This window comes from Pseudochaenichthys georgianus, chromosome 13 (genome assembly GCF_902827115.2).
Source record: "Pseudochaenichthys georgianus chromosome 13, fPseGeo1.2, whole genome shotgun sequence".
Classification (NCBI taxonomy): Eukaryota; Metazoa; Chordata; class Actinopteri; order Perciformes; family Channichthyidae; genus Pseudochaenichthys; species Pseudochaenichthys georgianus.
The window spans coordinates 19,412,437-19,469,655 of record NC_047515.1 but is presented as its reverse complement, the minus strand read 5'-3'; the positions used below and the strand labels follow the sequence as shown (position 1 = coordinate 19,469,655).

The following is a 57,219-nucleotide window of genomic DNA, read 5'->3' as shown; positions in this document are numbered from 1 at the left end:
ACTCTTGGAAAAATGCTTATGTAATTACAGTGCCTTCCTCTCCGTTATACTCCTCTCAGCCACCCACTCATTATCCAATTAAAACACATCCTCACGCATCATAGCATCCATTATTGGCTATATATATACATGTAAGGCTGCAGTAGGGAAAGTGAACCTGCACGTTGTTCTCTTGGCTGGGGTTTCATGCACAGAACACCTCTGGTAACCCATCCCCTCGAAAAAGCAAAAACACAACAATGTTTTATTAACTTTATAAGGTATGTTTTAACTTTGTTGTGACCTCCTCTACCTTTTGAGAGCACTTTGTGGATGGAAAGGCTTTTGAAGCCCTTCCACCTTTTCTGTATCAGTTACAACACAAGGACAATACGCAGCCTGTTTGATACAATCAATTCTTCCTTGTACTTAAAGTCTTGTGTGTAGGTATGGTTTCAGTTAGCAATGTATCCAATTAAACTGCGGACAAGAGCCAGGCCAAAACAAGAGGACAGAGGGCCTTTCTTTACACTCATCAGGTCGAGGCACATTCATACTGACCACGCTAATAGTGGCCTTTGTCACCATTTAAATCTCATTCAGAGTTTTATTATTTCGGGTTATATTGTGTTTAAACAATGCATAATCCAAAACAATTTATTGTTAGCCAAATACTTTACAACACATTCAACATATCATTTTCCATGACTCTTTTAGCAGGTTAATCCAGGTCAAGCATATCCAAACATTTCTGATTCAGTGAGCAGTCAGGTATCACTGTCATCTAAAGACTGCACCCAATACATTTTCTGTCAGAGTAATTTCATGTTTACTGTTTCTCCATGGTATTCATGCCAGGATATGCACTCATAAAACTTCACCTTATAGAGCATATTCTCCTTTCGGACACTTGTTTTGCATGTTACACACGCTCAAAAACAGGGTGAGGGATGACTCGTCGAGCTGTTTGACCACAGATCATGTGTTCTTCACAACCATTCACTCCCTAAAAAGGACATTTTGATACGTAATAAGAGGCTAAAGAAATGCAACCCTGCTATTGTGTCCCTCTTTGAAGTTGTCAATAGACTGTTTTCATGTAAATGCCTGCTTAATTAAGCCTCAAATTGACTTTAACAGTCAGCTGATTCAAAGATGCTTGCCAGTTTTTCTCTTGTATGTAAAAAAAACACATTTTGGTGACCATAGAGCATGTGACTTTAACCCACAATTCATTTCCTTAAGAACCACAGTAAAGGATCACATGCCTTTGGAATTATTTGATGTAACAAACAGAGCAATTTTCCTCTTAAAGCTTATTGTGAAATATATTTTTAAGATCGTTTTCGTGCTCCTGTAGCCAGAATAAATGACGGTCATGGCTGCATTTGATGTCAGGGTGTATTTTTAACCTTACTCGGTCATCAAGATTGTGTATGAACATACTGATTGTTACAAACTCAGACACTTAGGATGTAGGACCCAATTGCACGACCCGGGAGACAGAGGTAAAGTATTAAGATTTTTCCAAATACAGCATTGAACAACAAAAAAGGTAACTATCAAATCTCTAGCCAAGATGACAAAAACAGAGAACAAAAAATGAAAGCGCTCACGTAGTGAGGAATCAAACTTTTTCATGAGCACAAGGAGCATAGACCTGACCATAGCAAGAGACAATACGAACTGACACTGTACACTGGGAGACAGGGGAATTTAAGCACATGATAATAAGACACAGGTGGGAACAATCTGATGATGCTGAAGACGCTAATGAGCACAGGAGACACACAAGGGGTGGACAATCAGAAGCCTGGAATGAGAGGTAAATGGTGAGTGACAAAACAAACATTAAAAATGAACCTCTCTAGCATTTCTGTCGGTGCACAACACTGACTCGGACACATGTCCTGTTAGGAATAAAATAAAAACACATCATTACTTGTACATTTTCTTTTAAATATTTGAATTAGATAAATTTTTTGTAAGATGCTTACTCTAGTGACATTAATATGCCTTTAATTATCCTTATAATAAACCAAACCGTCCTGGAATTTGATAATTGGGGTTTTAATGGCAAAGAGAATAAAATCCATTGGATACTTTTTGAGGCCAGCCACAACAATAACTTTTGTCAGACCTCTAATATAACAATTTAGGGAGGCACGCACAAACTCAATTAACTAATAACCTGTTATATCTTAATTTAAGGGTATGAGTGTCATGATTTCTGAAAAATGTAGCATCCTTTAATAGAAAAAAAACCATTACAAATATATTTTGTATTTACATTTGTTAATTTTGACTAACTTTCAGGTATTCATTTAGGAGTTATTTAATCAACCTTACTCTAAATGAGTCTAATAAGGCCAGTGACTCATTAGTTGCCCTGTAAATCATTAACAAAAGTCAAGTTATTTGTAACGCCTTATGAAACAAGTCTTCAACAACATGTAGAGCTAAAATTACGTATTAGGGCTAAGTAGTAGATAAAACAACTAATACAAATTCAATAATAATAAATGTGTTGTTAGGAAATGGCTCCATCTGTTGGTACATAACAGCACCAACATCAACGTCTCTGGTTTATTGAATATTTAATGCCGAATAATCAAGTTTCCATCGCTCTGTGGGATAAATTGTCTATCAGAGTTGATATATGCAATTTTATATAGGCTAAGTAGCTCTACTATGGTATCATTTCAAGTTAAAATGTAAAATGTAAAATATAATTTAGGTCTCCTGTTTCGAAAATAATTTAATACAAATAAAATAATATTAGGCCTACTCCTAATTAGTTTTGCGGACACGCTATTTAAATGTAGTGTCATTATATTTGCGTCCAACAAAGTCAAGTCATGCTGCAACCTGCTCAAAATATTTAAACTATAGTAATAACTGAAGCTGAATTTCAGGCTACTGTTTTATTTTGTATTAAAACATAAATAAAGCGATAGCATTTCTAAAGTTTGAGCATGGATGTATTTAGTCAGTAGCTTGATTTCACCGTTCTCTGTTAGATTTACATTTTCCCAGATATAATTTTTACAAACATTTACAGCATTGCCATTATAATCCTCGTGTCTTTTATTTTTGAAAATTATTTCGAATTTTTTTTTTTTATTCCGGTCCACTTATCTGCTTTTCTTCATTCTTCAATACAAAACGGAACATTTAATGAACCGTTTTTTAAAAATGTTATATAATGATAAAGATTCGATTAAATATCGCTTATTTTTCTGGGAAAATGTACCGAAGTCTTGGTGAAACTGAAACCTAATAGATTTGCTGTCATGGGGATATCGGTGAGGCGGCATACCCCATTGAAATGTGACCTTTTCACCGCCAGGAAGTGACTAACTTACTTTCACGTGATTGTTTATTGCAGCGTTCATACCATAGGCTACTGTTATGTCCTGACTAGGGGAAGAGGAACGCAACATACACCAGATTGGAATTGGTAATAATTATAAATGGTTTTATTATAAAGCAAGGTGAAACAAAATGGCATGCAGGCAGCCTGAAACAACAAAAGGGCCAAAAGGGCACCGGTTGACAAATAACCGAACAAAAGGAGGACTCAAAGGGAGTCTAAAGGCATACAGAAGAAATAAATACTAATGTAGAGAACGAAACAAACCTCACTCTAAAAGTGGTACAACTAAATAAAGGAAGCTGTAAGAAAACACAGCTAAATAAGGTAACTGAACACTCTACTCTAAGGCTGCGGCCACACGAGGACGAAAACGGCTAAACGCATAGGATTAACGCAAATGCAATCGCAAACAAGCTTCCGTCCACACGCAATATAGTTATCCGGATAGTGTCTGTCAAACACGAGACCGCTCCGTTTAGCTCCAACCGCTGGAGAAGCTGCAGTACATATGCAGGAGCCTGTACGTGGCGCTCTAACTTCCTCCACAAAAGCAGCGAAGAAGCATGGTTGTCATGGTTGCCCTTCTGTTTATTCTCCGCGGTGGGGGCCCGAGGGAACCGGGCAGAGTTTTTTCGCCAGTCAACGGTATTAAAGTTTAAATCTTCCGGACAAAATTATGAAAGTGCCGGTCAAAGGTCTTCTTTGTTATTTATTGAGCTTTAAAACAAATGAATAACGACTCTATATATTATAATAATAAAATACACGGAGCCTCTCTTTTTCCTCCCTCTCTTCGGACAGCGTCAGTGTCTGTCTCATACAGCAGCTGATCCAGTAATGAGTGACCCGGCCGACAGTAAAAATAAACATATTTCTAACTAGTTTAGGGAGTTTGAGAGGTAATTAAAATAGCTAAGGGTGATGATCTGACTTGAAGTGTGTGTTTTGCTGCAGCAGGAGGAGCTGCAGGTGAGCAGAGCTGCGTGTCTCCGTCCTGTCAGATTAGACTTCACTCGCATTTAGGTCCATATCGAGAGAAAGATAAATAATCTGAATTCAGTGTGCAGTTTACTTTGACGTGGGGGTGAGCAGCAGAGGTGGGGAGAGGCGGGGCTATTGCCTCATCATTATCTGAAAATGATCGTATAGGGCGTACACACGGAGCCGTTGGACCCCCCAGAGCGTTGCGTATGCCGTTCTATCCACCTTGGGACCCGTATCGTTTCGTTTAGTGCCGTATTCGGTCGTCCTCGTGTGGCCGAACGGTCTATATGACACTAAACAGTAACGCAAACGACCGTTTTCGTCCTCGTGTGGCCGCAGCCTAAACACATATATCAACACGACACTAAGCACATACAAGTTAACCCCTGTTAACAGAATTTATCACAATCAATAATCAATCAATCAATCAATCAATCAATCAATCAATCAATCAATCAATCAATGTTTATTTATATAGCCCAATATCACAAATGTTACATTTGTCTCAGTGGTCTTCACAGTTTATACAGAATATCAGTATGACAATACGACACCCTCTGTCCTTAGACCCTCACATCGTACAAGGAAAAACTTCCAAAGAAAACCCAGTTTAAAGGGAAAAAATGGGAGAAACCTCAGGGAGAGCAACAGAGGAGGGATCCCTCTCCCAGGACGGACAGACGTGCAATAGATGCCGTGTGTAAATTGAAAAGATAATACATTTGCAACATAGGTAATAAGACCACACAAGTTAAACACAGAACGACGAGAGGCGTTTGTTCCTCAACAGAGCCTCCAGAGTGAAGATAGTCCGCGGCCTTTGTACTCCTCCCCAGCAGGTGTGCGCCGGCTGTGTGCTGCGATTGGATGACGTCAATCCAATCACCATCTTCAGAGGCGGACCAGAGGATGGGCAGCCAATGATGTTGGAGCAACCACACAGCTCATTTACATAATCACACACACAGCTGAAAACACTCACAGGCAGATTAATGAGCAGACAAACATCAACCGTAACAGCTACACACTCTCTTTGACTGAGCCGATGGGCCCTGGCAGCATCACACTGAGTATAGACGGAGCAATACTGAATCATGGAGAGCAACACTCAGAGATCCCCTCTGTCTCCATGGAGGGACTGCTTTGTATTAAAACGGATCCGCATGTTGGCCCCTGTTGGTTTCAAGACAGAAATAAAAGAGATTTGCACGCTGGCCGGACCATTGGTGAGTAGGCCTACCCACAGTCAATCTCCATGATAATCTATTCTAAATAATGTACTAAATAAAACAATCAAAAGTAACATTAGTTGAATTGGACTATTATTAATTACATGTGTGTTGTGTAGACAGGCCATGTTAACATTGAACAAATAGGCTCATATCTTATTATTATACTGTGTGGTCAGGGGCGGACTGGCCAATCGGAATACCGGGAGTTTTCCCGGTGGGCCGGTAGCCGGTAGTACCGAAGTGGGCCGGTCGGACAATTCACTAGCACAGGGGTTCCCAACCCCCGGTCCGCAGAAAAGTGTTTAATGTTCGCACCTATACCAGTCATATTATTTCATCCAGTAGCCTAGTTAATCTTTCACCAGATAACCGTTAAAAATGGCTTTTATGATGTTCCGAGGGATTCTGCGGCTCAGCCTCTTGTGCGTACGAGAAAGTTACCGGTGTGCCAAGTAGGAGTGCACAGGAGACAACCGTTTAATTGCAGACTGTTATATGTTTATGTGGGGAAATGGCAGTGCATACATTATTTGAGATATATTTCAAACTCAGACTTCATTTTAAGGACATGTCGGCAGGGGTGTAGAGCTATATGTTTATTTTATTAGCTTTTCTTTTTAATGACTGATTTTAAATGCAATTTTTTTTAATGTCTTTAATTTTTTTGTAAAGCACTTTGAATTGCGTTGAAAAGTGCTATATAAATAAACTTGCCTTGCCTTTGTTTAAGCACCGGATTGGCAAAAGAGCAGAGTAAACCAGTCTGCCTTGATCTATGAATTCATGTCCGGGACTCTCACGGTATCTGCTGCCCGCAGCTGTTTATAGAAGGAAAACCTCCTTCACTTCATGAAATGGCTGCAGGCAGCATCAGGAGGCAGCGGGACGTATACTCCGCCTCTGAGAAGTGCAGCACCAGCGTGCCGAGAGCTGTGCCTTTTTACGCACCGCCTTCGCTGTGTTTACCTTCATCAGAACAGCGAGTGACTGCAGGCTGTTACGTGTTAACCACACACACCTCTACACACATCTCTACACACATCGAACTGCCCGATTACTCTCCCTTTTATTAGTTTTATGAAGGAGATGTCCGACACCGGCATTTGTTTTCAAATGACCATGAACAGTAATTTACACACATCTGGCGAACTCCATAGGTAGCCTATATGTGGGTGTTCCCAAAATAAATTTGTTTAATCTTAATCTCGATGTAGTGCTAAATGCTGTCGGACATATACCGGAACGAACGTCACTATCATAATATCTTCTGAAAACAAATGCCAGTGTCACGCACACGCGCGCACTCACGCACGCACTTACATTACATTGCATTTATCTGACGCTTTTATCCAAAGCGACTTACAATAAGTACATTCGACCAGGAAGACACAACCTTGAAGAAAACAGAATCATATAAGTACATCAGGTTTCATAGAGCCAAGTATTTCAAGTGCTACTCAACTGGCTATAGATAAGCCAGTCCTTTATTAGTATACAAGTGCTCTGTTAGCAGTTCTTTGTTAGTAATTGTATCGCTCGAAGTGGAGTTGAAAGAGATAAGTTTTCAGTCTGCGCCGGAAGGTGTGTAAGCTTTCTGCTGTCCTGATGTCAATGGGGAGCTCATTCCACCATTTTGGAGCCAGGATAGCAAACCCACGTGTTTTTGCTGATGGGAACTTGGGTCCCCCTCGCAGCGAGGGTGCAGCGAGTCGTTTGGCTGATGCAGAGCGTAGAGCACGCGCTGGGGTGTACGGTTTAACCCAGTGGCGAGCCGTGACTTTTATACCTAGGCCCTTTTACGTCACAGCGAATCAATGACAGCGACCCTCTACCACACAAAACAACACCATTTATATAAACACCTATCATGACAGGGCACCCACAGCAAGTAACAATTACAAATGAATTAAGTCAGCACGGCGGCCCACATTGAAAATGACTTAGGCCTACCTTTGATGATCAAATCACTTAAACACAAAGTCCATCCTCCTGTCCTTTTGGATGAAGCACTTGCGGGTCATTCAGCTGATCCTTTGTCACTCCAGTTTATCATTGTAACTCAATCTTGAAAATGACTCCGGTTAATAATTTCGCAACGATGTCATCACTATCACTGAAGTGAGCCATCATGAACACATTTATGCTAATTATAAATCTATCGATTTATCGATCATAAATCTATCGATTAGATTTATGATTCGAAAATAATAACAGTAGGGTAGACATGTGGATATTATCAGGCTGAACAAAACGTGCATTTATCTAACAGGTTCGTTTCCACAGACCTTATTTCAAGCTATTTTCCAAAATCCTATGGAGAAATCTCATTGCTTTTCTGTCGAGGGAACCCGAGCGCAGCTTACTTCCGGGTTTTAGGACGCGTCACTGCACCACTTGTATAAACCAGAGCCATATAATAGAAGAGTTACGACATCTCCGTTCACTCCAATGGACCACTTTTTTACAGCAATGGCGGATCGTGGAGCCTCTCAATCGTTCCCCGGAAGTTAGCACCAAGGCTGTAGAGTTGCAGCATAATAGACCGTTCGTGACGGACTTTTAAAGGTAAGAAGAAGTTTAAAGATTTATATTGCGGATATTATCAGTACATCTGATTCAAATGAACATGTGTATTAAAGGATGTCAGTGGATTATCCCTAAATTAGTAGATTTAGGGAACGTTTACAGATAACAGATTAAGCTAGCATACCGAAGCAAGTTAGCAACACACGTTAAACAGCCTTTTAATTGTAAATTCCGTTCTCTTAATGTCATTTCGTCCAACGTTGTTGAATTAGAGAAGAGGGGCTTCTAAACGGGATTGTATGCGGGGGTGGAGGGAGTTAAATATTAGATAAATATAACTTTGGTGCGTGTAAGAGTGAGTGTTTTTAGCAGAGCCATATTGTGTCCTTGTGATTCTGTTGATTATTACCTGTCTGTATAATGTTGCAGCTCAGCTGATTTTGGATTGATGGCAAAGGGAGAGGGACTTAAGTGAGAGTGAAAACACAAGGTAAGTTTAATACTACTGTTTTATATAAGTAAACACCTTATCTCCCCAAGGCATTTCCCATCCAATAGGTGTGCTGTGTGTGTATAACCCTTTCTCCTGTCTGTTACTCCCTCTTTCAGCACAAGAACCAGAGGGGGATTCAATGGAGCCTGAATACCTGCACTGAGACCCTCACCCTGCACCCTGAGTCTCAACTCTGTTTTTCAAGCCTTTCCCTGTTTTTTTGTATTAAACAAAACATTACGCTTTCCCAATGGTGTGGTTTTCGTTTTGTGAAAAAGTGCAAATGTAGTGTTTGTATATAATTACATCACATATTTGTTTGCTGTTGGTCGTGAAATTGCTCCTGCTGACTTGAGCCAGCCATTTTTTCCTCCGCTCTGTGTCAGTGGGGAAGCCGTACATTCGTACTCCTTTCTCTGAGCGATTTGAGCATCCCCAGGCAGCACAGCAAACCATGGTGGCGACTAGGAGGCAGCACAGCAAACCAGGACAACACGGAGGAAAAGGCACCGACAAACTGCATGATATGCTATTAAATGTTTATTGAATTCCATGTATTTGCAATGGATGTTCCTAAAGCAACACATTTAACATCATCATATGCTGCTGCTGCTGCTAGTCCTTTGATAGTCACCTGTCGGTCTCCTGTCTTTTCTGAAAGCCATAAAGATGACATTAGTCATTTAGATAACTTGTGTCCTCAATTACCATGGGATTACTGAAACTACCATGAATTTAAGAAAATGGTAGAAATGAATCTAATCTGAATTTTAAAGCATTACTTTAGATCCCCTCCCTCTAAATGTATCAATAAACATTAGAAAGTGATCCTCCTGACTACCATACAAGTTTAAGAAGATAATGTTGGTTTTAAAGAATTCAAAGCTATAAATAAACAGCAACAGGCTCTTTAACCAAGGCACTGTTAGCCTAACATGTAAACTAGTTGTTCACACTAATCCTAATATTATCACTTAATATTAGCAAATTCTATTTTATTTTTTAAAACATATTGATGTAAATACATACACATATCGATTTGTTGTATACATATTGCAAATCAAAACCTTTATTCACTAATAATTACCAAAAATCGTAGTTCTATCTCCTGTTATCAATGCATTCACATTGCCCGCCATGAACTTCCGGGGAACGATCCTCGTCTACAGCTGTAACCCAGCTGTAACCCAGCTGTGTTGGCCAGTAGAGAGGAGGACATTTAAATAAACATACTCTTAACACCTTCAGACTCTGCGTTGTGTTTCGTATGTGTGATGGGGTGTTATGCAGAGGGGAGGAAAACAGGGGCCTATACTACGAACCTGGTTCAACCTAACCTGGATATGTTTGAGTTAGCCGGTTGGCCTAATCCAAAACATACGCGCTGTCGCTAAACGGTACTGCGACGCGGGTTATCAAGTGGATCGCTCAAGCCAGCCGTGTCCTATCTAGTTAGGTGCGCGTTCACATGAAAGGGGTGGTATCTGGAGCATTCGACCAATCACAAACATGGAGAAGCGCACTGACAGCGCAGCGTCATACTTCCTGAATGAAAAGTGAACTCTAATACTAGTCAAAAATGAAGAAGTTAAACTTTAAACATCCATGACTTAAACACTTTATCCAGGATAAAAGCCACATAGCTGCACCTGCAAGGTGAATACAGCTGGCAAAATAAAAAGTGTTTGAATGCGTACATTAACAGGTTTATGATCACTGCCCCGTCTAAAACACGATCTGACTTTAATTACATTTTTCTCGAGTGTTTCGTCAACTTATGTGTTGCTTAAAATAATACTTCTGCATACAGTATGTGACACTGTGAGTGTTGCACGGCCAGATACGGCTCAGCTGACTCAGATCAGGAGATATATGATACATTATGAAGTGATATGCCGCGGACTGTACTTAATGTACTCTGATCCGGTTACTTATGTTGTGGCCGATATGTAAGTAAGCTTTCTTAACGCTAATGTTATACTAGTCAGATTTCTCTGAAGATGGAGGTGATATTCTATTCATGTTCACGTTCACACAGTCGGTGATATTTGCCGGCCGTCTTTCCTGCGACGGCAGTTTTTCTGTATTTCCTTTCTCCTGTAATATGACTTGATCGCTTTAAACTCCGCACACTGAGCTCTGATTGGTCAGGAGGCGGTGCTTTCACTGAGTTGAGCTCTTAGCCTGCAACCTAACCTGGTCCCGACCAGGTTAGCTGCTTAGCATATATTACCATGGAGATCTAGCCTGCTAAAAAGAGAACCAGCTTCGGATGACCGGAAAGCCGGAGTTTGCCCTGAATTTAGCCGGCTAAGCGAAAATCCTGCTTCGCAGTATACCCCCCAGGACACAGCAGATTGGGATTGTGGTGGAGATGCTGAGCAGTTATTTAATTGTAACCCAGCTGTAACACAGCTGTAACCCAGCTGTGTTGGCCAGTAGAGAGGAGGACATTTAAATAAACATACTCTTAACACCTTCAGACTCTGCGTTGTGTTTCGTATGTGTGATGGGGTGTTATGCAGAGGGGAGGAAAACAGGACACAGCAGATTGGGATTGTGGTGGAGATGCTGAGCAGTTATTTAATTGTTGCATGTAATTATTATTATACTGCGTGCTTCTTAGTTATTCCATATTTTGCTGTAACATGGATCTGTATGTAACTCTATATTTACTTGTTATCTACCACACTTCCTTCTACATTATACACCATCATTATACATGATGGTGTATATAGGACAGAGAGGTTCACAAGTCTTTTTTTGCAAGTCCAAGTCAAGTCTCAAGTCTTTGGTCACGAGTCCAAGTCAAGTCTCAAGTCTTTGTGGGGTGAGACTTGATCAAGTCTCAAGTCTTTGGTCACGAGTCCAAGTCAAGTCTCAAGTCTCTAAAAAAATAAAAGTCTCATGTCTCTTCTGGTTGTAATAAGCCTTCTATTGTCTGCTGCTATCCAGTCTGTTAAGAATACTGCACAGCTATATCTAAGAAATTCAAAGCATTTACTGTGTTATTATCACTCCTATATCTATTAGCATACAGTATCAGTACTGATTAGTTGTTTGTTATATGATCACTTTAAACAAGCTATTGCAATGCAATATGATTAACATTACCGATCTTTTTTATGTCATGTCAAGAGTTGGATGTCAACGCCACTCAACTCAAACAAGTGTGACAAGCAATTCACTAATCTTTTCAAATATTCAGTTACAAAGCTAGCAGCAAGCTAAGTTAACATTACATAGCTGATGCTGAGCTAAACATGTTTGCTAACCGTCCATGCGTTAATGTGACTGACGGACCTCTCCGGGTGAGTTTTCAAGTGCCTGATGAAATTCGATCCCGGCTAAAGTAACTGGATGGCCTACCTGCCTGTCAGCCTTCCATCTGGGCACAAATTTATCTCGTGCCCTGATTGGTCATGTGCGCGTTCGTGTGTGTTGGAGGAGGCGGGCTCTATAAGGAAGTAGCAGCCTCTAGCAGATTATCTCCGGTTGTGTATTTTCAAATTCTAGCGATCTCAAGCCGGTTTCTCTCAAATTGACCTACCCCACCTTTAATACGCCAACAATAGAAAACACAATGATTGTTCACGAGTCCCAACACACGAGTCCAAGTCGAGTCTGAAGTCTTTTGGTCACGAGTCCAAGTCAAGTCTGGAGTCTCTGTGTGTGCGACTTAAGTGCGACTCGAGTCTGAGTCACAGACTCGAGTCCCCATCTCTGATATAGGATATATATATATTAGTGCTGTCAAAATTATCGCGTTAACGGCGGTAATTAATTTTTTGAATTAATTGCGTTAAAATATTTAACGCATTTAACGCATGTGCAGAATGGCCTGCCCCATACGTGCCACCAGTGGCAGCGCCAGGGTATGGCTGGGGTAGGCTACACCCATACCAAGAAATGGCTTAGCCCCACCATGAAAAATGATGTTAAAGTAAGCAAAATAAAGTCTGCCAACTCGCGCGGAGTAAATTGCACAGACAGCAGTTAGTAAGATTGATTTCAGTAGCCACGGTTTTGAAAACTTTTGTCACGGAGTGATCGTCTTCTCAATAGAACATATTTGATAACGGCGTGGTGTTGTTGCAGGAAGTCCCGACGGAGAATACTTTTGCTGTAGTACAGGGGTGCACATAACTGGTACGTAGGTTATGTGCGTAATCTGAAATGCATACCGTCACTTGTGTCACAAAGCGCATTTGCGTACCGACGTACTTGTGAAGCTTTTCCAGAAGGCGGTTAGATCACCGGACGACAGAGTCGGTCTCCGTGTGCACAGACAGGGCTGCTGTTAACGTCGGTCTGTACAACGGAACTGTGCCAAAACTACGCCAACCGGCTGCGGAGGAAGACTTCCCCCATCACTGGAGAACTGCGCTAAAACAGCTGATCACAACGTTCACACTCTGTGGTCACGAAGTACTCCACTAGCCGCCGCCGCCCCTCCCCTCTGTCGACTTTCCTGAAGTACTCCCCCGTTGATAGAAATCAACACGTAATGAATTAAGACCCCACGGTTTGATGATTGATAGGTCTGTGGGTTGTCTTTCATTTTGACATGCAGAATTTTTTTATAATAAACATAGATACTGTATGTTAAATTGATATATCCGCCTTCTTTCATTTATCTTTCCATTCCCACAACAATATACATAAATAAATGGCATATTTTGGACATAGTTCGAATGGTGATTAATCATGATTAATTAATTTTTAAGCTGTGATTAATCTGATTAAAAATTGTAATCGTTTGACAGCCCTAATATATATATATATATAATTTTATTTAAACGTCTTTTTGATCTCTCTGTCTATAAACACAAACTGAGTAAGATTGACAATAAAGTTGACTTTGAAAAATATATATATTCTTTATGAAAATAGTTGACTGTTGGAAAAATGAATCCAAATTAAACGTTGGACTGAACTACAACTACGCCTTTAAATCTCTACGGACTGTTTTTCAGTGGGATGGCAAGTTCCTATCTTTAAACATTTATTAGTTTTTTGTCAGAACAGATTTGATTTTCTGAAGTTAATTTAACTTTGCCGACCATGTAAGGTCATTATTAAAAAGGTACCATCAATTTGTTTAGGGTTGAATAAAATAATGATAAACATTTCATTTGGATAATTTACTGACAGAATAAGAAACTCAATGATACTCTACTCACCTGTTCCCTTTTTATAAAGTGAAACAGTTGAAACGATAGATTTTAGTAAACTTAAAAACAACCTTCTCCAAAAGCTATAGATTTAGAGGGAAGATATGATTGGTCAATTGTACTGTCATTTGACATTACTCTCTCGTTGAGTTACTGTAGCTGGCCCTCTGTGAATGTAGAGAGGGACCAAAAAGCTCTCCCGTCTTCACATAACTTGCAGAGACGGCATTTTACCCTTCACATTCCAACAGAAACTGAACAGGCAGATTCGAAGGATATATTTATTTTCGAAATATTATTTTAAATACAATTAAATCAAGTTATTTTGGTAAAACTAATGAAAAATGTAACAACAACAAAATATAACAAATAATATTAAAAAAAAAAATGTTTTTATTTTAATGTTTTCAAATATTATTTTTTAGAATATCTTAGGCCCTCACAGAGGGCTTAGAGGGCCCTGACGGCTCGCCACTGGTTTAACCATGTCCTGGATGTAGGAAGGACCAGATCCATTTGCAGCATGGTACACAAGTACCAGTGTCTTGAAGTGAATTCTAGCAGTTACCGGAAGCCAATGAAGGGAGCGGAGGAGCGGCGTGGTGTGGGAACATTTAGGAAGGTTGCATTCTGGATGAGCTGCAGAGGTCGGATGGCACATGCAGGTAGACCAGCCAGGAGGGAGTTGCAGTAGTCTAGGCGTGAGGTGACGAAAGCCTGGACCAGAAGCTGCGTCGCTTTCTGGGTCAGCTGGGGACGTATCTTCCTGATGTTGTAAAGCGTGTATCTGCAGCAACGGGTTGTAGCAGCGATGTTTGCAGTGAAGGACAGGTTGTTATCTAGGATCACACACCTCCTTCATAATGCACCTTCTCCTCGTTTTCCCATCACTGGATTATCCGTAAATCATACAAACAAAACCAAAACGTTGATTTATCTGTTTTCCCGTTTTGGTTTAAAAACTGAATATTGTCGGTTTTTTGTTTTTCCGAAAAACCGAAAAACGACACCGGTTCTTTTTTTAAACGTTGTTAATATGTTTTGGATTGTTCTAGTATTTGTTCAGGCTGTTACATACAATTAGCCTCTGTTTCTACCTGCTGGTGAGTAAATATTAAAATCAGTTAAAATTGACAACCAGTCCGCGATTTTTTTTTTAATGTATCTGCCGGTCTTTGGCACAATAAAGGTTGGGAACCCCTGCACTAGCAGACTTTGAGCCGGCAGCACTACTGACAGTTAAGAAGTAGACAGAATAACAAATACTTTATTAATGCCACAAAGGGAAATTCAATCTGTCAATGAGCACCTTACCCCACTGTACAGGCGAGTTGGGTACTTTTTTTAATATACCTGGGCAGGCTCTGTTTTGCCGAGGTCCTCTGGCACTTGCGGGCCGCCGAGGGGTGGCAGTGTTTGGGGCAACGAAGTGGGCGAGGCGAGCAAAGCCGGCGAGTCGGGCGGGAGGACGTTAGTGTCCACGACAGTGGCCGCGGGTAACGTAATCTCCCCATGATCTGAACTGTTATTACCTGCAGTAGATGCAGTGTTACTGCTGGCGATAAGGGCTGGTTGTTTTAACCATTTTCTGATATCCATCACTGACTGCTGTGTAAGCACTTTGCAAATGACGAACGCGCAAGGGCACAGGTCACACGCACCTGACATAATAACGTTACTTACCGTTTAAATTGACCAAATAAATGCAGCAGACAATGTTATTTAACCACAATTAAAATTTCTCTTATTACAACTATATTCTTATTATTATTATTACTACTATTGTTATTATTGTTATTATATATGTAATATTTTTCACTTTTAATAAAAAAATAAATAATTCACTTTTAATTTTTTTTTCACTTTTAATTTTTCAAATGAGGGTGCATAACAACTCAACTGAGGGTGCAATGCACCCTTATGCACCCCCGTAGAACCGGGCCTGTACGAAATGGAAATATGATGTCTTCAACAGCAAGTCTGACATCGTTTGAGGATACCAGCAAACACCACATATAACACTGCTCAGACGTACCACAACACAGGGAATACGATTTAAAAAGAGTTAGCTTCTTTTCAGTAGCTAACTCTGAGGATGCCCTATAGTCACAGTCCACCTGTTGAAGACCCATGGACTAAATAATAGGCTCGATGGAAAATGTAATAAAACATTTAAAAAGGCCCAAAATAGTTTGCAGGCAAAAAGGTAATTTAACTTACTCAAAGTTGAACGTAGCTGAAACACTCCCCAACAGTGTAAACTACTACACTGAGTATGTGTTTGTTGTCTTAGTTACTTTTGATTAATTTTTATTTTTCTCAACAGGTCTTGTCCCATCTTATGGTTTATACATTGAGTTTTGTAAGTGCTATTTTCTGTGGCCATCTGGGTACGGTGGAGCTGACAGGGGTGTCTTTGGCTACATCAGTAAGTACAGTACAGTAATGTTCTTCCAGTGAAAGGTGAACCAATAAATAAAACCGAAATCATCCACTAATGTTTTGGTTAAATCCTCAGGTTATTAATGTTATAGGTATATCTGTTGGAAGCGGTTTGGCTTCAGCATGTGATACTTTGATTTCTCAGGTATGAGCTTTAGCCTGACATATAATATCTTTCATCAGGTGTGATAAGTATCGACTGAAAAATTAAAATACTTTCTGTTTTTAGACTTATGGGAGCCAAAACCTTCTGAGGATTGGGGTCATTCTTCAGAGGGCAATCCTCATTTTGTTACTGGCTTGTTTCCCATGTTGGGCAATTCTCATCAACACAGAGGCCCTTCTTTTGGCTTTCAAACAAGAGCCAGAGGTAGCCAGGTAAGCTATTAACTGCTTTAGTTTGTTGTTTTCTTCTTCTTGTTCTTTATTTATTGTAAGAAAAGAGTATACAGTGGAGGAAATTTGTGATGCCCTGCAGATTTTGTTAGTTTGCCCACTTACAAAGACATTAATAGTCTATAATGTTATAGTTTTCTTTTACTAATGAGAGAGAGAATATAAAAAAGAAAATCCAGAAATTGACATTATATAAAAGATACAAATTGATTTGCATTTAACTGTGAGAAATAAGCATTTGATCCCCATGCAAAACATGTCTTAGTACTTGGTGTACAGTAGAAACCCTTGTTGGGCAGAGGTCTTGTAGTTGGTCTCCAGGTTTGTGCACATCTCAGGAAGGATTTTGGTCCACTCCTCTCTGAAGATCCTCTCGAAGCTTCAGCTCCCTCCACAGATTTTCTATGGGATTAAGGTCCGGAGACTGGCTAGGCCCCTCCATCACCTAAATGTGCTTCTTCTTTAGCTACTCCTGTGTTGCCTTGGCCGTATGTTCAGGTTTATTGTCCTGCTGGAAGACCCATCCATGACCCATTTTCAGTGTCCTGGCTGACGGAAGGAGGCTATCAGCCAATATTGTCCTGGTACACGTACATCCTCTCCTCGATGCAGTGAAGTCATCCTGTCCCCTTAGCAGAGAAACCTCCCCAAAGCATAATGTTTCCACCTCCATGCTTGACAGTGGGGGTGGTGTTCTGGAGGTTATAGTCAGCATCTCTCTTCCGCCTTGCAGGCGCTGCATTATGGTGTAGTGTGTTACCAATAGTTTTCTTGGTGACTGTGGTCCCAGCTGCCTTGAGATCATTAACAAGTTCCTCCCGTGTAGTTCTTGGCTGATCCCTCACCTTTCTCATGATCATTGATACCCCATGGGGCGATATATTGTGTCACCCGACTGAGGGCGATTGATGCTCATTTTGTCTTTCTTCGAATAATCGCACCAACAGTTGTCTCCTTCTCACCAAGCTGCTTTCTGAAGGTCTTGTAGCCCATTCCAGCCTTGTGCAGTCATCAGAGGGTGCGGACCTCAGGGTCAATCTTGTCCCTGAGGTCCTTAGACAGCTCTTTAGTCTTGCCCATGGTGGAGAGGTTGGAATCTGATTGATTGATTCTGTGGACAGGTGTCTTTTATACAGGTAACAATTTGATATTAACAGTACATTTTTAAAAGAAACAGGACTTATGTAACCAGTCTGTGGGATTCATAATTCTTGTTTGTTGCAAGGGGATCAAATACTTACTTCCCACAGTTAAATACAAATACATCTTTTATATAATGTCAATTTCTGGATTTTCTTTTTGATATTCTCTCTCTCATTAGTCAAATAAACCTACCATTACAATTATAGACTTTTCATTTATTTGTAAGTGGGTAAACTTACAAAATCAGCAAGCGATGAAATACTTATTTTCTCCACCGTATATTTCAAAGTATATTTAATGTTGATATTGAAGTAAGATTTTTTCTAGGGTGTCCCAGTTGTATGTGAAGATCTTTTTGCCAGCTCTTCCTGTGAGTATTTCGAACCTCTTAGTATAAACCTATCCTGTCTGCATTCAAAAATAACATTTTTCTATATCTATATATATATATACAAAACCCAATATATTAGTGCTGTCAAAATTATCGCGTTAACGGCGGTAATTAATTTTTTGAATTAATTGCGTTAAAATATTTAACGCATTTAACGCATGTGCAGAATGGCTCGCCCCATACGTGCCACCAGTGGCAGCGCCAGGGTATGGCTGGGGTAGGCTACACCCATACCAAGAAATGGCTTAGCCCCACCATGAAAAATGATGTTAAAGTAAGCAAAATAAAGTCTGCCAACTCGCGCGGAGTAAATTGCACAGACAGCAGTTAGTAAGATTGATTTCAGTAGCCACGGTTTTGAAAACTTTTGTCACGGAGTGATCGTCTTCTCAATAGAACATATTTGATAACGGCGTGGTGTTGTTGCAGGAAGTCCCGACGGAGAATACTTTTGCTGTAGTACAGGGGTGCACATAACTGGTACGTAGGTTATGTGCGTAATCTGAAATGCATACCGTCACTTGTGTCACAAAGCGCATTTGCGTACCGACGTACTTGTGAAGCTTTTCCAGAAGGGGGTTAGATCACCGGACGACAGAGTCGGTCTCCGTGTGCACAGACAGGGCTGCTGTTAACGTCGGTCTGTATAACGGACTTGTGCCAAAGCTGCGGAGGGAGACTCCCCCCCCTTCACTGGAGAACTGCGCTAAAACAGCTGATCACAACGTTCACACTCTGTGGTCACGAAGTACTCCACTGGCCGCCGCCGCCCCCCCCCCCCCCCATCAACACGTAATGAATTAAGACCCAATGGTTTGATGATTGATGTGTGGGTTGTCTTTCATTTTGACACGCAGAAAAATGTTATAATAAACATAGATACTGTATGTTAAATGGATATATCCGCCTTCTTTCATTTATCTTTCCATTCCCACAACAATATACATAAATAAATGGCATATTTTGGACATAGTTCGAATGGTGATTAATCATGATTAATTAATTTTTAAGCTGTGATTAATCTGATTAAAAATGTTAATCGTTTGACAGCCCTAATATATATATATATATATTATGGTGGTCCTTAAAATTGAAAGTCGGAAAGTCTAAGTTCCAACCCCCAGAATTCATTCTATTAGTCGAGAAAACTCTCCTGGTGAATTCTTTCCTCAATCTGACAACATTTACCCCTCCCTCATCGACCTTGAAGTTTCACCCAGAGGATCCCAGAGAGACGCTTTTTATCTGGGAATAAATATAGTTAATAAGGATTAAAATGAAAATAAAAAATGAAAATGAATAAAATCAATCCTTGAAAAGTACCATTTATTCCCAAAATGTTAGCTTTTAACACACAACAACATGCAGTGTTTTATTGAGATTCAGATACCGTTGAATGCAATCTTTGCAATGAATACAAATAGGAACTTAGTGTGGCATTAAAAGTGCGACAGTGTACAATTTTTTTTCACAAGTGCAGACAAGACAAAACAGTGAATAATGAATAACAACAACATAAGACAAATCAGTGCAATGAGTGGACAAATCAGTGCAATGGAGTTGTATAAATGGTTACCTCATTACACAATTAAATGTATTAAACTATCAAAAAAATCTGAAGCAAAATGTCTTTCTACCTCAAATACATTGTCCGACTTAGTGCTCCTGCTGGGCTGCCACACAGCTACTAAACTTCAAGGTTGATGAGGGAGGGGTAAATGCTGTTGGAATTTGAATACAATTCACCAGGAGAGTTTTCTTGACTATGATAACAAATTCCGGTGGTTGGAGCTTAAAATAAATGAATTCGAAAATGTACCTCTCACGAAGGACCACCCTAATATATATATACACTGAACAAAAATATAAACGCAACACTTTTGTTTTTGCTCCCATTTTTCATGAGATGAACTCAAAGATCTAAAACATTTTCTGTGAAGTCAACTTGAAAAATCCTCACAGGAGATTAAGGGGTTAAAAAGTCGGGTTGATTGACAGAGTGGCAGCTGTCTGAAATCATTACCTAATTGCTAATCTGCTTCGCTGCACCTTTAAAAGCAATGCACCTGAAAGAAGGGCAGTAATCAAAGCTGGAGAGGGATAAACTAAAAAGCGTGCATCCAGGAGCAGCAACGAACCAGCAGAAGAAACGTCAAAGAAGCAGCACTGGTGCAGCCATAAAAAGCTGGAGAAGCGGCCGGTGAGAGACGAACTGTGTGTTTAGTTAAGAGTCATACAACTTGCTGTTCGTGGCGCACGTTAGAACGTGCGTTCTAGTTCAGTGTCATTTGTTTGTTTGATGTCCTCAAGCTAAAGCAACATGATTGTTGATTTAAAAACGAGTGTGATTTGTTTATTGAGAGATGTAGATTGATAAAAACGGTTTGCATGCTGCTAAAAATTCAGTCTATTATATTTGCATTTTGAGACTGCATAAGTTAAAAACATAATTCATAAAAATACATTAAGAAAGTAAAACAATATTCACAAGTGTTAAAAAGTATATGTAAAGCATGTATTTTTGCATGTATTATTTGATGTGCATTGTATTTACAGTAATTATTTTTTATTTTTCATTTAAGGTTTTTTACCTTCCAACCTTACTACATAAGCTGTACTGCAACAACAAAAACGAAAGTAAAGAAGAACTCAAAAGAAAGTTTCCTGAAATGGTGGCAATGGGACAGCATTGGCGCAGCATGCAAGCCCAGATGTGGAGGCTGCCGGTGCGAAAACTGCCAGCCCGGTGGTAAAGAAATGACCCTTGCCGAGGAAAGGGAGCTTGAGGTGGTAAAGGATGGACTCACCTATGTCATGAGCGATGATCACAGCAGAGAACCACATTGGCATGCAAAGTATCCTCCTGGCTAGAGGATCCGGCCTCACTTCCGAACAACAGAGGTGTAGTTGAAGCAACATTCCTAAGAACAGAGAAGCAGCTAGCCAAGGCACCAGAGTGGAAGTCTGCCTACAAAGCTCAAGTGCATGACATGATCGACAGAGGAGCTGCAATCAAGTTGACTAAAGAGCAGATCATGACCTGGAAAGGACCAGTATGGTTCGTGAGTCACCTTATTGCACCAAACCCACACTCTACAACAACCCCAGTAAGACTCGTCTGGAACAGCAGTCAAAAGTTCAGAGGCACCAGCATGAACGACTTGCTGATGAAAGGGCCAGACATCCTTAACCAGATATGTGCTGTCCTCCTGAGGTTCAGAGGGGGAACCAACGCTGCCTTAGGGGACATCAGGAAAATGTACAATTCTGTATGGTTGGAAGATAGAGAGATGCACCTCCACAGGTTCCTCTGGCGGGATTCTGAGGACAAAGAGTTGGAGGAGTACGCAATCACCAGAGTCAATATTGGTGACAAGTCTGCAGGATGCATCGCACAGCTCGCAATGCGAGAAACAGCCAACCTACCTCCTTTCGCCCACCTTGCAGAGGAGCGAGGGGTACTACAAAATGATAGCTACGTTGACGACATCCTCACGTCTCACAACGACTTCGAGAAGCTGAAAACCATCACAGCAAACGTGGAGCAAATCCTGAAAGCTGGAGGTTTCCTGTTGAAGCCTTGGGTCTTCTCAGGCCAAAGTGGGAGGAAGGGGAACAACAACAAACCAATGAAGACCAAAGTTAATTACATGGCCCTCCCGAATCAAATGAGGGCTGAAGATAACAAAGCGCTTGGTCTAGGCTACCTTGTGGAAGAGACAAGATCCATGTAATGGCATCCATTAACTTCTCAAAGAGAAAGAAGAAGATGCGACTTGGCCAAGACCTTCTACTAGACCAAGTAAGAGCACAAACCCCAAACCCTTTGACAAGAAGGAACCTCCTGAGTCAAGTCTCAGGGTTGTATGATCCAGTTGGTCTGGTAACTCCTGCCAAGCAGAAGGGTGCCATCCTTGTGCGGAGAGCATTTCAGGAGGCAAAGAGCGACAACTGCCCTGTCAAAGACACCTGGGATACAGCATTGTCAGACAGCCTCAGAGAAGATGCAATCCGACTCTTCGAAGAGTATGTGCAACTCGGGCAGGTTACATTCACCAGGGCCATAACGCCTCCAAGCTTCATTGGAAAACCTTGGGCAATAACATTCTCCGATGGAAGCGAGCATGCTTACAGTGCTGTGATGTACCTCCGGTGGAACACCGACCAAGGCCCAGTTGTCACTCTGGTGGAGTCCAAGGCGAAACTAACTCCTTTAGACCACAAAGGTGATGCTGTTAAGGCAGAGAGATGCGGAGCAGTGTTTGCCTCACGTCTCAAAACATACTTCGAGCAGCACAGCAAGATCCAGGTTGGAAAGTGGTTCCATGTGATTGATAGCCAAACAGTCCTCGGTGCAATCCAGAGAGAGAGCTATGGTTATCAGACCTTCTTCGCAAACAGAATCGGAGAGATCCAGAACACAACAGCGATCCAAGATTGGTGGTGGGTTCCTGGTCCTCTTAATATTGCTGACATCATAACCAGAGGGGCCAGTCCTCAAGACCTGGGTGAAAGTTCAGAATGGCAGAACGGACCAACGTTCTTGAAGTTTTCAGTGGATGACTGGCCAATGAAATCTGCAGACTCCTAAGAGGAGTCGCAAGGCCAGGTTAGCAGCACGAGCCCAAAAGGCCATGGTTCCAGAACCAGTTCAGCCCCCAGCAGCCATGGTTACAGCCCCAGTTCTGGCCCCAGCAGCCATGGTTCCAGACTCAGCTCTGGCCCCAGCTGCCATAGTCCCTTCTCTGGTCCCCCCTCTAGCCCTTCTCTAGTCCCTTCCCTAGTCCCTCCTCAGGTCATTTTCCTAGTCCCTTCTCTCGTACACACTCCCTCACTAACATGTTGGTCTTAACTATTTGTTTGTTAAGAAAGGTAGTACATGTTTTTTCTGAGTTGCCTTTATTTCAGTTAAAGTTATAAAAACAGTTTACATAGACAAACTAATAAAATGCGTCTAAATTCGTTTGTCAGTCTGTAAAACACACAAGCACCAAGTAATCACCATTTCCTTTGTTCAGACCTGGAGGCCATCTTGTCCCAGTGCTCAAAGGGGGAGCACGCCTCCAAAGTACTCCTTATATGAGTCTTGGACGCGATTGGTCAGGAAATGTGTGATTTTATGAGTGTCAATTAGGTTAAAAACTATCCGTTTTAAGCAGACCTTGTTGTTCTTGAAGATATAATATTTATGGCGATGCAATAATGAATTTACTTAAGTCTTTAGGGTTTTATTAAAGGTAGACAACAGTGTTTAATTTTGTATTTAAGCCTTCACTCCACTTTTAGAACCATGACCTGATTGGCCAGGTTGGAGTGGGAAGGCGGGCCGTCTCCTATAAATGTGGTTGGGAAGAGAGGGGAAGGGGCATTCGTTTCTGTGTGTGTTCCTTGCTGGTGAATGCAGCACCAGGCATGCAGTTTGTGTTTCTGTGGAATAATGTGGAAGGCTAAGAATAAAACGCCTGTTTATTTTTGCAAGAAAACCCTCTCTCCACGTATCGTTCTTTCACCTGCACCTCACATCGTAACACACCTCTAGTCACTTCTCTTGTCACTTCTCAAGTACCAACTCTTAATATTGCTGACATCATAACCAGAGGGGCCAGTCCTCAAGACCTGGGTGAAAGTTCAGAATGGCAGAACGGACCAACGTTCTTGAAGTTTTCAGTGGATGACTGGCCAATGAAATCTGCCAAAGATTTGGTGACAGCTGCCAGAGACAGTGTCAACAGATTGCAAAAGAAAACGTTTGTTGCAGCGCTAACCAGAGCCAAGGCAAAGGCACAAGTGCCATCAGATCCAAACGATGCCAACACACAACACCCATCAGAGCTAAAGCTAGATCAGCAACAAACCCAAACACACCCAAAAAGGCCACCAGCAGGATCAGCTGTCCTAAACCTTGTGAACGTCGAGCGGTTCAGCAACCTAAGTCGACTCGTCAAGATAGTTGCTTGGATTTGGAGAGCAGCGAAGAAGTTCATTAGAGGTAAACAGCAAACTGCAAACAGTCCAAAGTGGGAGGCAGTGTCGTCTTCGCAAGTCATCTCAGTGAAAGAGAGAGAAGACGCCCTAAGATACATCTTTCTTGCGGCACAGCAAGGTGCATCCTTCCCAAGTACAACCACAGACAGGCTGGTGGTGTACAGAGACCAAGAGACTGGCCTGTTGGTCTGTGGGGGTCGCGTGCAGATCTTCAATGAAGATAAAGTTGATGTCCCCTATCTTGTCGTATGAAGCCTAGGTATCAACGCTGTTAGCACGAGAAGCCCACGAGGAGAACCAAGATGGAGTGGCCGGAACCTTGCTCAAGATGAGGAGGAGAGCATGGGTCTTGAAGGGTCGGAGGATTGCTTAGAAAGTGGTCAAAAACTGAATGCTCTGCAGAAAAACTAAAGCAAAAATATGCCAGCAAATAATGGGTGATCTACCTCCAGAGAGGACAGAACCAGCTGCACCCTTTGAATACACAACAGTAGACCTCTTCGGACCGTACCAAGTCAAGGATGATATCAAGAAAAGAGTGTCACTGAAGGTTTGGGGAGTTGTGTTTTGTTGCATGGCTTCCAGAGCTATTCACACAGAGCTGGTGAACTCTCAATCCACTGAAAGTTTCCTGTTCGCCTACCAGAGGTTCACAGCACTACGAGGTCATCCACATAAGATCTGGTCAGATCCAGGTACTAACTTCGTAGGGGCTAAGCCAGTCCTAGAAGAACAGTACAGATTCCTTGCCAATCTTGACAAAGCTACACTAGAAGAGAGAGCTGCCAAGAATGGCACAGAATGGACATGGACAATTCATCCTGCCGATTCTCCACACCGGAACGGTGCTGCAGAAGCTGCTGTGCGCATCATCAAGAGAGCACTGCAGACTCTGGGAGGAGACTCGGGGCTAAGTTGGAGTGAATTCCAAACAACTCTCTACATGGCAGCCAATCTTACGAATGAAAGACCAATTGACGCCATAACACAGAGCCGAGAAGACAGCGTTCAGTTCATCACTCCTAACTGTCTCCTGCTCGGACGAGCATCGCACAGTGGAGATGTCAGAACATTGGACTTCAGTGACTATCCCTACAAAAGGCTTAAAGAAATGCAAGCGCAAGTGAACAAGTTCTGGAGGCACTGGATTCAACTCGCTGGCCCTAATCTATTCGTAAGGAACAAGTGGCATACAGCCAAGAGAAATGTCGCAGTCGGAGACATCGTCTGGATTACAGACCAAAACGCCCTGAGGGGTCAGTTCAGGATTGCAAGAGTGGTCAGTGTCAACTCGGACAGCAAAGGAATTGTGAGGGATGTCAACGTCACAACATTCCCAAGCTACCCTGTTCCTGTCACAAGGCCTACCACAGCAAAAGCAAATCACCAAAGATCGAAAAAGCTCAGAGGAGATCCCAGCGACAGTTCTTCACAGAGACGTCAGGCGACTGGTCGTCTTGCTTCCCACTGAAGAGCAGAACAAAGCGTCTGACCCAAGTTTACCTTTGTAACATGCGACCTCCCAGGTGTCTCCACTGGAAGGTCGAGTGGGAGGTGTGAAGTCAACTTGAAAAATCCTCACAGGAGATCAAGGGGTTAAAAAGTCGGGCTGATTGACAGAGTGGCAGCTGTCTGAAATCAGTCTCTAATTGCTAATCAGCTTCGCTGCACCTTTAAAAGCACCGCACCTGAAAGAAGGCAGTAATCCAAGCTGGAAAGGGACAAACTAAAGAGCGTGCGTCCAGCAGCAGCAACGAACCAGCAGAATAAACGTTGAAGAAGCACCACTGGTGCAGCCATAAAAAGCTGGAGAAGCGGCCGGTGAGAGACGAACTGTGTGTTTAGTTAAGAATCATACAACTTGCCATTCGTGGCGCACGTTAGAACGTGAGTTCTAGTTCAGTGTCATTTGTTTGTTTGATGTCCTCAAGCTAAAGCAACATGATTGTTGATTGAAAAACGAGTGTGATTTGTTTATTGAGAGATGTAGATTGATAAAAACGGTTTGCATGCTGCTAAAAATTCAGTCTATTATATTTGCATTTTTAATGAGACTGCATAAGTTAAAAACATAATTCATAAAAATACATACAAACAATATTCACAAGTGTTAAAAAGTATATGTAAAGCATGTATTTTTGCATTTATTATTTGATGTGCATTGTATTTACAGTAAAACCATTTTATTTTTCATTTAAGGTTTTTTACCTTACAACGAAAATAAAGAAGAACTCAAAAGAAACAAAGTTGTGGTCATTGTACGAGTGAAACCCAGTTAAAACCTCCCATCCCTTTCAAGCGGGGAAACTGCAAATATACCCAAGGGCTTGACATTTTCTATATACACAAAATAACCATTTCTCTCAAATATTGTTCACAAATCTGAACAAATCTGTGATAGTGAGCACTTCTCCTTTGCCGAGATAATCCATCCCACCTCACAGGTGTGGCATATCAAGATGCTGATTAGACAGCATGATTATTGCACAGGTGTGCCTTAGGCTGGCCACAATAAAAGGCAACTCTGAAACGTGCCGTTTTGCTTTATTGGGGGGGTCTGGGGGGGTCCGAAAACCAGTCAGTATCTGGTGTGACCACCATTTGCCTGACGCAGTGCAACACATCTCCTTCGCATAGAGTTGATCAGGTTGTTGATTGTGGCCTGTGGAATGTTGGTCCACTCCTCTTCAATGGCTGTGCGAAGTTGCTGGATATTGGCAGGAACTGGAACACGCTGTCGTATACGCCGATCCAGAGCATCCCAAACATGCTCAATGGGTGACATGTCCAGTGAGTATGCTGGCCATGCAAGAACTGGGATGTTTTCAGCCTCCAGGAATTGTGTACAGATCCTTGCAACATGGGGCCGTGCATTATCATGCTGCAACATGAGGTGATTTTCGTGGATGAATGGCATAACAATGGGCCTCAGGATCTCGTCACGGTATCTCTGTGCATTCACAATGCCATCAATAAAATGCACCTGTGTTCGTCATGCATAACATACGCCTGCCCATACCATAACCCCACCACCACGGGCCACTCGATTCACAACATTGACATCAGAAAACCACTCACCCACACGACGCCACACACGCTGTCTGCCATTTTGTTTGTAGCCTTTATTTAACCAGGTGAAAGCCCCTTGAGATCAAAAGATCTCTTTTTCAAGGGTGACCTGCAGGACATTAGTTACACATGTAACATAAAAACAACAGAACAACAATAAGGATGACATACAACATAATGTACAGTTTACAAAACTCTATTTACAGTGACAGGTACCATGAGTATCAAACAGCATGTCACCCAGCCGAGTTTTAAAATTATGCAGGGGAACCAAAGTGCTCAGTTTTAAACAGGTGTGCAGACTGTTCCAATTTAGTGGAGCTGCACATCTAAAAGCTTTCTTCCCTAAGACAGTCCTAGCACTTGGCACATTTAATAAAACAACATCATGAGATCTCAGGCAATACGTACTTTCAATTCGTCGAGAGATCAGAGAGCAGATATAAAAAGGTAGTTTACCCAACATGGCTTTATAAATGAACATGTACCAATGACTGAGCCTCCGTACAGTTAGTGAAGGCAGACCTGCCTTGGCATACAGGGTATAGTGATGAGTAAGTGCTTTACAGTTAGTAACAAATCTCAGAGCATTGTGATACGCAGCATCTAACTTTTCCAGGCAATGGGCAGGTGCATTCATATATATCAAATCACCATAGTCCAGCACAGGTAAAAAGGTCACAGTGACTAGCCTTTTCCTGGCTTCAAATGAGAAACAGGACTTGTTCCTGTAGAAGAAACCTAGCCTAAACAGTGAAAACCGGGATTCATCCGTGAAGAGAAGACCTCTCCAACGTGCCAGACGCCATCGAATGTGAGCATTTGCACACTCAAGTCGGTTACGACGACGAACCGGAGTCAGGTCGAGACCCCGATGAGGACGACGAGCATGCAGATGAGCTTCCCTGAGACGGTTTCTGACAGTTTGTGCAGAAATTCTTTGGTTATGCAAACCGATTGTTGCAGCAGCTGTCCGAACGGCTGGTCTCAGACGATCTTGGAGGTGAACATGCTGGATGTGGAGGTCTTGGGCTGGTGTGGTTACACGTGGTCTGCGGTTGTGAGGCCGGTTGGATGTACTGCCAAATTCTCTGAAACGCCTTTGGAGACGGCTTATGGTAGAGAAATGAACATTCAATTCATGGGCAACAGCTCTGGTGGACATTCCTGCTGTCAGCATGCCAATTGCACGCTCCCTCAAAACTTGCAACATCTGTGGCATTGTGCTGTGTGATAAAACTGAACATTTTTAGAGTGGCCTTTTATTGTGGCCAGCCTAAGGCACACCTGTGCAATAATCATGCTTTCTAATCAGCATCTTGATATGCCACACCTGTGAGGTGGGATGGATTATCCCGGCAAAGGAGAAGTGCTCACTATCACAGATTTGTTCAGATTTGTGAACAATATTTGAGAGAAATGGTTATTTTGTGTATATAGAAAATGTTTTAGATCTTTGAGTTCATCTCTTGAAAAATGGGAGCAAAAACAAAAGTGTTGCATTTATATTTGTGTTCAGTGTGTGTGTGTGTGTGTGTGTGTGTGTGTGTGTGTGTGTGTGTGTGTGTGTGTGTCCAAATATATAATTGAGACATTTCCTTCTTTGTTGTAGGCTACATTCATGTATGCATTACAAACAAGTTATCTGCAAAGCCAGGTAAGTTCATTAGATAACTATCTGATGAGATGAATTAAGAACAGGACAGGCTGATTACATGAAAGAGAAGTCATAAAGCCAAAATGTATCCAAAAAGGATATTAGCTGAAATGCTATTCGTCAGACTTCTATTGCAGTAATACAGAGTTGCACCAGGTTGCAAGTTGATGTGATATTAGAGTTCAGCGTCCGAATTATGATGAAAATGAGGTCAGGGCATATGAATGTGTATCAAATCTACATTTGGACCAAGGTTTTGTTTTGCATTTATTGACTTTGGTAAATCAAATTCACATCTTTCCTGTCCAGGTGCTGAGTTCAAAACCTGTAAATTCTGCATCACAAGGACTCAACAATGCTATAAAATGGTCCCTTTACATTTAAAAGTTACAAATGCTCTTTATCAGGTACAAGGTATCATTTGTTAATCATACTTCTGTGATGGGATGATGACTCAGTGTAGGACAACCCTTCTCCTGTAGTAATCTTTGTGTTCTCACTTTGCCAATGTCTAACAAGACTATATGTCATTTATATTATATGTGGCTCTTCTCTCAGAGCATCATATGGCCGCCGGTAATCACAGGTCTTATAGTCAACATTCTCAATGCTGTCATCCAGTATATCTTCATCTTTGTATTACATCAGGGAATAGCGTGAGTATTGCCTATTGACTTGTTTAGTAATGCCAATATTGCTTTTTTTCTTCCACAAAACCAATATTTTGCTATGAAATACTCTTTACAGTGGTTCTGCTGCTGCCAACGCCATATCCCAATACTGCATGGCTACAACTCTGTTTGCTTATATCATTTGGAAAGGTCTTCATAAGCCCACCTGGGGAGGTGAGTAACACATAGACTGACAGGGTTTGGCAAGAGTGCGGACCCAAATGCAGAACAAACAGGGGTGGCAGATATACTGTAAGGACAGGAACAAAAAGCTATGTTTATTAAATGAAAGCTGTACTTACAAAAAAATGGCAGGAGCAGGCGAGGTAGAACAAAAAGAAAAGAAAGAACTAAACGGGAACACTCGGGAGACCATGGAAATCCAGAAAATGACATTAGAACCAAACCACACGAAAAACGACGACGAACTGACAAGGAACACAAGGGAAAGCAAGACTAAATACACAAGACAAGACACAGCTGGAGAGGGCAAGTGAAACTCAGGGGCAACAGATGAACACAATCAGGTGAACACAATCAGACAATCAAACAGGAGGGAAAACACAGAGACAGGAAGCAAATACAGACATGAGAGAGGAGGGGAACACCTTTCAAAGTCAAACAGGAAACTGACAGACTGTGACTACTCAAAAATAAAACAGAAAATAAACCGATCAGGACATATAAGAGGCCCAGCAAATCATTAGCAGATGCTAATGAATCATTCCAGGGTTGAAGACATCTCAGGATTGTAGCTCAGAAGAAACAAAGTGTTGAGATTATACATAGTTTGGAAATAATAATGATTATTGAATTTCTTATTTGACTGTTACAATATATGGAAAGCAAACATCGAATTATGATAGAAGTCCTCCAAGACAACATAACACTTCCTACTATATTAAGAGACAGATTCAAGGCTGTATGTGCAATATGTTGTTTCAGAAGCATCTTGTGACAGTTATTGACATATTGTAAAAATAAAAGAACGTCAATAAAGTGAAGGATAGTGTGGTTACGTTCTTTAATTTATGAAGAAAAGTATCAATTTCCCCATATTCTCTCTGTTTTATTTAATATTTCAGCCTTTCTGCATACTGCAAAGGAACCCTTTACTGTGTCTTGCTGTTTTTTCCTAATTATTTATTTGCTTTTACATTTTTTATCGGAAGTTAAGATAATTTATATCATAGTTGATCAGACCGACTCAAAGATGAAATGATTGAGAGATTGAATTATTTATTGATTTGTTATTCTTCCAAACAGGCTGGACCAAAGAGTGCCTGCAGGACTGGGGCTCATACATGTACTTGGCCATCCCCAGCATGGTCATGACGTGTGTTGAGTGGTGGTCGTATGAGATTGGAAGCTTTTTGGCAGGTAATGCTACAGTCCATTTTGTGGTTTAAAGCATTTGTGTGAACTAAAGTTAGTAAGAAATCTAACGTCTGTTTGTCATTAACAGGTCTAATAAGTGAGGTGGAGCTTGAGGCTCAATCAATTGTGCACCAACTGGCAAATATTGCATATATGGTAATCTGTCTTCTAAAAATGACTGAATCTGCATAAACGGTTATGGTGTCAAATGAATGACCAATTTTTACACGCAGTGTCACAGCATTTTAACGTAGTATTTTTGTTATTAGTTCCCTTTGGGTTTCAGTATAGCTGGCAATGTAAGAGTTGGACAAGCGCTGGGAGGCGGAGACACAGAGCAGGCTAAGCTGTCTGCTAAACTGACATTATTCTGTGCAGGTCAGTATGCTCTTCAAAACTATTAATGTGGTTTATAATATCTTATACAAATGTATTTTAAGTCAAGATAATTGTAGAATAATTTATATTTAGAACTGTTATTTCACTAAAGAAATACTACAAGGTTGCCTTTGACCTGGAATAGCATGCCTTGAGCCAAAACGTTTTCAAATGGCTAGCAGAGCTAATTATTGTCACAAGATTCTCAGTATATTTACAGAAAATAAACTTTCTTTAAAATGATGAAACCTGTGTAAAATAAGGTGTGTTACTCTTTAACACAGGGTCCATGTCTATATGTTGGTCAATTATCCTTGGCATCTTGAAGGGCCAGATGTCATATGTCTTTTCAGATGATGAGTGAGTAAAAAAACAAAAACCTTTGCAACCACAACCATATTCTTTACTTTTGTTTAAAAAATAACTCGGGGTGTTATGTTAACAAACACAGAGTAAACTTTTGTATGAGGGAGATAATCGGTCTCCTAAATGACCTTTCACTATTACAGTATATCATTTATTCTCTACAAAGAAAACAGTGAACTTTGTTTACATATTCCTTTAAATATTAACTTGAAGGAAATGTTTTTGCTCATTATCACTGTGACACCACAACTGAATTGAAAGGTTTAAAATAGTTATTTTTATGTTATTGTACTTTAAATTGTACTTTGCTTGAGTATTTGCATTTAATGCTACTTATGCTTTTACTCTACTACATTTCAGAGGCAAATATTGTACTTTTTACTCTACTAGATGTATTAAACTCTCCTAGCTACTTTGTACAAATGAAAACACATGATACAACACGTGTATTTTTTATTTAACATTTTTTTGTCTAAAATTGGCTCCACTTTGCCAAACTACATTATGAATATGATTTCACATTTATAAGAATCATATTATTCTACAACACTGTAAAAGAGAGCCATTATGTGTACTGAATACTTTTACCTTTAAAACAAAGTACATTTTAATAATAATACTTCCATACTCAATTTCAGGATTTTTACTTGAGTATTTTAAGACGACAGTAAGTAAAGGAACTGAGAACTATTTCCACCACTGCATATTACAGAGAACATGTTTGGATATCTCTTCTTATGAAAGCCAGTTTAAAAAAATCATTATTCACCATCTTTAAGAATAAAATGTTAAATCAGGCTATTCATTATAGAAACCTATGGTAGAAACCCCTCTTTAAAAATCTTCATAATATAAGCTTGTTGTATGTACAGCTACTGAAGAAGAGATTTATGGCTCGGATTCTAGAAAAAAAACATTTTGAGGAAACTGATGTTAAGAAAATGTCATACATTTGGCAACATACTACATTAGAATAAGGGTTCAAATTGTATCTAAAATATATTCAACTCATGATGTCATTTTTACCTCCCACACACTGAACATTTGAGTCTCACTTCTTTCAGACAAATCCGGCAAAGGGTTACTGATGTTTTGTCTATATATGCTCCATTCATGATCATAGATGCACTATCAGTAAGTATTACGGAAATGTCATGCAAACAATATTTTATGATACACCTATAGATTGCCTTTGCAAAATACCAGGTGCTTTCTTTCCTGTCTCACCATCTCTTCATTCTGTGTGCGTGGCTAGGGTTCCTTGGGAGGCATTTTAAGAGGAGCAGGTAAACAGAAGATTGGAGCCATTTGTAACATTTTGGGATTTTATGGTGTCGGTTTTCCCATTGGTGTGCCACTGATGTTTGCAGCCAAATTGGGAATCATTGGTAAGATGTACAGCATGTTTGTGAGCCTTCAGCTTTTTGTTGCCACAATGATGCTAACTGGTTCTTTTAACATTTTTAAACTGGTGTCTTTTTTTAAGTGTGAGAAATGCTTTATTCCCTCAGGACTATGGTTAGGCCTTCTTACCTGTGGCTTTCTGCAGGTCATATTCCTATCTTCTTATTTGTTAAGAATGAACTGGAATAAAATTACAACAGAGGTAAGGAATTAAGAGTCTTCACATTCAGAGTCTAATACATCTTCGCATTGTAAAAGGTCTTTATGAATAAACATTCATACATTGTTTTCTTGCAGGCTAAACTCAGAGCAGGAGTGGTTGGGAGCTCTACAGACACAAGTAAGACTCCACAAAACACTGCTCGAGTCTCCCTGTCTACTGTTCTTGAAATGGCTTGAGAAAAATGTTGAAACATGCTCAAAGTGACAGGTGCAGGGGACATCTTCAACAATATACCTAGTATATATACACAGTATTTATATAGTTTAGGTCATTTAGCAATGCTTCATATATGACTTTAACTATTTAACAATTGTTAAATAGAGTCAGCCCTATATAGATAATTAATCTTCAGCAATTAGCTGTGAAATGACGAATCCCATATATTAAACATGCTGCTGTCATCTCAATAGAAGTTACTGTAACGCAGGGGTGTCCAAACTTTTTTCACCGAGGGCCACATACATGTACAGAAAAATATACGAAGGGCTGGGCCACTTACTAGACTATATTGTCTCATAAGTTCAGTTATAAGTTAGCAAAATCAATCAAATGTAGCTAAATGATGCTTGTGAGTGTTGGCAGCTCATCCCTTACAACAGAAGCCTCAGAGTGATTATAATAAGGATAAATAGGAAGGGTGTATTTCAAGCTTGTTATGTAAATAAGTCACTGGGATTTTTTCTTATCAACTAAGATATGTTAGAAAATGTTTCCAACCTTAATTGACTGAATGTATTTGAAAAGTGGTCTTATTAACACATGAATACTACTGTGTAATATATTTTTACATTTATATTTAAGAAGTACAATATAAGACAAGCACAAGTTTAATTTGTGGGCCATATTTCATTATACTTTTTTTATTTGCTGAGGGCCGATTCAAAATGGTCCGCAGGCCGCATTTGGCCCCCGCTCCGTTTGGACACCCCTGCTGTAACGTATTAAACTAAGTTAGGAATCAATAAAAACTAGAATCTTGCATCAAATGTTAACGCAAAATAGGAAAAGTTGAACGTAAAACACAAAATGTCAGATGAAATATTTTTCTAAGTTAGAAAGTTTATATATGTTTATATGTTGTATGTCCAGGTCCACTACCAGAGGATCCAGGGGACTCACAGGACAGTGCAGGAACAGACACCGTGGAGCTGGTGGACCGCGAGGCGGGGGGCGCCGCAGTGAGTCCGGGGGAGGAGGAGCTGTCTCTCAGAAGTCTGCTTCTGAGAGACGGCTCCTCCGTCTCTCAGAGGCCTGGTTCTGGCTGTCATGCTATTCATCCTGAATGCTGGAATCCTTATTAACCTGCTGATCAATAACTTGGTTACATGATTGTGAGCAAAGTCTTCTATTCTATTCAGCAACTCGAAGTATTCGAGGTAACCCCTAAGGCACTGCTGCACCGTCTGATGCAGATGTTTGTACTGTATCGCACGATGCCAAAGAAGAAACAAACAAACAAACACATTCTGTCAAATAAATTAAGTCAAACTACAGACATTGCCAAAACATTTGTATTTAATAAATAAAGTTTTGTGGTATTCTTGGAATCAACATTTTATTTGGACTTTTGGAGACACAAGTGCAGATGTAACATAAATATGTAATTATCCATTAATAATGTAATTGCGTTAAGGAAAATATTATTTCATCCATTGCCAAGAATTCATAATATTTTATGACATTGAGTGGGAACAATGATTTAGTGATTAATGATCTTATGGTTATCCTTCTATTGGGACCAGTGCAGTGGAGAACATTTCATCAGGGGTATATGTCGTATGGAGAACATGGATGTATAATAAGAACTGGATACAGTGTGGGAGGCGGGGCCTCATTCATTCCTATGAGAGTTGCTCATTAGCGCATGATGATAAAATCAACAAAGGCCCAACTTTTGAGAGAGCGAAACGTCACAGATTACCCAGCATGCCTGAGCAATACCCATATGTGCGCTCATCGCGCATGCGCAACTTTAACCAAAATGCTCGTTCACATGAAGCACGTCCATTTGCGTACACGTAACAGCACCGCACGTTCATGACAGCATGGTAATGATTTGTTATTATGATGGATTTGATATTAACGAGGCGGCAGTTAGCAGCTAGCTAGTCATTATGCTAATGTTCACATCAATCGTTATGTACTTATATTACGTTGTAACGGGATCTAGTGATATCCAAGCAACAGAGCTTCATTTAGCATGAAATAATTATTGCACTGTATATATATATATATATTAGGGCTGTCAAACGATTACAATTTTTAAGCATCAGATTAATCACAGCTTAAAAATTAATTAATCATGATTAATCACCATTCGAACTATGTCCAAAATATGCCATTTATTTATGTATATTGTTGTGGGAATGGAAAGATAAATGAAAGAAGGCGGATATATCAATTTAACATACAGTATCTATGTTTATTATAACATTTTTCTGCATGTCAAAATGAAAGACAACCCACACACCTATCAATCATCAAACCGTGGGGTCTTAATTCATTACGTGTTGATTTCTATCAACGGGGAGTACTTCAGGAAAGTCGACAGGAGGGGGGGGGGCTAGTGGAGTACTTCGTGACCACAGAGTAGGCTTGTTTGAGACAAGCAAGACCTGCGCAGTTGCGATCAACGTCTTGCTAGTGCGTTGCATGATGGTTAGTCATTTTGTCCGACTTGCTCTGGAGGCTCGCCCACATGAGACTTTGAAATCTCGCGGGACAAAGACGCCCGCAGCCTTGAGAGCGAGGCGAGGCGAGTTGGCGCAGTTGCTCTCCACGAGCTGCGGAAGCGAAATGCTTGATGGGAAACGGCTCGCTGGTATCTCGAGCTGAGCGCTCATTTGTGGGTTTTACCACGTTCTGCTGATGAAACTCTCCAATTGGCTGGCAAAAGTTTGTTGTTGTTTTGTGTCAGTTTTACGTCGCCACATCCATTCCCATTTTTCATCATTGTTCCACAATGTTTATCATCATGAAATTAATATCTATATATGTTATACTATACTGCATACCGTTTTCATACTTTATATATCTTAGCATATTAATACACACTGTTCATACTGCTCTCAGGCTGATATCTAGTGTATTCATACACACTGTTCATACTGCTCTCAGGCTGATATCTAGTGTATTCATACACACTGTTCATACTGCTCTCAGGCTGATATCTAGTGTATTAATACACACTGTTCATACTGCTCACAGGCTGATATCTAGTGTATTAATACACACTGTTCATACTGCTCACAGGCTGATATCTAGTGTATTAATACACACTGTTCATACTGCTCTCAGGCTGATATCTAGTGTATTCATACCCCACTGTTTATTCATCATTCAATTCATTCTATATGTTATTCTGTAGATTGTGTACATTACTTTCCACTTCACTGCTTGTTGCACCTGGTTAGAAGCTAAACTGCATTTCGTTGTCTCAGTACCTGTAATATGTGCAATAACAATAAAGTTTCTCTTTAAGTTAAACCAAATCATTCAAATAAAATCTATTGTAATGTAATGATTTGGTTTAACCTTATTTATTGAATACATCATTTAAAATGGCAAGATTAAATCAAATTACATTCATGTTGTACACATGATAAAGCTTAAAGTGGCAGCTAAAGAATTAACACAGCAGCAGGTCTGTTCAATGCATGCTCATTAAGCTTCATGTGTGCGGATCTGAAGGGACTGATCATTTGTAGCCTGTCCACCTATCAGTTTTGCAAACATTAAGAGGGAGGAGCATTTCTATTGCATCCACTTCATCTGCAACGAAAAACGTCAACGCAATTTCCGCCATTGCAAACCCAGCCAGTCAAGCCGACTCCGAGTCCGAGCTGTCCGACTTAAGACGAGCTTTTTGACACCTCCCCCAGCTGCGATCGGCTACTCTCGTCTACTTTCGAGGCGAGCCGCAATGTGTCTCAAACAAGCCTAGTGTGAACGTTGTGATCAGCTGTTTTAGCGCAGTTCTCCAGTGAAGAGGGGAGTCTCCCTCCGCAGCCGGTTGGCGTAGTTTTGGCACAGTTCCGTAGTTCAGACCGACGTTAACAGCAGCCCTGTCTGTGCACACGGAGACCGACTCTGTCGTCCGGTGATCTAACCGCCTTCTGGAAAAGCTTCACAAGTAAGTCGGTACGCAAATGCGCTTTGTGACACAAGTGACATTTCAGATTACGCACATAACCTGCGTACCAGTTATGTGCACCCTTGTACCAGAGCCATATTATTACTATTATATGGCTCTGCCCTGTACTACAGCAAAAGTATTCTGCGTCGGGACTTCCTGCAACAACACCACGCCGTTATCAAAGATGTTCTATTGAGAAGACGATCACTACGTGACAAAAGTTTTCAAAACCGTGGCTACTGAAATCAATCTTACTAACTGCTGTCTGTGCAATTTACTCCGCGCGAGTTGGCAGACTTTATATTGCTTACTTTAACATCATTTTTCATGGTGGGGCTAAGCCATTTCTTGGTATGGGTGTAGCCTACCCCAGCCATACCCTGGCGCTGCCACTGGTGGCACGTATGGGGCGGGCCATTCTGCACATGCGTTAAATGCGTTAAATATTTTAACGCAATTAATTCAAAAATTAATTACCGCCGTTAACGCGATAATTTTGACAGCACTAATATATATATATATATATATATATACTTATAAGTAATATTAACTTTATTTAATACAACATTTACGGTACAAGATTTAATCATACAGCCCATGTAGTATAATAATGAATTATAGCAAACATGTGCAATATATCCATTATTACAGCTCCGTGGGGTGGCAGTAAGACGATATGGGTCCGTTCTTATTGTGCATCCATGGGTAAAGAGAAACGCAACTCACATTGGTTTTTCAAACAACATCTCTGTAAACTACGTGTATTCCTCATTTATATATACAGTCTATGGTATTCACTGAATTTCACTCTCTGCCTTTAACGGCTCGTTGTAGCTCCAATAGCTCCAGCCCCCACCCTTCCTGAACGTGCCGGGCGGCGCGGTCCTGTGGGTTAGATGCGCGTTCATAATGCAGAGGGAAATAACTCTCAGAATAACGTTATTAGCACATTATTACAACTTGAGGAACGAATGTTTTTAATAAGGGCTACAAGTGTTCATACTGGGTAGTTTATTTAGTTTAAAAAAAATTATCCAACGATTTACAGACCACTCTTTCCCCATGTAAGTCAATGGGAAAAAGTGTTTCCGGGCCTGGCAACCAAACGGAAGTGTAGTACCACCGTTTGGCCAGCACGAATATTTTCATCTGAGTCCGGGGGCATTATGCACAAACAATGATTGTATGATCTAGGATCTTAGGGTTAGCCTTCTATTGGGACCAGTGCAGTGGAGAACATTTCATCAGGGGTATATGTCGTATTGGTCCAGTCCAAAGTAAAGTTGGCCTCTGAATGCAGCATATCTGGCAAAGGCACCAGGAAGTGCACGCTTGCTCCCACAGCCAGAAGTGAAACTGCAGCAAACATAACGGGGCCTCGTCTGAGAATCAGCTGTGTAGTGGAGAGACGGCCACCCTTCAGCTGCTGGACCACATGTCCCCTCTCTGTCTCTGTGTTCCCGTCATGGCAACCGGAGCTCACAGACATGTAGCCGTCCACTGACTTTGGAGAAAGACATTGCCCGTTATTTTTTATTTAATTGAGTTGCATAGAGAACAAGCACAGTGAGATTTAAAGAGGGATTATCAGATATTTGGTTTCTTGCATTTCACTGTCCTATAGGAAATAGTTAATAGCAAAACATTTAGGTTGGTAGTTAAAGAATAAAACGTAGGCCTAACTTACGTTTCTATTACTCGTTCCGTTGTCCGATAGATCCGATATTGTAATGTGTGCCTTTTTTTGAGCTCGTTTCACAGCCTGAAGAAAAGATGAAGAACATAACTGCCAATTTGTCTTGGCAGCTGATGCTGTAGAACTAAAACAACTTTTGCATGTCTTGACAGCTAATTATTATTTATCATTGGTCAATTGCATACCTCCTCTGTCATTCGCTTCCAGTTGAACTTAGAGATGACAATAATGTAGAATGTGGATTGTATGAAAACACAAATGAGCAGTCCTAGCCAAAAACCTGGAGAGAAAAATAAGACTTAGTGCACAAAAGGCTTCATTTATAATAACCTGCTATTAATACCCATGTTATTATTTGTCATGGATGATTGTGTTAATAACAAACAACAATAACTTATTATGATTACCTAAAATTCCTAATTTCGCAACAAACATTAGAGTGACGATCAGTGAAAGTCCTATAAGGTAGTATCCAATGAAGTTGGCCACAGCTGGCATCATCTGTCTTCCCGTACCCAAGAAGACGCCTGTGCACACACACACTAGGATGCGGAAAAACAACATTTCATGTTTCACATATATGACTTATTTTGGCATCATACTACTATTGTGCAGGCTTGTAGACTTACCACAAGACCATCAAAGAATTGAAGGAAACAGTAAGCATCCATCAAATGTGAAACAAGACCTATGATCTTCCTGAAACGATAATTGAGATTGTATCTTTCATGCAGCAGATTTACTCTATCAACTATAATGTAGTTATTGAATAGTGAGTGCAGTTCTCACTCATCAGAGGTAAAGATGTAGCCAATCACTGTTTTAGTAGAGCCGAGCACAATACCTTCAACAACTGCGATGCTTGCTGGAAAAGAGGGGCAGTGAAATCTGTCAAACAGTCAAATGTTGAAGAAATGAAAGGCTATTTACCAATATAGGCTTCAACAACAGAACATTTTAATAACTGACCTGAAAGAGCGAAAGAGATCTTGCTGGTGAGGATGGCCCTGGCAGTGTCTCCCGCACCGAGGGCATTTCCCACTCAGGCGCATTCTGCAGCTTGAATACCTAGAGGGAACTATGTATTCATTTAGGAATCAGAAAGTATGAACACAAAACAGTGGGCCATTGAGAGTGCTCAAAAGATTAAAAAAAACGTTAGTTTATGAGTACCTTTACAATAAGAATATAATGCTTTATACATCTTAATGAGTTGTAGTTAGTACCAGGTAGGTGATGAAAGCCACCATATTCACAACATCTTGGGCTGCCAGCTCGTCTTCACCCAGCATTCCTGATCAAAAGAAATATCACTGTTTACTTCTCAAATAATAGGTTCAAAGCAGTTATTAATATATTTGCATTACCTGCAAAAAATCCAACAAACTCATAAACCCACCACTCGAAACATGTCATCATTGTACTGGGAACAGCCAGTTTCATGTAGGAGCCCCACTCGTGCAGCGATTCTACAGACCAGCCTGCAGGGGGAGAGAGAGACTGAGATATCAAGAGGGGAAAAGATAGAGTGTACAGAGTGATGCATGGGGAAATCATGAAAATGAAATCCGCACCTCCCCATGTTTCTACATGGAGCTTCTTCCAGCGAATGTAAGCAAACAGAAATCCACAGATGTAAATCTGAGACAGAGCATTGGCTGCTGCAGATCCGCTGTAAGACATGCACACAGACAAGGTGATATCAGTGTGTTTGATTGTTGAAATTGTTTCAAACTGAAATATATGAGGACACTTACCTTACACCCAGATCCAGCCAGTAAATGAAGATGTAGTTTGTCACCAGGTTTGCTATGTTTGCCAAAGCAGCAGTGTACATTTGTGGCAATATTATACCCTGAGTACACAAACAGCAGATGATGAGGAGCACTTATACCTTTCCCTTCCGTAATTACATTAAATAACAACATGTTTTCATTTTTTTAAATCAAATAACATTGGCGCACCTGGTTCTGCAAATAAGACACCTGAAGCTGATGGAGAAACATTGCCTATAAGAAAACAAAATATATTTGTAAGCTCTTTTGACAGATTTGAAGGATAACAGTATCCCTACATCAGTGATATGTATGTAGTTTGCTCATAAAGGTGAAAATTACAACTCACTGGTACGGCAGGAAGAAAGGCTGTAATATACAGCTGGGCTATTCTGAAATCAAAAAGTGTAGAGACAGTGAAGAGACAAAGACTCTAAATGCTTCAGAAATCACAAAGTGGTGTTAATATGTTGAGATTATCCTGCTTAACATAACGTGTAAGTATCCTAAATGTGTGTTGGCCACGAAGTTTGTTGTTCAATATGCGGAAATCTAATGGCCAATGCTTTTTGTCGAAGAATACCTTGCCATGCTAACTTTCGGGTCTGGCCTTCCAAAATACGTGATCATTGCACCACTCGACAGAAGCACGAGTTACATAGTGATGTCATTATGCTATGGAATAAAACAAAGGAATCCAATGGAGACTAGGAGGCGGGGGATTGCAGAAAACAAACTCCCTCTGGCCTGCACTTTGGGATCTTGGCAGCTTCTGACCATTTACATGCAAGAAGCACATATATAACACACTACAGGAAAGGGTCTTGTGTTGGAAATGAGTTTTCCATGTGTTTTGTGCTGTTAGTTACCTGGTCACTTCAGGGCTCTGGCCCATGCACAATAGGATGGCCTGAGCATTAATGAGCAGACCCCAGCAGGGCAGACAGAACAACAGCAGGATCACTCCCACCCGACGCAGATTCTTACCACCAAATGTCTGCAAACAGAACAGACCATGTTAAACATTTTAGAAAAGGGTGTAATAAACAGTTCACGTCTGGAGGAAAATATTCATTGGGCAAACCTGAGACACCAAAGTGTCACACGCCAGCCCCAGACCAGTTCCTGTTGCTGCAGTGGTGACATTAATGGTCTGAAATTAACATACTGGGTCTTACACTTGAGGATTCTTATGTAACCAATATTATTATTATACAAGTAACTATAAAACATATTGATTAAATCATCAGGTTTGGAGAGGATTGTAAGATCTATATTTTGTTTATAGTTCTAAAATTTCAAATTAGACATTTCATTAAGTCTGTGGAGCATATAATTGACCATTTACAGCACAAGCTAATCCATAGCCAGCCATCACTTCATTTCCCAGACGCCCACAGAACATTGTAACCACAAATGGCAACAGGTAGTTGAGGATTCGAGAGAGCAGCTAGAAAGACAAACATCGACAATGGTTCACTTGTTGCAGTTACGAGCTCACATTGTTTGAAAGCCATGCTTCAGCTTTTTTTTAAACTAAGAAACATTAGCTATTTCCTTACATTTCAAACCAAAACTTAAATGAATCCTTACTGTTAGAGAATATTCTCTTATTGTCTGTGCAGGGGAGCATTTTAGTGTTTCACATGTCTACAACTTAGAGCAGGGCATAGGTCAAAGGTCCCGCCTTCCTGTTGGGGGAAGTGTGACCAACTGCGCAGATGACGTTAACAGACTTTCTTTGTCTCTGAAACATGTGTTATTAATTATGATTAGAAGGGGCGCAAACAGAGGCTCCTCCTGGACCCGCTGGGTAGATTTGCACTGTGTTTTCTGTGTATCCTCAGTGATGCCTGGGGATTTCTCACAGCATGTTGTAAATGCCTTGGACTCACTCACGGCCGTTTGGCTCTCAATTAAACTCAGTGTTTTGATATAAAGCGGACTCCAGCCTCCATTTCTTCCATCAACATTGCTGAAAAGAAGTCTCTCTCACACATTGGCGTCACGAAACAGGACACCAACAGATCTTCAAGGGCTGGTAAGTTCAATTCTATTTTGAGATTGTCTTACCGGCGTTTGGGATCAAAGGTGTATCAAAATTACCTGAGAGAACTGAGCTGCTGCATTTTTTTTTGGGTTTCTCTACTCATTTACATCTGGAGGCTAATCCTAACCTCGGGAATCGGTGTCAAGGGGACGTTGTCCTGGCCAATTTCCCCGTGGTTGTTGCTGGGACATGTGTTTACGAGCAATCACGGCCTATGTGAAAACTATGAGAATATTTGGGGCTAATAAATAACCTAGGAATATCGAATTTCATCGATTTCCTCTGTGTGTGATTCTTGGAATTAAATCACCAGGCAATTACACACAACAAATATTCGAAGAAACTTTTAAAGAGTGCACCAGCAAAGTGGATTTTCTGAATTAAAAGCAATGTCGCAAGATTTGTATTTAAACAAATCGCCGAATTTAGGAGTTTTCAGAGGATAATTAAAGCCTAAATCAACAGCATTTCTGCGGAGGTGCTGATTCTCCGCCCCTGTGTAGAACAGCATGCAGAGAGAGGAGCATACAGCATTATTTCCGCGACTATTACCATTTTTGAACTAAAGAAAGTGGTCAATGCGTGGTATGAGAAAGTTGTATGAATTGCTGAATTTGGCTGTGTTTGCTGATACACAACATTATGAGTAAAGAAGGCTCTCATAATTAAAACCCCCTCTGAAAGTCTCCCTAATTCGGATTAAAATAGGCTGGAGGAGTTTTTGTCAGGCTGAGTTGTTGAGAGTTTTTATGTTTGTTTGTCTAATTGCAGTGTTTGTTTTATTGTACTAACCGTTAAACATGGGTAATACTGTCTCCGCAAACGGGTCCGTTGGTAAAAGGGAGAATGACTCACGCACCAAGACACTTCTATCCTATTACAGACAGCCATTATAGGCACATGTTCTCCCCTAATATGCCGTCAGGAATTGTCAGAAGAAGCTTGGATTGGAACAAAGTTATGCCGTTCACATCGTTACTTTGTGAGCACTCACAACAGAATAGTCAGAAAGGACAGATTCTGTTTGATTGGCCGTTAACGGGCACTTTTGACATGGCCGTATTGTGGCAGGCATTCAAATTAATTGAACAGGAGGCGAATTGCTCCTGGGATGTAACGTACATGAAGGACTGCGTTAAAGCTTGGATGACTATTGCAGAAAAAAGAGGTTATGATGAGCGAAAAAATGAAAAGTCAGTTGGCACCGAGCGAGTCTCCATTGAACTCAAAGCTTTGATTGATCGAATTTCTAAATGCGCAGCTAGTTTTCATTTGCTTAGCCTAGAGGCTGCTTTTGATGTTAAATCAGAAAACATGTCCAGAATTAAAGAAAGACACGGAAAGGACGTCGCAGCCATTGCGAAATCAGTCATGTACGATTGGCTGAAAAGACAAGGCAAATCTCCCAGCACAGCTCAGCTAATTTCCATTTTAACAGACGCTGGGCTCCTGGAGAAAAAACAGGCAGTATCTCTCTGCACACAAATAATTCCCGCGATAGGACTCTCAAATTCCGGGGCAAGAAACTCCGATGATGATTTATTAATGTCAGCTGCAGCTATCATGAATAAAAATAGGTTGACATATCAGGAAGGACAGTATAGAGAAAGTGAGCAGCAGGAACACAGTGCAGCGGACAGTGGAGAGGAAACGCCAGATAGCAGCCCATTACACACGCCGGCCTCTGGCTCCGCAACGAAAATGTTACACACTCCGAAAACGCCGTACGGCACCAGTTTTAAGGACTATGTCCCTCATAGAATTATCACAAGACTGCAAACATCTCAGGATAATAATTCTGCTGAAGCTGTGACAGCACCGAAAATACTGATAGGTCAGGTTCCAGTTTATAAGCCTTGGACACCCGCTGAAGTGATGGATGTCACTAATCACGCTCCAAGTCCGACTAAAAGCCCAGATGAGTATCTGTCGTGGTTGACTAATGTCTGCTCAGTTTATAACTGTTTGGTTCATGATGTTAAACAGCTGATAATCCTAACATATAAGGCAGATTGGCCCACGTGTAAAGAGGAATTCAAATTCCCTGCATGTACGGCTGCGGGTGACTGGCCTCCGACACAGACGCGTGATATGTGGATCCAGACTTTAGCTGCTATTGCAATCAAAGCATGCGCCAAAACTCACACAGATTTTTCACTGGTGACGGCTTGCGTACAGAACCCAACAGAAATAGTCCCAGAATTTCTCCAGCGCTTCATGACAGCGTGGGATAATAATGCGGGCATTAAAAGAGAGGGCAATGATTTGTTCGCCATACAGACTTTGTTGCATAATTTAATCCCTGAAACAGCTCAGGCGTATATTATGACTACCCCAGATTGGCAAACTAAAACATGGAAATTAACCCTCGCAGTAATGCGCGCGTTACACAAAATCAGATATTTCTGACCCCCAGAATTGCGCAAAAGTTGCCTCAAAATACACAGGCTTATCAGAGTGCGGATAACTCCCAGCAGTTTCAGGGACAACACCGCACACAGCAGTATCAAAATCAGGGGACATCACACAATTACCAAGACAAGAGACAGCAGCAGAATAAAAATCCCAGAAAGTTGACGCCGTGTCACGTCTGTGGCGCAATGGATCACTGGGCAGGACAATGCGGACGACGCTGGCAAGCACAGCAGGACGCACAACCTTTGCCTGCTCTTCCCCAGCTCCCCCGCCAACACCCTGCATTACTGCTCCCCCCTCCCATGAACAGTCAATATGACAGGCAGGCTCAACAGGGGCAAAACGGTCAGCAAAGTCAATTTAATAGACGATAGAGGTGCCATGATGAAGAAATAGGGTCAAATTCACAGCATTTCCCCATTCAAGCAGCAACAATTCGCCTTTCCAATAACCCGCGTGAAGATCCGATTATGCCCGTTGATTTCAGTGGTAAAGCGGTAGACATTTTGATTGACAGCGGAGCAACATTATCAGCAGTGCGTACGAAAGAAAAAGTGTGTGAAGCAACCAGTGGCGACTGGTCATTAGGGGCAGGTGGGGCACAGCCCCACCTAGTGTCAGCAGAAAGTATTAAAATAATGATTACAACAAAATGCAAAAAATAAATTAAAAAATATATAAAATATATTTTAAGATCATGTTTAATCATCTGATTCGTCTGTACATTGCTGTTTTAGTATGTGTTCTTCTAATTAGTGTCTACAGTGTGTGCCTATTGAGCTGTTTAGAGCCATGTGGGACAAAACCTGATCCTGCCCCTCCCTCTGACTGTCTAAGTGAACGGTGACTGCAAAAACTACACTGCGCAATGCTCAGAGTATTTTCCTATTTAATGTGTGTGGCAAAAAATAATGACCATAGGGGCAAAGTGCTGCCATTCCCACCATACGTCATCTCACATAATTCAGAGCTGATTGGCTGTAAGTACGTGTGCCGCGAAAAGTGTGGTGTGTGAAGAGGAGGAGAGAGAGCTGCAGTGAGGCGTCCTAAAACCAGGAAGTAAGCTGCGCATGGCTTCCCTCGACAAAAAAGTAACGAGATTTCTCCATAGGATTTTAGAAAATAGCTCAAAATAAGATCTGTGGGAAACGTAGCTGTTAGATAAATGTACGTTTTGTTCAGCCGGATAATATCCACATGTCTACCCTACTTTTATCATTTTCGAATCAAAAATCTATTGATTAGATTAGATGTATGATAGACTTTTGAAACTACAAGAAGATAAGGAGGACTTTTACAAAAAAGTAATAGAGATTTTTGTCCAGAAGGATAGGCAAATGGACTTAATCTTCAAGTCAAGGTAAGACTGCAATTTTATTGAAAATGGGATCTTACTAAAGAGAGAACAATTCAATATTTAAATGATAAAATTACATTTTTTTGGGTATCCTTCTGTTGAACTGTCTGTTTAAAAGTAATTGAAGCATCAGACAAAAAAAGCTTTTGAAAATAATATTATATTTTGATTTAATATATTTGTAAACCTGAAGAGTCAGTGGCAGTGCCTCACCAGCCATGAACCTCTCTGCAGAAGCTTATATATAGACATCTGAGTTTTTTGTGCCCCACCACTTTTGTACATATAGAAACGCCACTGGAAGCAACCAATAATTTTGTCACAACAATGGGAGTTTCTGGCATTCCTATGTCAGAGCCCGTTTCAGAGAAAACTAATATTTCAATTGAAGGATCACATGTGCAACACTCTTTCATTATTTCAGATGGAAGTCCTATTAATCTAATGGGCAGAGATTTGCTTTGTAAATTACAAGCAACAATACATTGCACTCCAGACGGATTGTTTTTGACTATTCCTGACAGCAAAGTCTATCAAGCTGTCCAATTCATTCAATCATCTCAGGACAACCTTTATTGTTGGTCATTTCCAGATTTCAACATGATTTCTGTTTTCTCAACAACAGGAATTCAGAAAATTGCTAGCATTTCCCCTGTGTGTGCTTCTTTAATGTCCCTTATGCGGCCTGTATTGAATTGTCACTGCACAGCTGCTTTTAACCCATCAGATGACTATGCACTATCAGTAAGAGGTTTTTGCAACAGCTCAGATCAATTGGAATGTGAAAACTTTATATTTTTAGGACCCCAGGGGTGCGCATTGCCCCTAAGGCTCACAACCAAACAACAGGCTCTGTATGCTGCAGACACGATTCCTCACCTCAGGAAGTGACCCTGAAGAAGTAGGGGTCATGGCAGCCCACTGCCATGCTCTACTGAGGGATACAAAGGCTTCTCACACACACACACACACACACACACACACACACACACACACACACACACACACACACACACACACACACACACACACACACACACACACACACACACACACACACACACACACACACACACACACACACACACACACACACTATATATATACATATATATACACTATATACACACACACACACACACACACACACACACACACAATTCCTCACCTCAGGAAGTGACGCTGAAGAAGTGGGGGTCATGGCAGCCCACTGCCATGCTCTACTGAGGGATACAAAGGCTTCTCACACACACACACTGCAGCATCTGATATTTAAGAAGTGTGTTTTATATTGAGTTATCTGTTTCATCCTTTCATAAATGTGAGGACCAAAATGGCGGTAGACCAAGGGCTGGTAAGGGTTTTATTGCTGTGGGGGAGCTGGACCGAGACCCCACTGTGGTCTCGGAATGTGATGGGGGATGTGTGTCGGTGCAGAGGCTGCAGAAATAGGAGACAGTGAGGGTCAGAGGTGTTTGTATGAGATGACTGGACCAGTTGTCCTTAAACTCCACCCCCTCCTGTATCATTTGGTATGAAAGCCTATCCAGCTTGCTGTTCTGTCTCTCTCTTCACGCGTCGCTGGGACAGGAGGTCTGGTGGCCTGTGGGCAGGAGCCAGGAGTAGGCCAAACTCCTGACATTACACATAATACGATATGATTGTGTATGGTAATGTATTTGATTGTATTGCATTGTATATTACCATTAAAGTGGATTATTGTTAAACGGTTAAGTGTATGCTCTGGATTCCCTTCATGTAAGATAACAGCTTGTAGGAACGCGAGGAGATTTAAGCCCAAATCTCCTAACAAATGGTGACCCGACGTTTCCGTGTAGACAGGGCTGTGGAACCAGGATTCAGAGTGTTTTTGAAGTTTGAATGGAGTATACAATGCATATTTTATACCATGTTAGGAAAGTTATATAAAACACGTGAACGTTGATCGTCAGGTATAGAGAGTCCTGCGTAACAAGAAATTAGAGCAGTTTGCGTGGATCTTCAGGTAGTTTAGTCCTGAAGTGACGAAGGAGCGGTGCAGTTCGTGAGTTTTGGGTGCAAGTCCCAGACGGCGAAACCTGGATGGTCGATATTTAAGATCGGTCCGCCGTTTATAACTGGGGGTAAAATAGCAGTCTGAGATCGAATAAGCGAAAGTATCAATGGACTGCTATTCTGTTAAATCCTTGGGAGAGAGCGCTAACGTCACCTACATTGTGACGAGACCGGCTCCCGTTTCCCTTGTCTGTAAAAATTAATTTGAAAGGCTGACGTAAACATAACGTTGATCGCAAGGTAGGCAGAGAGTCCTGCGTGACGACATATGTAACACGTTATCAGGCCGGACAAACTGTACGGGGAATAAATCTGTGTGATTTTTACCTAAATAACCTGTGTGAGCGATTGTCTGTGGTAATCAGGCATTCGCTCAGAAGAGTGAAGCTCATTTGTGCTCTGCTGCTGCCATCTAGTGGCTGAAAGGGGGGGAAGCACGTTAATTAAGTCAGATAAATAAAAGCGAAGTCAATATATTGCGTCAGAATAGTAAAGACAATTCTGAAATTCCAGGGAGTTATCGGGAGCAATGGGAACAGATTAAGAGATTGATTTTAAGTGGAATCAAAAAGGGGGATAAAGAAAAGGCTTGTATATTTAAATAAATAAGCTGTCTGTAGGTTGTCATTGTTGATTAGTAAAGACCTTGTTTTATGTTGGTAAATGTAATGGTACAAAAGACAGGGGTACTTATGCCCGTTTAGGTTTTCAATGTGCGCCATCACGTTAGAACAGGATTGGTGGCATTTTCAGTTCATTGCTTACTTCCACACGCCTTCCCCCTCCTTGTCTCTTTCACGACTATAGTTAATGCATTGGAATGATTGTCAAGTTGCCGTGTTTCTAGGAACACGGCTGTTCCGGAACGGCCTTTCAAAATAAAAGCCAAAGGCCGCTGTCCGCCAGAGATGCCTTCACAATAAAACAGTAATTACCTTAACAATATATTTAACTTATATTGCGTCTTTAAATATTGATTTTAATTCATTACAGATCTAACCTGCTTGTAACACAACTTTGATCAAAATAATAGGATAAGCAAGTGGTTAAAGGGGGTTTCCTGTCTGGCTCATTTGATTTAGAACTGAAGTAAGGGAAAATAGTGTTTTATGAGTAATTCCTCATGGTTTCTGAAGATAAATCATCAGTTTGTCTGAACTTTGATATAGAGATAGGATCATGGTGGAGAAGGAAGACCTTTTTTTGGTTTCAAATAATTAAAGTAGAGTTTAAGGATGAAGTAAGCAGGACTTCAACTGGCCAAAAGACATTTTAAAGTTTAATATTCTTGGTTAGCAAACAAGACATCTGATTATTATGTCACACATGATAATCTTGCTATAGGAACTAGCTTAAAATATTGGAGTAAATATGTAGATGTTCTTTCGTGGTGTGTGGAATATGTGATGCTGGAAACATGTACGTTTTTCAATGTATAGGAGAAAATGTTTTCCTGAAAGAGTTATGTTGGGTACATATGTAGCAATGGATGAAACAATTTTTAGAGTGAGTTTTTGTAATATCATTTGTAGACATCAATTAGGTTGTTTAGATGGCATTTAACAATTAAGACAGATAGTATGATTACAAAGAGTCAGAGTGGAAAGGGTTGGATTTATTTAACCTCAGTGTGCTAGATTTTTTATAGGTAATGCGTCCCGAGACCTGGACTCCCCCTCTGAGTTAGAAAAGGCTACGGTCCCGACCCTCCAAGCAGACAAAAGACCTAACCCAACAGGAAACTCCTCCTTCTCCATCGAACAGACAGAGAACCAGAGCTGAAACGACAACAACAAGACTGCAGCCAGAACTATCTCCGCCTGTGGCATCCAGAACCAAACAGCATGCTGACGGGCAGAAATCTACGCTCATCAGTCCCTCAGACAGGACCATGAAGTTCCAAGCTGAGCACAAGAGCAAAGTGTGGGAGATGAGCAGAATCCGCCCTCCATAAAAACAGCAGGGAGACTGTAAAGGAGGAGATGAAATGTAAAGCAGTGCAAGAACATTGGCATGAGGGTGCATGCAGATGTAACTGGGCCAATGGCTGACAGCGGATGAAGTTACAGCGGATGGACTGAAGAGAACACAGAATCAGAGGAGTTGGCATGGTCGATTAGAAGTGAGGAGGCCGGGGTCACGGCTTGAGAAAACCAGAGGAGGAGAAAAGGAAAACGGGAATGAGTGAGTTTGCACATAAACACACTTATTCACAAAACGCACATTTAAAGCATAAATACGTAAAGACAGAAAGATTTATTAAATTAAAAATAGCAGTAAACTATTAGAGTAAAATGAGAACACACTGAGGGTTCAGAATACAACCATATTCTTCAATCTTTTCATCAGGTTAACATAATATTCTTTGACATTTTTATTCACGTGTGAATAAAGTAGTGGGATAGTTTTGGGAACCACTCTATAAGACAAATCTTTATCTGTTTTAATAATGTTAAAGGGAGAGCTGGTGCCAAGCCAGATATAGTATTCCAATCTAAATAATTGATTTCACCATTGTAGCATAGTTATTACCATGGGAAATATGAAATGACTTCTGTTTTTAAATCCTTGATAAAGGAGGGAGGAATGGTTGCATGTTCGGACATCCAGGGTTCCACACACTGCTAAAGAGTTTAACATTGGTTTTTAGGTGGACCAGAATGGATGACATGTGGTTGTTATACCATTGTTATCGTGAACAAAACATAAATAAGGACATAGTATCTGCTTGAAGATGAATGGATTTCATATCCTAGAGGGGATTTAGTTATTGTGAAGACTCCACAAGGTATCTACTAATGTATTGTAAAGAACTTGAATTGACTTGATAAATAAGTGAAGATAAGAAGATGTATGGACCATAAATTAGTCAATTGGTAAATAAAAATAGCGGAAAAGAGGGGAACTATTAAAGGCAAGTGAAAAATCAGTCTAATACACACTGATACAAAAAAAGGGGGGGGGGCATGAAGGAAGTATGCACTGGACTTTTTATTCGTGTGTGAATTTGGTAGTGTTTTAATTTGTTACAGTATTGATCAGTTCAAAGGGAGAGTTTTAGTAACAGCTCTATAAGATCAGATAAATATTTATTTATATAGGTCATGTTGAAGGGAAAGCTGGTTCTAAACAAAATATAGTATTTCAATTTGAGGTACTGGTTTCATGTTCAGACACCCAGAGTTCCACGCACTGTGAAAGAGGGTAACATTGTTCTTTAAGTGCACCAGAATTGAAGATAAATTGATAGAATGAGTTATGGAATAAATAGCAGAGCTTTACAGATCCTAGTAATGTTTTGACACAAGATAGTGATGTACACATGTTTCTGAAATAGATCTATTAGTCATTTTAATACTAATTAGGTGTAAATGAATTGCAGTAATAGTAATAGTACAATAAGGAAGTGACATTTTTTTGGCTAGACACTTTTCAGGGAATGTGGGAAACAGCAAGGAGGGGTTGGAGATATCTTGAACATTATAGTTGTAATTGTGAATTAATAAGTGATGGCGCTCCATATATACAGATTTGTATAGACGGAGGATGCTGGCCTGTGCTGGAACATCAAAGTCTCTGCAGAGCACAACACATGGCCAAAAAGACTGAGACCAACTGACCGACAGGGTAACTTGGGAAGGCACTGTCAATGACTGACTCTGCGGTGAACCTGACCAAACCTGACTTTACAACCTGACAGTGTGAGTGTGAGTGTGTGTATGTCTGCACCTGATCAGTGCAACTGCGTGATTTGAAACGATGACTAATCAAGCATGTTTTGGACTAACACATTATTTCTGTGTGAAATGAGGGGTTTCCTAACATTGCACAAAAGGGGAAACCGTATCTAATCTGGTTGATGATGTTTCACTCCCACAGGAGGTGGCTGTTTGCAGAATGTGAAACTCAAACTATGAAATTTGGAATTCTGTTTCTTTTAGGACTGAATGATGGAGAGAAACACTCTCAAGTGTTTACTGGGAAAAATGTTTGGTATTGTCTTATAATCCATTATGACCTGAAGGTTTTCTTCCCATACAGGTTTTTGTTTACACATGAGAGAATGTGTAAAAAAGGGGGAGTGTAAACTTTACAATGTACATTTTTCATTTAGGGACTGAAAGGAACCTGCTGCCCAACTCCATTGTTCAATCTGACCATTGATTGACAGTTTTAGAATTGACCTGCTCCATATTTGGGGATAAGAGGCTGTTTGGTGAATGTTGACATGTCTCTAGTATTGATTGAGTTATAGCAGGAAACACAGGTAGAGAATCAGTGGCCAAGGGGCTGCTGGGAGAGATGTAAGTCCAGAATGAAATACTGGAGAGGCTGACCGGTGAGTAATGTGTCAACTAATGTTTCAACAGGTATTAAAGTAACTGAGGTTTGAAATGTAGAAAGAACATATTTACAGTTAAGCTAAAACATAGTAATGTAATGAGACACAATGTGATTCAGACAACATCATGTAACTAGCCTGGTAAAGAAGTAAGAGCCATAGACTTTATTGTTTAGGTCATTATGGGGATATACATTTCATCTAAATACATAATAGAAAGACATTTGAGGACAGTTTGTTGGAATTCTGTATTCATTTTTTCAGCGGGATAATATCTAAGCACTGACGGGTAGAAGCAGTATCACCAGGAAGCCATTCACTTTGTTAGTATTGTGATTTTGGTTGTTTTTGAAGCCATAAGATTAGTGTGTTTCTTTACCAGAAACATTAGCAGTTCAAATCATATTTTTAGATTTTTAATGGGATCTCAGGGATTTCATTTAAAAATAAATACAGATGCTTGTCAGAAATTCAGAGCTATTGAAATATGTTATTTAGTTTACCTAAAGATGTTGGGGTTCTTATTTAGTTGGCACAGTCCAAGTATTAAGATTCTGAAGCTGCACAATTAATTTAGAAAACCTGTGCACCGACGTCTGTTGTTTTAAGACACCCCACCAACAGGCTCCAAGTGGCCAGGCACTGGTGGGTCAAACAGCCGAGGGCCCCAGAGCCCGGAGCGTAGGCTTGAGGGATTTGTATCAGATTTCTCCACACAGGTTGTGGATGCCAAAAGGGGGACCCGAGACGCAGGAGGCTGACTGTCAACCCCAGGCTCTCCGGCTCCGACCAAGTGACCCAGAGGACATCCCGTGCCGTCCGCCTACAAGGAAAGGGGGACAACTGGTACCACTGTGCGGAGCCAGTGTGCGGCGGGGGAAAACACCTGCGAGGACCCTAGACGACATCAGGACGGATCAGGCTCTCATCAGGGAGGTCGACTCGGAGGCTGTCATCAGCGGATTGGAGGAGAAGGACCTCGAGGAGATCCATCATCCATCCAGCAGTCGTCCCAGGAGGCATCATCATCGGACCGGGGAAGGACCTCGAGGACATCCATCCAGCAGTCGTCCCAGGAGGCATCATCATCGGACCGGGGAAGGACGTCGAGGACATCCAGGCAGCAGACGACTTGGAAGCGGCTGGCAGTGGGCTGGGGGACTTGTCGAGCAGCAGAGGAGTCTACTTCTCTCTGATCAGTTCCACCCGTGAAGGGAAAGCCGCATCTCCCCCTCCCTATCAGCTGTCGTTGTGGGCTATTCCTTTGGGGGGGGGCGGGCAGGCGGGCTGATGATTCACCACCAGGAGACCGCTTCTTAGCACTCAGCTGCCCCCTCATGGTTCCTTCACTGCCATGGGAAGTGACGTTCTGTTCCTTCACGATTTCAAATATTTTGGATCTCAGTTTCTGATGATATTGGAGAGGAATGACAATAGTTATGTTTCAAGTGCCTTGTGTAAGTTGCACTCTTTTAGGAGAGTGCAAAAGAGGGATTGCAGCATCTGATATTTAAGAAGTGTGTTTTATATTGAGTTATCTGTTTCATCCTTTCATAAATGTGAGGACCAAAATGGCGGTAGACCAAGGGCTGGTAAGGGTTTTATTGCTGTGGGGGAGCTGGACCGAGACCCCACTGTGGTCTCGGAATGTGATGGGGGATGTGTGTCGGTGCAGAGGCTGCAGAAATAGGAGACAGTGAGGGTCAGAGGTGTTTGTATGAGATGACTGGACCAGTTGTCCTTAAACTCCACCCCCTCCTGTATCATTTGGTATGAAAGCCTATCCAGCTTGCTGTTCTGTCTCTCTCTTCACGCGTCGCTGGGACAGGAGGTCTGGTGGCCTGTGGGCAGGAGCCAGGAGTAGGCCAAACTCCTGACATTACACATAATACGATATGATTGTGTATGGTAATGTATTTGATTGTATTGCATTGTATATTACCATTAAAGTGGATTATTGTTAAACGGTTAAGTGTATGCTCTGGATTCCCTTCATGTAAGATAACAGCTTGTAGGAACGCGAGGAGATTTAAGCCCCAAATCTCCTAACAACACACACACACACACACACACACACACACACACACACACACACACACACACACACACACACACACACACACACACACACACACACACACACACACACACACACACACACACACACACACACACACACACACACACACACACACACACACACACACACACACACACACACACACACACACACACACACACACACACACACACACACACACACTCGCCCTGATGAGTGGCGTTTTGTCCAAGATTTGCAAGCTATTAACGCTATTGTCATTCCGACAGCTCCTATAGTGCCTGACACTAATTCAATTCTTGCATCATTACCGTCAGATTCGAAATGTTACACGGTAATCGATTTGTGTTCAGCATTTTTCTCTGTTCCTCTGCATCCAGACAGCCAGTATCTGTTTGCATTTACTTTTAAAGGTAAACAAATCACATACACGCGCCTCCCACAGGGGTATATAGAGTCGCCTACTGTGTACGCTGCAGCTGTTAAGAGAGATCTGGACACTTTGGTCCTTACAGGAGGTGGTACCTTGCTTCAGTACGCAGATGACCTGTTGTTAGCTTCTCCCAACATGGACGCATATCGCATCGACTCCATTCTGCTCATGAAAAGATTTTCTGAATGCGGACACAGAGCATCCCTGGCTAAGTTGCAGTACTGCCAGACTGAGGTCACATAACTGGGTCACATTCTGAGGGATGGACACCGACTCCTCTCGCCAGCAAGGATTTGCCTTTTGAACAAAGTGGCACCACCCTGCACAAAGAAAGACATGCTGTCTTTTTTGGGCATGGCTAACTATTGCAGACACTGGATATACGAGTACGCTGCTATGGCCTCTGTCCTGCGTGCTGCCACTCTGCAGGCTGCTCCTAACATTGTTCAATGGTCTGAGGACATGCACACAGCTTTTCAGGACTTAAAGCGAGCCCTGACATCAGCTCCTGCCCTGGGGCTCCCTGATTACCATCAGCCGTTTCACCTGCACGTCCATGAGAAGGGGGGCTTTGCGACGGGCATCTTGGTGCAGAAGCATGGCTCTAATTTCCGGCCTGTTGCATACTACTCATCTCGACTCTCCCCTGTGGTACTTGGTATGCCTTCATGTCTGCGAGCAGTAGCCGCAGTTGCAATTGTTATCAAACAATCCTCTCCCATTGTACTGGCCAGTGACTGTGTAGTACATGTCCCACATGCAGTTTTGCATATTCTGAACACCTCTGCTACTCAGCATATGACAGCAGCAAGGCGCTCTGGTTATGAAGCAATAATTCCTTCAAGCCCACACATCACACTTAAACGCTCTCCCCCTCTAAACCCAGCTACGCTGGTACTGATTCCAGATTTTGAAATCACACATGACTGTGTCACAACGATTGACATATCTTCTTCCCCCAGAACTGATATGTTGCAAACTCCTATCCCTAATTCAGATATGATTCTATACACAGACGGGTCTGCGAGCAGGCCGTCTGACACAGTACACTTAGCAGGCTATGCTGTTGTAAATGACTGGGAAGTTTTAGAAAGCCGGGCCTTGCCAAATGGCACGTCGGCTCAGGCTGCAGAGTTGTATGCTCTGCTGAGGGCGTGTATTTTGGCTAAAGATAGAGTTGCAACCATTTTCACAGACTCCAAGTATGCATTTGGTGTGTGCCATGATTTTGGTGTCTTGTGGAAAATGCGCGGTTTCTTAACATCGGCCGGTAAGCCTATTCAACATCATGCTTTAGTAGCACAGCTATTAGACGCTATCATGCTCCCTACACAGCTAGCAGTGGTTAAGTGCGCTGCTCACACAAATTCTGATGATCCTATTTCGCGTGGAAATGCGTTAGCCGACACCGCGGCTAAACAAGCAGCAGTTTCCTCCTCTTCTATGGTGCTCCAATGCCCCTTGACACAACCCGCAGAACCCATTTCTTTGCCTTCCTTTAATCAATCAATCAATGTTTATTTATATAGCCCAATATCACAAATGTTACATTTGTCTCAGTGGTCTTCACAGTGTGTACAGAATATCAGTATGACAATACGACACCCTCTGTCCTTAGACCCTCACATCGTACAAG

At 41.3% G+C, this 57,219-nt stretch overlaps 2 protein-coding genes and 2 long non-coding RNA genes across 4 annotated transcripts; 1 reads left to right on the top strand and 3 right to left on the bottom strand.

The window, feature by feature from the left end:
- The first annotated feature begins 5,433 nt into the window (after nt 1–5,433).
- Nucleotides 5,434–34,636, top strand: LOC117457669 (multidrug and toxin extrusion protein 1-like). The gene is made up of 17 exons (XM_071205247.1): nt 5,434–5,565; nt 16,091–16,192; nt 16,283–16,351; nt 16,436–16,584; nt 18,073–18,115; nt 28,803–28,847; nt 29,406–29,503; nt 29,595–29,692; nt 30,785–30,898; nt 30,984–31,051; nt 31,165–31,273; nt 31,558–31,633; nt 32,704–32,773; nt 32,895–33,027; nt 33,151–33,245; nt 33,341–33,383; nt 34,356–34,636. Exons 1-17 carry the CDS (start codon nt 5,434–5,436, stop codon nt 34,565–34,567), a joined length of 1,656 nt encoding a protein of 551 aa, XP_071061348.1. The 3' UTR covers nt 34,568–34,636.
- A 4,452-nt stretch (nt 34,637–39,088) lies between these two features.
- On the bottom strand, nt 39,089–39,637 carry LOC139434972 (uncharacterized). The gene is made up of 3 exons (XR_011644252.1): nt 39,505–39,637; nt 39,283–39,377; nt 39,089–39,163 (listed from the first exon to the last, which is right to left on the bottom strand). It is a non-coding gene; the product is annotated as an uncharacterized lncRNA (long non-coding RNA).
- An 89-nt stretch (nt 39,638–39,726) lies between these two features.
- LOC117457692 (uncharacterized) lies at nt 39,727–40,146 on the bottom strand. The gene is made up of 3 exons (XR_004553353.2): nt 40,067–40,146; nt 39,887–39,962; nt 39,727–39,796 (listed from the first exon to the last, which is right to left on the bottom strand). It is a non-coding gene; the product is annotated as an uncharacterized lncRNA (long non-coding RNA).
- A 156-nt stretch (nt 40,147–40,302) lies between these two features.
- Nucleotides 40,303–56,183, bottom strand: LOC117456995 (multidrug and toxin extrusion protein 1-like). Its single transcript, XM_071205158.1, has 10 exons — nt 56,115–56,183; nt 42,221–42,322; nt 41,957–42,025; nt 41,742–41,869; nt 41,222–41,264; nt 41,062–41,106; nt 40,855–40,952; nt 40,672–40,769; nt 40,465–40,578; nt 40,303–40,391 (listed from the first exon to the last, which is right to left on the bottom strand). The coding sequence occupies exons 1-10, from the start codon at nt 56,181–56,183 to the stop codon at nt 40,303–40,305; spliced, it is 855 nt and encodes a 284-aa protein (XP_071061259.1).
- Between the last annotated feature and the right edge of the window lie 1,036 nt (nt 56,184–57,219).

What these genes read in the sequence shown, in the direction of transcription:
- LOC117456995 (XM_071205158.1), bottom strand. Translation starts at nt 56,183, where the DNA reads ATGCTTCTGCACCAAGATGCCCGTCGCAAAGCCCCCCTTCTCATGGAC. An exon ending in TGTCTTATTTGCAGAACCAG is followed by an intron (nt 40,953 to 41,061) that starts GTGCGCCAATGT and finishes TTGTGTACTCAG; the next exon opens with GGTATAATATTGCCACAAAT. An exon ending in CCATGTAGAAACATGGGGAG is followed by an intron (nt 40,579 to 40,671) that starts GTGCGGATTTCA and finishes CTCCCCCTGCAG; the next exon opens with GCTGGTCTGTAGAATCGCTG.
- LOC117457669 (XM_071205247.1), top strand. Translation starts at nt 5,434, where the DNA reads ATGGAGAGCAACACTCAGAGATCCCCTCTGTCTCCATGGAGGGACTGC. An exon ending in TCTTTTTGCCAGCTCTTCCT is followed by an intron (nt 18,116 to 28,802) that starts GTGAGTATTTCG and finishes TCTTTGTTGTAG; the next exon opens with GCTACATTCATGTATGCATT. An exon ending in CAAGTTATCTGCAAAGCCAG is followed by an intron (nt 28,848 to 29,405) that starts GTAAGTTCATTA and finishes CTCTTCTCTCAG; the next exon opens with AGCATCATATGGCCGCCGGT.